General features: G+C 38.0%; 1 protein-coding gene across 1 annotated transcript; it reads right to left on the reverse strand.

The window, feature by feature from the left end:
• Window positions 1-2643: 2643 nt before the first annotated feature.
• LOC131053409 (uncharacterized) lies at window positions 2644-59478 on the reverse strand. The gene is made up of 5 exons (XM_057988019.2): window positions 59003-59478; window positions 8310-8476; window positions 7778-8077; window positions 3323-3586; window positions 2644-3201 (listed from the first exon to the last, which is right to left on the reverse strand). Exons 1-5 carry the CDS (start codon window positions 59385-59387, stop codon window positions 2848-2850), a joined length of 1470 nt encoding a protein of 489 aa, XP_057844002.2. The 5' UTR covers window positions 59388-59478; the 3' UTR covers window positions 2644-2847.
• Window positions 59479-72089: the final 12611 nt, after the last annotated feature.

The following is a 72089-nucleotide window of genomic DNA, read 5'->3' on the forward strand; positions in this document are numbered from 1 at the left end:
CATGCGCAATTTGAACTTTTTCCTATTCAACAATGACTAGTTGGAGGTCAAGGTTGTAATTGTAGTATTGATCTAGTAGATAAAATAATGGTCTAACATTGTGAGTGTTGTAAAACAAGAGGAAAAAGTGTGTGCGTGGAATGCACTTTTCATTTCTATATTTTCCCCCTACTTTGGTGAGGACACAAGTCCAAATGAAATGAAATACAAAAGTAAAAATAAAAATACAAACATGATTAGAAACAAAATAATTGAAGTAATAATCTAAATTCATCATATGCATTGTGCATTAACTAGGCATAATTAGTAATGATATATCCCTTGATTATGTGTGTTTTATAAAGAGTTTCACACAAATCAGAGAGAGTGTAGATAAAAATAAAGCACGATTTAACATGAAATTTGGTATGGAAACTGCTTAGAAGAGAAGAGACAAGGCAAACAAATAAACATGGACCCAAACATAATTGAAAGAACCTAATACATTGCTTCTCATGTACCTTCATTTTAGCAAATAAGAGGATGAACACCTAGACACCTATTCCACACTTGTATGTGGTTGTGCTCAAGATGAATGATGGACGACGTAAGTTATGTGGTTGCTCTCAAACCAACAACATAACCTTGGCATTCAATGGTTCTTCTTGAAAATGGCCTAAAAGGGTTTTGGATCAATGATTAAAATTTAATGTCAAGATCAATGGCTAGGATTCATTAGCATTCTTATGCAAGGAGAAACCTCCAAGAGGCATCATGATAGGTGCACTCGAAGTGAGGATAAGGATTGATGGGATTTAGAGGGCTAGAATTTTTTATTAAATGCCTAAGATTGAATCTCCTCGGACATGTACGAGAAGGAACATGGGAAAGAGTGTTTTGACAAGTATCCTATGACACATATGAGGATTACATAGGGAAGATGGATAATGGCGTGTTTCCTTTCACACGTGTAAGAGATCACGTGAGGAATGAATGGTGTAGACTTATAGGATAGAATAAAGGGTCGAGATTTTATAGGATGATTTTGAGTTGGCATGGAAATGATAGTTTTTTTAAATACGAACAAAATAGGGAGTTAAATAAATAGTTTTTTTTTTTTTTATATGATATGCATGGTGAATTTAAATAAATAAGATATATATTCATTTATTTAAGGTGAAATATTAGAAGATAAACTAATTAATTGAATAAAAGGTTCTAATTTATTTAATTAATATTAGAAAAATAATTAAAATCATTCAATTAATGGGTTGGGGGCTAGCTTGATCGGCGAGAGCTTCCAGTGGTAAAGCACAAGGTCACGAGATCTAGTCTCCCCCAGCCCACGTGGTCACTGGTCATGTTAAAAGTTTACACCCGATTCCTCCAGTCTAAAAAAATAAAAATCATTCAATTAATATCAGGTGAAGCTTTAAGTAGCTTAAAATAATCTATTTATAATGGCAATAATCGGTAGAATTGATCAATGTATAAGCTTAGATGTCTATATTTAGTAAATTTAGTATAATTATAATTTCTTATATGAAGTAATTTTATTATAGTTTAGATTTCTTATATCCATTCAAAGCTAGTCAATATTTCTAACGTGGGTCAAATAAATCTTGAACAGGACATTGCATATACAAATTAAATTATTGATATATTTCAAATAAATCACAATTGAAATAAGTGGTAGATCCCTCATAGAATGAGTTGAGTGATTATGGTGATTGAATATTAATTGTTGTAAATTTTTTCCTACAAACGAGGAGATAGGAAGGCGTGGGTGGAAAGAGGAAATGAGACTAAGTCAATCAATATACAAATTTTACCAGTTACAGAAACATTTAACGTGAATGTAGTCAATACTCTCACATATTGAATATATCGATTCTTTAGTAGTAAATTTAGCCCTCTAAAAAACCAGCATAACTCTAAGCCATTCAAATTTGATATTATAGTCACATCAACTGATTAACAACCCTCTTAACCAACAAAGTGGTGTATACCACAAGGTTATTTTGTGGTCATGTGGGAGGCCTTTACCGATTTTAAGATGAAACGGATGGTCAGACTTCCATTAATTACAGTATATTCATCATCTCCCACTCCCAGGCATTTACTGAACTGCCTCTCCCACAGTTCTGCCCACCCAAGACTGACCTATCACCAAATACACCCATATCCTGTCACAAACGTTTCTCAGCGAGGGCATTCATATAGACAAGAGGAGATATGTTTCTAGCAAGCCTGACAAAGGTCATCACTACTCATGAATGAGAATTGTTCTACATTTTAATAGAAAGATTAATACCTGTGCTATAGATATCGAATAACAATAATTGACAAAATTCTAGAAGTTGATATGCAATCTTGATTGATGATTCCAGATCTTTGTACGGAAGAGTTAATTGCCAAAATTCTACAAGTTGACATTCTTGATTAATGATTCCAGATCTATGTACAAAAGAGTAAATTGGGTTGAAACACAAATGCAGGAAATTTCTCCAAAAAGATCTGGTATTCACTAATGGCAGGTGCTTAATAACTTTGGTATATTTTATCATCAACAATAGTAAACATTATTAAAAGGTAAATTGAGAGGATTAACAGAGTCAATAAATGTCAGACCACAAACCTTCATATCATAAATTTGGAAGAAAGTAACATAATAGGGCATTCTGACAATAAGTAAAAGATTTCAATATCTATCAGCTAATCACAAATTGTATCAGCATGCTTTCTTTAATAAAAAAGTGTGTTCGTTTGATTAAAAAAATGTGACCTCAATATTAGATAAAACAAAGATATGCATCTTTGGCGCACAAATACTGCCCGATCAATTCATCTATGCATAGTGTTTTCTCTTCATCTTAAACTCTTCACTTTTTGAGTCAAAGTCTTCATGACTTTGATAAGCAATTCTTTCTTACTTAAACGAAATGCAATTGCCAATTTCAGAGCTTCAGAATTCCCTTCTTTCCTTAAAATCGTCTCATCTTCCAATATTTGGGTTGGGAAATGTCCCAGAGCAATGACACATAATGCAACAATGGTGCGTAGAACATTACTCTCATTGGGCACACCCAGAGGAGCTTCAACAGTCAACGATTGAAGAGTATTCAGACCATGCTTCTTAATAGACTCAGAATCTTCCGCAAACAATATTCTAAGAGCGGCTACCAACCGACCATCAACCATCTCCGGACCTCCCAAGATTACCTATCAAATATTATCAAACATTAGTTTGAACATTCACATACATTCTCTTACCATATAAATTATGGCAGACCAATAAATTTAAGCAGCTTATGCTAACAAAACATAGAGATGAAAAACAAACCCTGGAATTGCTGTTATCGCCATGAAAGTTTAATTGAGAAAGAAATTCCTGCTGCCATGGAGCAGGAGATGCAAAAGCAGTACACTGGACACCAGCAGTGATAGCAGCAGCATCCAAAAGAAGTTCATCGTATTTTAGCTCTACATAATCATGTTGATTTTCAGGGACTATAAATCCATAATCTAACAAAAGTAGGTCATTGGTCAATGAACCGTAGTTTAATAATATTGATTCGCCTTCTTCAATTTTCTCTTCTGCAACAACCTGCACGGCAAAAAACGCCTATATTGTAAAATTCTACATGCCAACCACAAAACTTCATAAACAAACCTAGCCATAAAAATTCAAAAAAATAGTTCACCTCATCATAATGATAACACCTTACAATGCATGCATTAAAAATTCATTTGTAATTTGAAGTAGATGAATCTTAGCTATCAATTGTCAGAATGTATCTTATTATTATAGCTTCCAATGTCCTTGGATGAAGATACTTTTTATAAATTTATAAATTTTAAATAATTAAATTGGTATCAAAACACATACCGAATTTGTCCGAGGAAATTTGCAACATTGTTTTGAAACGGGAAAGTAATAACGAAATATAGATGAGGATACAATTAGGTTGGCAGGCATTATATTCCTTTGAATGACGAGGCAAAACTACTTAGCTCTATGACCAAAGAATGCACACAGTCTGATGTAACTCTGAATCTGATATGCTTCACAATCTGAAACAAGGTATTTATGTCTTTGTTCTACCTCAGAATCAGAATAGTCAGTTTTCACTGGGCATGATCGAGTCTGAGGATCAAGATTAATTCAAATCACAGAAATGTCCTTCACCCCTGGGGACTCGATCTAGCAGACACTACAATTATTTTCTTTACTTCACCTGATTCACATCTTCTTCTTCTTCCTTTACTGGTATCTTAGGGCTGACAATATTTAGAAATACCTTGGTAAGGCTGCCATTATGTCACAAGCAGACATGTTCTAGGTCAACCCAAAGGAATGTGTATGAACTATGAACTATGAACAATCAAAGATAACATTCTTGAAACATGAATATGCTCCTAGGAATGCTTGAGCAGATCTAGATTCCTTTTATTGCACCAATTGTAGTGTGAAATGTGGACGATAAGTGAATATAGCTCTCAAAGTCATGGATGTATAAAACGAATAAATCAGATGCATTTAAATACAAGGGCATCACAATAAATTTTGTAAATGAGTTTAGACAGCCGTTGGAGGGAAATTATTGGCGAGAGTTCCCTGAAATTTGAATTTTGAATTTTGAATTTTATAGGGTCAAATCCAAGGGTCTAGGGTTGACCCCACAGCTGTAAACTTGACCTGGAACCAAGAAAACAGTGAGTCAAGGTGGATAATGTGCACCTAGGAATGTGTGTATGTATAAGAATAATAAAGTCTGTATAAGGTGAATAAGTGAATTTATTGGGTTGTATGATCATATGGATGAGATTGGGGGGCTAAGTGTATAGGAATGTGTAATGAATAGGCAGATGACATAGTTAAAGGGGCCCAACTTCGCAGAAAATTATGCCTCTTGTCAATATGTCAGTGCATCAAAGTACTCTCCTCAAAAGGCACAAAACTATATGGGAACTGGCATGGGTATGCAAATTTCACCATTACAAAAATATCAAAATAGATGTCAACGAAAGAAAATATTAATTATATTGCTATTTAATAATCACCATCATGTCATCCAAACAGAAAAACACAATCACCTAGAGATGGCACACAGAGACAGTAAGGAGATACCATTATCACTAAGATGACTATATTTTAAATCGATTGATAAAACTCAATGCATGTACACATCCTAAGTAATATTATTGTTTCTATCAATACTATTGCCTCCGTTTCATATCTTCAGCCATCCAAAAATCTTTGGCTCTACTCTTGCCATTTGTTGTTTGATGTTGCAATTTATCTGATTCTATATGACCTTGAAGTTCTTGCTACTCCAAATTGTTAACGAGTCAATCATACACAAACATGATCTGAATCTTGGTGGTGATGTTGGAAACCCCAATGCCAAAAAAAAACATTATTGAACAATTATATTTTATTTATCCTCTATGAAATCTCCTGAAATTATTAATTTGATCTGCTACCGTATCAATAACCAATACACAAAGACCAAAAGACACATTTTGCAGGTGTCCACATATAGCAAACATAATTACAATACACATAGTATAGCCTGATTTATTAGAATTTATATTGTGGCATGAGTTGTGTTTCTATCTTGGAATTTCATACATCTGGTTTGCTTGGCCTGATACATGTTCAAAGCCGTTCAAGGAATTGATTATGCCAGCTATGGTAACTCCAATTTCACTAGCTTGTTAATATTTGAATGGCATAAATAATCCGTCAAACTTTTATAAACAAAACAATAAAGGAGCCAACATATATTCAAATCAAAGAAATAATTCTCAATTTGAAAATATTAGTCAGATCTGTTTCTTGTGGTGGACTTGACATGAGAATTATTTTGGACTCCATTGCAACTACAATGCCATACCAGCTGGTATTTTAAGAAAATCCAATTACCATTGTTCAATGGTTTATGTTTCATTTGAAGCCAGTCAGTGTTAATGTTGTAGCTAGGTCGGATCCCTTCTAGAGCTGACCTAGCACGTTTGGATGACTAATGGGCCCTTGGCCTCAATGCAATAATCATATCTTGTTTGAAAAGTGTGGGGCCATTTCAGTTTTGGTGCCAATCTTATGCATCGAACTGTAATTAAATATATATTCTCCTTGCAAGCCAACTTTGGGAAAATTAAAGAGCTAAGTCACCTATAAGTACAAAGCTTCAATCATTGTTCAATCACACCATACACTCAACGAACATCTTCTACATTCGGCATTCATCAGCAAACTACTTCTGTGATCAGCAAAGCATAATACAAGGACAGCGAACAACAATTGAGGGCAGCGAACTTCACCCTATGTGCAGCGAACTGTTCTTACTGACAGCGAACATCATCCTAAGGCAGCAATTCATCATAGAAGGCTGAGCAAACTTCATTTCAGTGTCTGCAACCCTTCCTTGTGACAGCAAATATCATGTGTTGCAGATAAGTTCATATTTGAACATTCACCCTATTTTGAAGATATATATATACTGTTCTTAGCTTGCTGATTGCTTCAAGTGTTGAAGCATGTTGTAATTACCTCTGATTATTGCATAATAGAGATCTGAGATTAGTTGCTGGGTTTTCCACCTCCAAGAGGGAGGTTTTCCCAGGGTATATTGGTGTTCTTTGTGTGCTTAATTTGGTTATCTGTTACTATTATCTAATTTGCTGCAATCTGATCTAAAATTAACAGTCAGAACAATTGAATGTAATCTACAGGAAATTGTATCCAAATTTTTATCTATAAACAGCACTATTTAGTGGCAACCTCAAATATCATTTTGCAATAGAACACATATAGGAGGATGAAAGACCCTCAACAAACAGTGATACTATTGAGCTTGAAGAGCATAACTCGATTTTCACATAACATTGTTAACAATCCTATGAGTTCTAGTTTCAAAGGAAAGCAGTATTTCAGTTTTATTCATTTGGAAGGTAAATTTTATAGTCATCTGACACCAAAAGATTAGTTGCTATCAATGTCAGTGTTTTACACAAAAATAAATTCAATAAATGCTACAAATGCATTCTTTTGTTCTATTTTTGTTCATATATAGTATATGGTAAGTTTGGATTTAAATTACTTGCAAAAACATCATTAAGGATGTTACAATGTCAAGTTGGGAACTTATGCAGCCAGCATGTTAAGGCTGTTTAGGCAGGGAGAGAGACCCACTAGAAGAACAACATGCTATCTGTTTACTTTCAGTCTTCAGCTTGTGGCTTAACAAAATATTGTTGATATCCCTCGTCACCAAGGTGCACTTAGATCATGCAAGTGCAACTCCTACCATAAAACAATAAAAGTTTAGAGGGAAAAATAATAATATTTCAAACATTTTATTCTGTTTCCCGTAAGCAAATGTCCTTGAATGTATATTTCGTGCTTACCCAAATCCAATTCAACTACAATGAAAAATGCTGTGTGGAAATATTTTGTTAAGGCCCAAGGGTAATCATCATTTTTCTGCCAGACAGACATGTTTAGAATTGCAAAAACGTATGTTTGAAAAAAACAATAATGATAATTGGTTAAATCATTAGGTTCTCATTGTGGAGGCCCACGTTCAAATACCCAAAGCAACATCTTATATGGGAATTTAAGGGGTGACTCGGACTTCCAAAGTCAGTATCTAGGGTTGATATATATAATGTTATCTAAAGTTATTGCTATATAGAAGCTAAATCTCCGTCTCATTGGTACCGAGATTCATAAATATCCATATATTTATGTTCTACAGAATAAATAAAAAGCTTTAAAATATAAGAAATGCACCTTAACTAGAGTCCTATCTGAGCCAGAATCAGCTTCCTGAACAATTCGAGCATTGGCATGAAAATCATGGTTGCACATATCTATAAGAGGTAAAAGCATTGGAGTGCTGCCACGTTTACCATCAGACATTACATGCCCATGCAAACGAAATGCCCTGGTAGAAACTGCTGACATGGCCCAACCTAAAGCAGCTGCATCAACATCTTGACCACCGAAAGGATGCTGCTCTGATACCAAATTTTCAATAACTGATTTTACAACTGCTTCAAAACCCAAAAGAAGCTTACATCTCTTATTTACCTGTACAAGCAAATTTGTTAAGAAAAGTCAAAAAAAGATGTAACTGAAAACAAGCCAAAATAGAATTTCCTTCCCCTCAAGATAATGCTAGTACTTCTGAACATCAAATTGATGATTCCAAGGCAAACTATCTACAAATCATGCATCCAATAAAAATTTCAGATTGGAAAATTCAAAGAGGAATTATGGATGGGACACATCTAAAACATTAAAATGAGCAATACAAGCATACCTGGTGAATCAATGGAATGTATTGCAAGTTTCCTATTTCCTCTCTAGAAAAGAAAATGGGCACATTAAAAGCTTGAGGTAAGTTACTGATGTATGGCCACCAGAAAGAACCCACTTTTGCTCGCTCTCCAAGAAGCTTCAGACCTAACCTCAACGTCCACAGCTCTTCTGCCACATGTTCTCCACCCCTCATCCATTTTACTCTATTTTGGCAAATTGCAGTTTAATCTAACTTGCAACATTCAAGGGAAAAAAATAAGCTCCCTATTCTACAATACAACCATTCAAAACAAAAACACAGAAACAAAAGACCAAACTGGCTTATTTACTAAATTCTTGAAACAAAATGTCAAAAACATCAAATGGATACAACCTAACAAAAACCACATTTTTCTCCCATGAAATTCTTCACAGCAAACAGGCTATCAAAATGAGGACCAAACCCTGAAGATCTTCTCAACCCAGATTAAAAGACCATAATTGAAAAGCATGGCAATAGAAGCTACAGTTCAACAAAATCCTTCCCCATCAAATAATTACTTAGATCTATATGTGTTTGTCTGGAACATAATATGTTTAATTTAATACAAGATTTCTCACTGAGAGCAATCTTCCTTGTACTTCACATTTGAAACAAACTGTTACTACTCATTTGTTTTAATATTTTCCACAAAATTTTCCTTTTGAGCTATGTTAGCAATCTCTTCTAAATTTAGGGCTTAGAATCAACTCCCTACATATATCCGAATGGGATACATCATGATAAATGTCAACGTGAACCTTCAGCTACTATTATGTGTAGCATTACCCAATTTTAACTCTCATTTGATTATTTTTCTCACTATTTCTGGGTGTCTATTTAGATATTAGAAACCTGCTTCTGTAGGCTAATAATCTTTAATTTGCATTTAATGTTTCAAGCTCTCTCTATATATCCTTTCCTGCTGTTTCAGATTTGCACCTACAATTGATTCATTTTTATCTACCCTTTATAACTGTTCCATCCACTTTATGATTTCAATTATCCACCTGCTTTCTGATTTATTTGTTTATTTCTACCCAATTACATGTGCATATGATATACGTCATTAGTTAAATTATTAACCATTATAAATGTCCTGATCGATTCTTCTTGCTTACATGAAATTGTCCCAAATTTCTACATGTGATTTGTGAACTTGGGAAAATCTGACACTTAAAACCATTGTAGGGTCCTGTTGACGTGTTTTTTAGGCACATGCAAACACAGAATAAAATACCTAAGTATCTTATCCTCTCTTGAATAAAATCTCTCGGATGCTGAAGATTAGCTTAAGGATCATGTGAGAAAACTCCAAGGTTCATGAATGTAGGGTCACTACATGTGGATAAGCATAGTTGGTCGTTGTGATTGCTGTTTCATCAAGGGGCATTTACGGTTCGAAAGGATTTTCATGAAGTGATTGGCAGATGGTATGTAATGGGATTCCTTCCTAAGACTACTAAACGATTATCAAAAAATGGCAAAAGATAGGAGTTTAGAGAAGTTCTAAGCTATCCTAAAATGAATGAATGAAGAAATGACACAAGTGAAACTCAACCAGTTATAGCATCGCCATACGTGAACAACTCCACTAGAACTAGTGCAATCTTCTAAGGATGTTTGAATATTTTCAAATCACTACTAATCATAGACACCATTAGTTGAATGCATATAAATGATTGAGCAATAATTGAAATTAAACAATTTCAAGAGTTCCAGTTGACCACACAAGGCTCGCTTACAATCAGCAAGAAAGCTAGTGGTATGGATACTGAGTTTCACAATAGATCAAGTGCAACATTCCATCATTTGATCTAAACACTAAAACTAACATAAAAGATTGACTTGAGATGACAAAAGAACCAGGCAATAAGCTTCAAGGATTGAGCAAAAACACCATAACTTCAATGTTTCATTGATCCAATAACCAAACAACAACAATTCCTCAAGTCTTTCTCTTGCCAATATTCTAACACTATTGCTCTCTCTTTTACTCTATTGCTATTACTAACATCATTAACATTGCTATTAACCATTACAAATGATGAGTGGAGCTTATATAAGACTCCCAAATACAATGAAGGGCCAAGATCGAATGAAGATCAAGGGCCAAGATCTTGCCACCTAAACCCTAATTAGGGTTCAATACAAATGAAAACCCTATCAAGATAATCATCATCATGAATCAACCAATAAGGAGACAACATGTGCCGACACGAAAATTGAGGAAGCATCCTCCAATAGGGAAATGAAATGCCAAGTGGAATCATAACAAACTTTCTTCTAGAATTTTGTTTCCTTTCTCCTTCTCCTTTCTGGCATATTCAATGAATCTGGACGTCATACTTTCAACTTTAGAAATTGGAATCTCAGGTAGATTCTTCATACGTTCTTCTAGGTGGATTACTTCATCAAAGGCTGCAAGAAGTGTTATCTCTCATCCATGCTCAAGTTCTTTTGTCTTATCAATAAGGAACATAGTGGCATGCATAAGATCTAACTGTTTTTATGTGATCGATCCACCTTCTCCCTGAAAGATAACGTTTATCCTATCCTCCAATTCTTGAATGTCCACATCTGTTTCAATTTCTTCACTTTTGTCAAGAATGATGCACATCACCTCAATTATCTTGTCATGGATAGGATGGACGGTATCTTCAACTTGACTACATCTGTTACTAATGTCTTCAAAAAGGAGTTTCTTCATTTGAAGCAAGATCGACCACTATAACAGATTAGGAGTTGATTATTTTCTAATTACCCCTTCTTGTGCCAGTATCTGTCTAGGTGCTTTCCTTATTGCTTGTAATACTGGAATGGTGACGTCCTTAGTATGAGCGAAGGCATCAACTATCACCATGAGGTTATGAACTATCTCAAGAACTCGAATGGCTCTACCAAGTATTTTCATCATATTTCTTACAAACTCATTGGCCATCGTGAAGGATTTGCTGATCCATGCCTCTAGAAGTTGTGCTGGGTTTCTCATTTTCTCAATATGATCAACTGACTCTATGGGAAGCAAAGGAGGTGGTGTGGCTGTCGGACTTTGATGTGTCAATGGTTGCTGAAATTGTTGAACATAGTTCCTCCATGCATTCACCTCCTTTTCTAACCTTTTGTTCTTCTCTATTTCAGCCTTTAGCTTCTCATTGACCGCCTTCACTGAGTCGATTGCTTCCTCCATGGCTTGCTCAGAAGTGAGTGGACCTAAGTCAAATGTCTCCAAATCATATTCCTCTACCATAATCTCATCCTCATATTTATCTATCGCTGGAGTGGCAATCTGTATGTTTCTAGAGCCTGCACCATCTCTTATTATTTTAGACATCTTTGGAGCTTTCTTTCTCTCAATGACTTCTTGAGGTCCATTTAGAAGACTTTCTAAATCAAATGCTTGTTCTTCTTCTTCCTCTATTACCTCTTTGGTAAGCCTCTCTTTGAGCCATTCGAGGATGGAAGATCTTCCTTCTTTTACTTGCACTTCTTCGGGCAATAGTTCATTCCTAGGAGGGGAAGTTACTTCATTATCGTCTCCATGTTCTTCATCATCACAAATTTGGATATGAAGGGCTGGATTTGAGGATTCTTGAGGCATTTTTCCTTTATCTTGCCTATCATTCTTGTCATTTTGTATTGTAGACTCTATTGATTCATCTACTTCATGGATCATGCCTTCATCTATTCTTTGATCTTTGCCTTGATTTTCTTTCTCATGTCTAGAAGAAGCGCTAGGAGGCTGATCGGAATTTGTCTTTTGCTTCTTCTTGGATGCTTCTTTCTTTCCTTGTTCATTCTTCCTTTTTGATCCTTTGGAATGAGAGGTGTTTTCACTGACACTTGCCCTTTCTTCTTCTTTTGTCCTTGTCTCCAAATTGAATGTCATTGTCACATCTTGATCCTTCAATTTCTAATATTGAATATCTACCCATCTTCGCGTGCAAGTTAAAACTTGATTCATTAATTCCCTCATATCTATGACTTCCTTTTCATCCCAATCAATCTTTATTTCTTTATCCTCCATCTCATAGGTAGATTGGATATATCTACCACTATCTTGTGCTTGATCGGCCACTCTATAGATTTTGCATTTCCTAATGAGATCAAGAGGCAGCCAGAAGTGCATCTTCTTCTTTATCTCTAAGTCATCTTGTGCGTTCATCCAAAAATCTTCTACTTGAAACACATGCTTATGCTTTTTTCCAGCCATTTCTTTTACATTACCATAGGGATCAAAATTATCTCTCGCAGCAAATGGTGTAAACAAATAGAGAGATAATTATGGCTCGACATATTCAGCTACTTGGAGGGAAGGACAAACTTCTATTGAATTCCCAAGTGAAATAGAATTAGTGATGACAGCTCCATGTTTGTACCTCAATGACTTGGTACATGCTAACAATTGTCTTGCCACCTCGAGAAGTACTATCCTGTCTATGGGATAACGTGGCAACATATAAGGAGGAGAAGGACATCGTTGGACCCTTATATATGTGAATTTTGGAAAGTGAATGAACCACGCACCATATTGTTTGACAAGTGCTTGTGCCTCCGGAGACAATCTTTGATGGATCCCACCTTATAGAGTCCTGGTGATGTGCATTGTGAAAGTATTATTGATTGTTCTATAGTGTTGTTTAGGTGGGTGATGCAATATTTGATAAGAATCGCAAACCCTTATCTCTTCGGGCCCTCTTCCAACTCTACCTCTGTGTGGTAGCCCCACATATTCATAACTCCTTGCTAGGGAATATATGACATATGAGCTCATGTGGAATGACTTGGTAGGAATTAACCTTCTCAATTGTACATCTAGGCAATTACTAATGATTCTTGCCCAATTAATCATTCCTTTCCCTTGAATACTTATTTGAATGAAAAAGAACATCCACTTATCAAAACAAAAAGCTTGAGGAGCACCTATAACTCGACCAAGCAAGGTGATCGAATCCCTGAATTCCTCTTGGAAGTCAATTCAGTGTGGCCCATTAGGTATCTTGTTTAGGCGAGGTCTACTCTTTTGCAACCAATCCCTATTGACGATTGATAGGCATGCATCAGGATCATCTTCATAAATCGATTTGGCTCCTTCTAAGCTTCTATAAATCATGTCCCTCTGTTCTAGTAGGTGGAAGGCTTCACTTGTGGCCTTTTCTAATAGGTAGGCAAGAATGGTTCCATCCTTGGCCACAATTGTCCTTGAGTGTGAATCATACTGCTTGGCACATTCAATCATTAGTTCATGACATCTAACTGCAGGAGGGAAGTCGGCTGCTTTGATGAGGTCGCTCTCTATTATCCTCTTGGCTATAGGTGATGGTTTGCCAATGTATGGTGCCTCACGAAACTTCTTCACATTGAAGTTCCCAAGATTTGTATCTCCAATGTTGCTCCACCGGGACGTAATCTTGGTCTCCAAGTCATCACTCTTCCGGTCCTCTTTGATGAGAGCCTGTCGGGAGGTAGATCCACTTGCCTTGGGCCCTGCCATCATTCACCTATGAGAGATGCTCAAGCTAGGGTCTTGGTGAATTATGAATGCATTAAAACCTATCTACTTGAGTATGAACTGAATCTTGCATCTAAATATGAAATCAATTACTATATGCATTAAGAGGGTCTAATTGGTTTTAACAAAATCATTACCAATCCTAGATCAGACCTGCTCCTGACCTTATATCAGTCTAAATGATGCACTTACTTCTGATTTCAGAACTTAAACCTCAAAATCCGATTAATGATGTGACTGCTAACGCTCAAGGATTCGCTGTCTCCTTAATCTTTTGCTGCTCAAATGATGAATTTTGCCTTCCAATCTGTTAGAATTCGCCCTTGTGAGAATGATGTTGCTGCTTCTTTGGGTAAATTCGCCTTGCTAATGATTGAATTCTCCTTCCTTAATGTACTTCGCTGTCTTAAATTTGAAATTTGCTGATTGCTGATGACTAAATTCGCTGCTCTGCTTTTAATCTTACTAACCAGAGAGACGTTTTGATTTGAGATGATGTTGAAATGATGATTTCGAACTTACCTTTATAGGCGCCTAAGGTGAATGGGTGTGTCTGTCTACCCTAAAGACATTTGTTTTGACGCAACAAAAATAGCAAATTATTTTCCTTAAGGCTAGCCGACTTGACACATTATAGTTCTCCTTTTACCAATTCGAATTTTGAATAAGTTTAGGAGCCAAAAATGCTTGTCTTGATGAATTTTGCTTTAGGTCCTTTGCAAGATACACACATAATTCGCTCTATGTCCTTTGCAAGGACAGAGTCAAGGTCATCAGTTCGCTCTATGTCCTTTGCAAGGCCAGGACCTATATCAAATTTCGCTTCATGACCTTTGGAAGGTACGCCATCTTCAAGTCAGTTCACTCTAGGTCCTTTGGAAGGACAAGGTCAAGGTAGATAATTTGCTCTGTCTTCAGCAAGGACAAGACCTAAATCAAAATTTCGCTCTCTATCCTTAGGAAGGACAAGGTCAAGTTGAAAGTTCGCTTCATGTCCTTTGGAAGGACAAGACTCTTAAAAAAAAAATTCGCTCTACATCCTTAGCAAGGACGGGACCTAAATCAAAAGTTCACTTTGTGCTCTTTCCAAGGACAAGACCTATATGAAGTTCGCTCTCTATCCTTGGGAAGGACAGGACCTATAATGCCATTCACTCCAAGACCTTTCTAAGGTAAGCTTGAAATGATGAAGTTCGCTCTTGTACCTTGGCAAGGTACACTCATGATTCTAGACAAAGTTCGCTTTAAGACTTCTCCAAGATACACATATTCAAGTTCACTCTGGACCCTTAGCAAGGACAAGGTATGAAGTTCGCTCTAGGACCCTTGGAAGGACAAGGAATAAGGCATGAAATTCGCTCCACGTCCTTTGGAAGGATAGGACCTATAATGAGATTTGTGCTCCAAGACCTTGGCAAGGACAAGACCTATATGAAGTTCGCTCTTTGTCCTTCGGAGGGACAAGGTCTTGATAAAAATTCCGCTCTATGTCCTCTCCAAGGACATCAATTCAACATTCGCCTTAGGACCTGAGCAAGGTACGGGGTCAAGGCATTTAAGCAAATTTTGCTCCAATGACGATTTTTGATGAAAATTTTGCTCTCAAATTGGGGGAAGGTAGGCGACCTTATGGATGATTCTTCTTTATCTCTTTCGCCTAACTTTGCTTAGCTTATTGAATCTTGAGTCCTTCATCTACTAATCAATTCTTTGCAACACTTAATGATCTATTCCACTCCACTCACTAGGAGAGAGCAAAGAGAGACTAAACCTAGAGAGGCAAAACCTAAAAAAAGGGGGGGTCCCCATCTTGATGGGGCAATGTGTGACGTGGTCACAACAAGTCCCTTTATGGCCAACAGTGTATAGCAATTGCCCAAGTGATGGGAGTTAGTCCAAACATCGAGCAAAGTATCTTCTGCTACTGGTTCTTAATATTTGAGAATGGTAGCATTCAGATTACCGATAGAAACCCAACTCCAAATAAGATGGCTCATACAACTTGAACTTTGCTCACATTGACGACATCATGTATGCCAAGCTGAGCTTGAAATCAAAGTCAAAAGACATTAGGTGTGATTGCTTGGAGAACAAAGTAAGATCCATATGCAATCAGCTTCAACTTGTGATAAACTCAATATCAAAAAATGAAGTGCCCTTGAATTTGGCATTGAGTCTGCTGAAGAATGTCTTGACTTCATAAGTGAAATCCAATCAAATGTTGCACAATAGTAGAAGCATTCTCTTGGTCATTCTGCTGCCGGCACATCTGTAGCTCGAGGAGCAATCTCATAAGGTCCCAAAGGTTGACAGCCATAATGGACTTCAACAGGAGGATGTCCTTTAAAAGCATGAGTAGCTTGGTTGTAGCTATGATGAATGAGATGAAAATAAGTATTCCATTGCATATTCTTTTGATAAAAAATCTAAGAGCATGGACTAAAGTGTAATTAACAATTTTGATATGACTACCAATCTGTGGATGAAAAGAAATTGAGATGTGCAACTGACAGCAAAGAAGCTTTCACAATGATCACCAAATGTGACTCAAGAAGTGTTGGTCATGATCTCAGATAAAAACTAGCCACAGCCAGAAAGTGTTAAAGATTTGCTTGATGACCAAGTCTACAACTTGCGGAGCATCAGTGATCTCAGAGCACAGCATAAAGATAGCCATTTTGGAAAACCCGGACAACCACAAAGATGCAATCAAGCAGGAAACATGTTGAGCATTCCATTAATAAGTCCATGGAAATGGATTCTCATGATTGAGAAGGTAGTGGTAAAGATTGATATAATTCATGCTTTCAATTGGAAAGATTCGACTGATTGCAGATAGAGCACCAACATATGTAATCTGCAACCTGCTTCTACATAGAATGTCAGTAAAAGTACCATCAAATCCCATTGATTAACTTATACAATCAACTGTTCTTCAGGCTACAAGCTATAAAGTTTCAGCAATCGGACCAAACTAAGCATCAGTGTAGTAGAAAGCTTTTAACCCAGCATAGGTAGCACACCAAGTATCCAAACTGCTAAATACCTGAAAAGAATGACGATTCAGAGAATCCCCCACTTTGTTGATGATGCCCCTCTTATACTTTTTCACCAAAGGAAATTGTTGACTGTAAGATGCTCACTTCATATGTAGATGTTCTTCAATCTTAGACTGAGAATTCAAGCATTGAAATGCTAGTGATCGTTATGCAAACTTACTTCCTTACAGAGAAAATAATAGCACCACTACTACATACTGTAAAATTACACCACTTAAACCAAACTAAGTATCAATGGAGTAGAGAAATTTTAACTCATTATGCGTAGCACACCGAGTAACCTGAAAAGGATGACAATTAAGAGGATCTACCATCTTGCTGGTGACAAGTCTCTTATACTTTCTCGCCAAATGAAATTGTTGAGCGTAAGATACCCGCTTTGAATGTCAATATTCTTCAATCTTATAACAGAAGTTCACTCACTTAAGTGGCTAGTGATCAATATCCAAAATTTCTTCCTCCCCTGCAACAACGATAATGGCATCATTGTTTGAGCACTTGGCATAGAGTGTACAATTCCTTGTCATAGGTGCAAATTCATAGAAGCGAATATTGATCTGAATTCCAGGTAGTCTAGGGCACTGTTGACGTGTATTTTGTACACAATCATACACAGAATAAAATACCCAAGGGTACCTTATCCTCTCTTGAATAAAGCCTCTGATTGCTGAAGATGTCGCAAAAAAGGATCAATCAGGGTGACTCCAATGTTCTTTTATGTAGGGTCTCTACGTGTGGATAAGCACCAGTGGTCGTTGTGAATGCTGTTTCATCAAGGGGCCTTACGTCATCCGAGCTGCAGGAACAAGATTTCTCTAAACTAACAAGTTTCTCAAAAAGATCAAAAGGTAGAGTTTGCAAGGGATAAATTCTAATCTAATTCTAAGAATGACCCAATGTAGGCTAGACTTGGCAAGATTCTACCAATTTCAATATTGCCATGAAATAACAACCCAACTGAAATTGATGCGATCTTCTAAGGTAACAAATGATTTTTCAATTCATCAAGGATCATAGACACTACCACAAAGGCACATATCCAAAGCTCAATGACGATTGAAGGTTTAAGTAATTCAAATCTCTCCAGTTGACCACACAAGGCGTTCCTACAATCAGCAAGAAGCTAGTGGTTTGGAACGTGAATCTCACCAAAATCAAGCCCAACACTTAGTCCTTCAAACTTAAACACTACTTCGATTGAGAATGATTCAAGAAAACAAACAACCATGAAGATAGCCACAAGAATTGCAATAAAACACCATAACTTCAATATTTTATTGATCTCAAAGCCAAAATAGACAACAATTGCTTGAAATTCTTTCTTCAAAACTCAATCTTGCTACAAAACAACTTTCTTCTCTCCAAAAGCTCTAAACTTCTAACTATTTCTTATTGCTCTCTATTTTCTAATTACAAAATGAAAATGAATGAGGGTATATATAGCATCCTCAATTACAATGAACGGCCCAGATCAAAAGAAGATCAACGGCTGAGATTCTGACACCTAAACCCTAATTAGGGTTTTATTACAAAAGTTCTCTTTTTATTGAACAATATTAAATGCATAGCCAAATATTTAATTCAGCACAAAAATCTAGGAAACATAGACCAATGATAATTAAGGTGCCATGTCATCTATAACAACCTCTCTTCTAGAACCTTATTCCCTTTCCAATGGTCCTTTTTAGCATATGCAATGAATCTAGACACGATTCCTTCAATCTCAGCCATAGGAATCTCAGGAAGATTCCTCATTCGTTCCTCCAAGTGAATAATCTGATCAAAGGCCTTGAGAAGAGCTGCGTCCCATTCAGGTTCGAGTTCCTTGATTTTCTCAATCAGGAGCATAGTGGCAAACATTTGATCTCTTTGCTCATCTGTAATAACATTCTCATTCTTGCAAAAGATGACCTTGACCCTTTCTTCCAACTCTTGAAGATCCACATCTGTCTCAACTTCGATTCTTCTGCCAAGAATAGTACATAAAACCCCAAACACCTTGTCCTGGATTGGATGGATGACCTCCTCCACTTGATTGCATTTGGCGCTGGTGTCTTCGAAAAGAACTTCCTTCATATGGAGTAAAGTAGACCACTGGAGTAAATTATGAGCTCCTCCATCCATTATTTTTTCTTGTGCTAAGGTCTTCCTTGGTGTTTGCCTGATTACTTGAAGAACAAGAATGATAACATCTTTAGTATGAGCAAAAGCGGTTACTGTTATCATTAGGTTGTGGATGATCTCAAGGACCTGGATAGCCCAATGAATGGTTTGCATCATTCTTGTTGCAAACTCAACGGCAACTGTATGGGATTTGTCAATCCAAGAGCTCATAAGCTGGACCAAGCTCTTAACTCTCTCTGCCTCACCAACTGATTCAAGGGGAAGTGCTTGCACAGGAGATACTACTAGATCTTGACGTCCCAAAGGCTGACTGAGATGGCTAAAGTAGCCTCTCCAAGCACCGACCTCTCTCTCAAGTTTTCTACTCTTTTCCATTTCTTCCTTAAGTTTATCTTTAAGTGCCTCAAATGAATCAGTTGCCTCATCCATTGCCTGCTCAGTGGTGAGTGGACCAAGTTCAACGGTTTCTACATCATATTCTTCTGCAAGGATTTCACCTTCGTACTTGTCCACTGCCGGTGTAGCTATCTGCAACTTCCTGGACCCTGTCTCATCTCTGATCATCTTGGACATTTTGGTAGCCTTCCTCCTTTCTGTTACTCCCTGAGGATTTCCGACAAGGCTATCTAAATCAATCACATTATCTTCGTCTTCGATCACAATCACCCTTGTTAGTCTCTCCTTCAACCAATCTGGAATGGCGGACCTTGTCTATCTAACTTGTATTTCTTTAGGTAATGGCTCTTCTTGCCGGAGAGGAGATGTCGCTTCATCATCATTCTTGTCTTCATGTAGCTCATTGACCTGGGGAGATTGACTTGATGAATGCTGAGATGCCTGTCCTTCTTCATGTTTATCATTCTGGACCATTGATTCCATAGATTCCTCCACTTCAAGTGTCCTCTTCTCTTGTCGAGAAGATGTGCCGAATGAGCGATCTCGATTGGCCTCTTGCTTCTTCTTGGAAGGTTCTCTTTTCTCAGGTCTTTCCTTCCTCTTCACACCTCTAGGATGAGGATTGCCTTCACTTACGCTTCTGGGGTGAGGATTGCCTTCGCTTGTGCTTCTAGGATGAGGATGGCCTTCACTTGCGCTTGCTCCTCCTTCTGTCGATCTTTCCTCCAAAGTAAAAGTCATAGATATATTTTGCTCTCTCAACTTTTGATGTTGCACATCAACCCATCTGCGAGTACAGGACAAAATTGGAGCCATTAAAACTTTTAAGTCCACAACCTCAGGTTCATTCCAATCTATCTTTACTACCTTGTCCTCTCTATCATAGGATGACTGGAGGTGCCTGCCACTGTCCTGAGCTTGATCGGCCACTCTGTAAACTTTGCGTTTCCTGATGAAATCCAAAGGCAATCTGGAATGCATCTTTCTTTTCACTTCTAAATCATCTAAGAGATTCATCCAAAAGTCCTCTACCTGACATTCATGCTTGTACTTTCTACCAACTGTCTCCTCTATATACCCATAAGGATCAAAATTCTCCCTTAATGAAAAGAATGAAAATGAATATAAGGCCAACTCTCTTTCTGCATCATCCAAAGCTGGAGCATTAGGACATACCTCAACTGAATTTCCTAGTATGATAGGTACAGGAATTCCATTTCCATGCCTGTGTCTGAATGCCTTCGCATAAGCTGCCAACTGCCTAGTTACCTCAAGTAATACTATCCTGTCTGTCGGATATCTTGGCAACATATATGGAGGTGAAGGACACCCATGAACTCTAATATATGTAAACTTATGGAATTGGATAAACCACGCACCATACCTCTTTACAAGCTCTTGTGCCTCCTGAGATATCCGATTGTGAATCCCGCCTTGCAGTGTCCTGGTGATGTTCATCGTGAAGGTATCATTGACTAACTTGTAATTACTTCCTGGTGGATGATGCAAATGAACATAAGAATCACAAACTCTGACCTCTCCAGGTCCTCTTCCAATCACTCCTCTGTGAGGTAGTCCTGCATATTCAAAACTCCTGATCAAGGCATACATGATGTACGAGCTCATGTGGAAGGATTTAGTAGCCTTCAGTCTTCTCAACTACACGTCCAAGCAATGGCTAATAATTCTAGCCCAATGAATTGTTCCTTTTCCTTGAACTATCACTTGGATGAAGAAGAACATCCATTTCTCAAAATAGAAAGCTTGAGGAGCCCCTGTAACTCGATTGAGTAAGGTTATCAAATCTTTGTACTCCTCCTGGAAGTCGATCCTATGTGGTGTGTTGGGAATCTTGCTCAGGCGAGGACGACTTTTGAGTAACCAATTATTGTTGATGATGCTCAAGCAAGTGTCTGGATCATCTTCGTACATGGATCTAGCTCCTTCCAAGCTTTTGTAAATCATATCTTTATGTTCTGGTAGGTGAAGAGCTTCACTTATAGCCTCCTCTGAAAGATAAGCTAAAGTGTTTCCTTCCTTGGACACGATCGATCTTGACTGTGGGTCGTAATGGCGCGCACACTCGATCATCAGCTCATGGCACTGGATTGCTGGAGGGAAGCCGGCTGCCTTGATAATGCCACTTTCAATTATTCTCCTTGCAACAGATGATGGCTTTCCAATATAAGGGACCTCTCGAAACTTCTTCACACTGAAGTTTCCCAAGTTGGTATCTCCAATGTTGCTCCACTTTGACACGATCTTGGTCTCCATTTCTTCATTCCTTTGATCTTCCTTCATAAGGGCCGGACGACTGGTGGATGCTCCTGCCTTTGGGGTCGCCATCTTGACACCTACATAACATTTCATAATGAGCAATATACCTTGGGACGTAGAAATATAGTCTGGATTGAAGTTTTGAAAATTTAGGAAACTTCATGATAAGTCTTTGAATTATCATTTCCTAAATATGACTATGCAATTGGAAATTCAAAATTTCAAAATTGAACGAGGGAGATCTTGCCATACCTCTCTTTGAGAACTAGCTCTAAAAAACGATGCAAAAATTAAGAAATTCGCTAGGCAAAATGAAGATCGAAGTCCTCTAGCAAATGCGCCTCCTTCATCAACTTCACCACCCTTTGGGTCTTCAACGCCTTGAGGAAAACTCGCTCCACCTCCAACAAAATTCGCACTCCTCCTTGGGTCAAAATTCGCACTTCTCCTTGGATGAGATTTCGCTCCTTCTATTGCTTCTCCAAATCGCATTTAAACAATGATGGAATGATGGATTAAAATGCTATAACATACCTCCCTTATATAGGCGCTCATGCATCGCAATTGCCATAGGCCGACTTGGAAAATAAGCCTAGAATAAATAAAAATTAAATAAAAGAGGAGGCTGACCTTTATAAAAATATTAAAATAAAACCCCAAGCGCACTCCCTTCATTTAATTTAATAATAATTAATTTAAATCCCTTTGCAATTAAAATTTCGATTTTTTTTTTTAAAAGGCTAAATTAATTATTAAATGCCTTATGCGAACTCATTAAATGCTAATTTAAATTAAAATATTTCAAAGTTTTATCGAATTTTGGCATTTAATGCAATTTAAAAAATATTGGCGCCTAAGCATGGGAGATATTTGGGACATCAATAATATTGCTCTGGTCCCTGGGTGAGGGACAGGAGCGCCTCATGCATTTTAGCCTTGTATTTTTCGCTTTTCACGTTCAAAGTCTTATCCTGGACGTCCAAAATGGCCTTTTCGCTTGGAATCTTGAGTTTGATTTATTCCATCTATGGAAGGAGTGCATCTTAAAACATTTTCGCCCTGGTCCCTTGGTGAGGGACAGGAGCGATCCACCTTTTGCCTTTGGTCCTTGTCTTTTCCAGTCACCAATTCACGTTGCAAGGCAATTAATGATTTTCTTCGTTTGTTCCATGCATGCCTAACTCGTTTCTCTAGTACCAAATGAGCTCTTCCAAGGACATTCGCCCTGGTCCTTCAATGAAGGACAGGAGCGATTTTTGCTTTTGGGCTTAAAATTGTCGACTCTTGAGGTTAATTCCTTGTTCATCGTTCTTTGAAGGACATTTTTGACTTTGCATAATCTCGCCTTGATGTGGTTTTGGAAAGGAATGATTGATTTTATAGAAATCGCCCTAGTCCTCCAGTGAAGGACAGGAGCGATCTTTAGTCCATGGCACAAATCCTTAATCATATCAATATCAAATTATCTTCAAGGCGTAAAACGTTGTTCCTTACTCCATCTTGAGTCTTGCAAACGAAAGTAGCACTCCAAAATGTTAGGCAATAAGGCAAATTTGAAGATTTCGCTCTGGTCCCTGGGAGAGGGACAGGAGCGCCTAAGCCAAATTCATCAAGTTTTCGTGGTCTTTGCAACTTCGTTCCTCTTTGAAGCATTCCAAATATTATCGCCATCATGTGCCTTGGCCTGGATTCGACCAAACTTGAAAGGGAGACTTGATAATACATTTTTCGCCCTGGTCCCTTGGTGAGGGACAAGAGCGCCTTGGCCATTATAGGGTCCACTTGTGTTTTGCAATCTTTCAAAATTATCTTCAATGGAGCGATTATGCCTTCCTTTACTCATCCCAAACGTAAAACTTGCTCTTCCTTTGCCAAAAACTTGTCCCTTGAGAAAATCGCTCTGGTCCCTGGGTGAGGGACAGGAGCGCTTTAGTTACTTAGGTTGATTTTCTTCATTATGGTCCATTCAAGTTATATTCAACGAGCAAAACATACTTTCCTTGTCTTCCTCAAATCGCGAAATCACTTAAATCTCGTGAGGACAATGCAATTTAGGCATTCAAGCTCCGGTCCTTCAGTGAGGGACAGGGGCGATTTTGCAAATCTAGGCTCATCCGTCCTTTGTTAGGCTTCCAAACTATCTTCAACGGGCTAAAATACCTTCTTTCATTCGTTTCAATCACAAAGCTTGCTTCGTCCTTGCAAAAAAATTGCACTTTTTTTAGAAAATCGCCTTGGACCTTCAGCAAGGGACAGGAGTGCCTTTTGTCATCTTGGGACATTTCTTTGCCTGTCGACTACTCAAATTATATTCAATGGACAAAACGTGCCCTTCTTGATCTCTTCCAATCATAAAATTGTCTTGGTCTTGCAAGGACAGTGCAAATTTGAAAATCAAGCTCCGGTCCTTCAGTGAGGGACAGGAGCGATCTTTGTCTTAAAGGTCAAATCTTTACAATTTTCTTCTCAAATCTCCTTTGTTGGGAAAGATATCATCGTTTTGCAAACTATGAACAAGAGCCCAAATCCAAAAAATGTCCAAGAAGGTGTGTTTGAAGAAAACCGCTCTAGTCCCTGGGTGAGGGACAGGAGCGATCTTGTCTTGCTAGGCCAAAAGTTCAATCTTTTATTGCCAACGACCAAGTCTGGATACTCCTTTATGCTCGTTTCATCCTTCATTGCGTCCTTATTCTGTCTGTTCGATCAAATGAGGCCCAAAATGATCTAGATGAGCCATTTCGCCCTGGTCCTTCAGTGAAGGACAAGAGCGATTTGGCTTTAAACTTCAAAACTTGTCATTTTTGAGTCTTCAAAATCTTCAAAACCTTCAATTCACGCTCGATTGTATCTCCTGGCGACCCTGCAAAAGCAAATAAAACAAGTCAATAACCAAGATGCACAAAATATCATTTTCGCCCTGGTCCTTGGGAGAGGGACAGGAGCGATTTTGCCCTTTTGGAGTTAAAATATCAAAACCTAGGTCTTCAGATCACTTCATCATGCAGGGCTAGGTCGTCTCCAAGGCCAGGAATCGGTTACCTTACTTCCAAAATTTGGTCAAAATTCACCCAGACAAAATGCATAATCTAATCATTAAAATGCTATCACTTAGACCTATCTTGAATTTGCCCTCAAAATCTTGACTGGACTCATCCTGAGACATACTTGACTTCCTGGCAAGCTCATCCTATTTCAAAATTGCAATCTACGCGGATGCTTAATAATCTTTCAAAATTTGACTGGACTTCGGCTTGAAAATATCAAAAGGAAACCCTAAGGCTTTAACCCTAGTCCAGACGACTCACACACTTACTCAAAACCCTAAAAGCAGAGAGAAGAACAGGCAAAACAAAAGCAAAAAAGAGGGGGTCCCCATTTTAATGGGGCGATGTGTGAAATGGTCACAACAGGCACAAACTCAATCTTAGTGAAAAATGGGTTAATAAATTATGAACAAAAGAACAAAGACATAATGGTCCAATACACATTGATAGATGAAGTCTTTAGGCAAATATGTGCTACTTCTATTCAGACAAAAATGAATAGGGTGTGATGGATGTTATAGATGGCAAGGCAAGGAACAAGAATCCCTTTGGCTAGGAATGATATCCCCTATGACTAAACATTGGAATCTTTATGTCCAAAGAGGAGTAAACACATCAAACTGATTTGTCTTCAATAATTCATTATCTGACTTTCCCTCCATAAGATTGAATGCATACATATTAAATATGTTTAAAAAACAGGCCCAAAAGATTAAACAGTTCAAGTCCGAAACTACTTGACCCTCACTACTTGGCAGTTGAACTTACCTGATGGTTGGCATTCCATTTTGGCGACTGAAGAATAAATCCTATTAAAAATCCCATGTGTGAAGGACTATTGATTGTGGAATGTTCACCGCAAGTTGCACAAACATCTATTGAGACATGCATGGCAGCACACAACAACATTGTGACTTGCACAATGACACACAATGATGTGGTAGCTTATGCATAGGGCACCCATGCTTCTAAAGCTTGTGTACTAGAGCTGAGTACAATTATGTCAATTGTCATGTGCAATATTATATAGGGCTGTAAAGGCACACACAGGGTTCCCTAAGCTTGTGTGGCTACAAACTGATTATTAACCATTTCTTAAGAAGCAATGGCCCTTATGTCTTTGTCTAAGTTACTGGGTTCGCCTGTTTTGGTCCATGTACTCAAACCGAGTTCACCCGAGTTCAGGTTTGTGTGGGGTTCACCCTGGGTTTGCCTTGGGTACGTATCCAAGCGTTTGGGTTCACCACATACTAACCGAGGTACGAACCTGGGTGTATCCAAAGGTGTTGAGTGCCAAAACATAACAAAAACACATTTTTGACCTTCTTTTGCAATTAAATACCCTAAAAGCACCCCTTCTATCATTGTGTTTTCGTCACACATTGATCAATGATGAAGGAGCATACTATTAAATGTATTTAGTTTTATAATTCTGAATATTTCTTTAAAGTTTTATACATAATATGTATATATATACATACACTACATGCATGTATACATACATACAGATATATATATGTATGTATGTATGTATGTATGTATGTAAATATATATATATATATATATATATATATATATATGTATGTATATATATGTATATGTATATGTATATATATGTATATATGTAAATATATGTGTATGTATATATATATACATACGTATGTATCTATGTATATATGTATACATATATACATGTATAAATAGATGTATACATGTATGCATACATACATGTGTATACATGTATATATATATATATATATATATATATTGGTTTTTAATTAGGGTGAAGGGCGGATTCCAATTGCCTAAGGCAACATTGGAATCCACCCTTTAGGGCTGGGCCCTTTTCCTCACACGCCACTCTCTAGGGCTTGGCCCTTTCCCACACACCATCCTCCAATGGGGCTGGGCCCCTTCTCACACGCCACTCTCAAATAGGGCCAGCCTCTTAAAAGGACACGCTACACTAATATTCTTGGCGCCAAAATATCACATTCAAAAGCCGACCTAATTACGGATAAGATGGATATAAATAAAGATGCAAAGTGAAACATTATGCACTTGCAACACATACATCAATTGTGAAATTCGGTCTGCAATCAGCTAATGCAAAATACATCAGAAAGGTGCGAATTCATTTCCAGTCAAGTGCAAACTTTGTAGCTCCTCCTTCATTGTCATCTCTGCTGTTGAAAGTGCGATCTCCATTCAAGTAGAGGTGTTGGCCCTGCATATAATCTCAGAACTTTAGCAGACCTATTAATGTTGAAAGAACAGATCTGATTGTTGATTCACCCACTAAGGAGAAGTGCAGACCTGAACAACAGACTACAGACCTATTGGAGACAACCTAAGAAGCAGCTTGTGTGCTGACCTATTTGCTGAGTGAACTCCTTCATCAAAGCCCTAAGAGGTAAGTTGTAATCAGAACATTATGCCTAATACATAATCAGATCCAAAAATCTTTCTTGCTGGGTTTTTCCTCCTAGGAGGTTTCGTTGTGAGTTCATTTTGTTCATTTCTCTACTTATGCTTAATTCTGGAAAATCCTAACACTAACAGCATTCAACATTAATCTGGAAATTTAGATAGATTTCTATTTTCTGAGCATTGTATTAATCTGAAAGTCTAAAAATTAACAATATATACGGAAGAGCCCAACCCACGAACTGAGTTCGCGTAGTCGAACACACTCCCGAACCTGAACCGGTAACTTAGGTCTTCATTGTTTGATGAGTTGATTAACCAAAACATAGAACTACTAAATATATATATAGCCCCAATTTAGCCACTCTATCTAGATCGTGTGAACATTGGCAGTTGTATAGTTTGGTTTGTCTATATCATAGATGAACTACTCGCCAAGTAGTTAAAACTCGCTAAGTAATTTCGCCTGTCGAGTAAATACAACTTTTACTTGCAGGCAAAACTTGCCAAGTTTTTAGCAAAAACTCAACAAGTCCATCAAAAAAACTCGGCAGCCTGTGTACATAAGCAGGAAACGGCCAAAATTGTTTTATTTCATCATTTTATGTTTGGTTTTCTACTGAGAAGGGGGAAAACACACTCCAACACACTTGCAAACTGATTTCCACCAATTCTTGCCCATTCCAAGCGGATTTCAAGCGGATTTGAGGTGGTTTTTGAAGAAAAATCAGATTCCCAAGTAGGTTTTCTGAATTTTTTTCTATGTTTTTTTAAAACATTTTATTTATTTTTTGTTGCATCTAGATGAATAGAAAATCATTCCTAAGTAGTCAAAAATGTTTTTGGGTCATTGGAACAAGATTTAACACTATTTTTGACAAGTTTTGTTGAATTTTTCACTATTTTTTTGAAAAATCTCTAGTTTTTCAAAAAAAAATCAAACCCTAATAGTTTTTGTTTTTTTTCAATTTTGAATGATGTCTAAAATTATTTAAACTAATTTAGATAGTTTGCTAAATTGTTAAATTAAAATATTAACTGTCTTTCACTTTGTATGTGTAGGTTAACAGTTAACCATTAATTGAGTATGGCAAATTCAGGGTATAATTGGCCACTAGAACCATGCCCATCTGGATATGTAGGCACCCATCCTAAAGGTGCTAGAGATAGGGCTGTTAATGTTAGAACCATAAAGGTATAAGACATAGAAATCTGAAACTTTGGAAAAATCTCACAAGAACAAGATACACAGAATTTTATCCTGGGAAAACCCTCCACCTGAGGGTGAAAAAACCAGCCACACCAAACAAATCATCCTTTATTAAAGGCACAGATCTGATACAAAGTTTCACAAGCTTAATCACTTGACAATTAATAGAATAAGTCGATAATGACTCAGATAGCTTGATAGTTGCTTCAATACGGCTTGAACATAGGCTTTTTATATATGTCAAATCACTTAAACTTCATGCCCCTCGACATATATATAGCACATGAACATGACCCGATATAACTCATGACGAAGGAAGACGGAAGGCCAAGCACCAAAAGAAGTTGACACTTACACAACCGACATACACAAAGAAATTTCAAGGGATGAAATCCATGAAGGAATAGACAGCTGCCAGCACATACACAGGTCGGAGACGGTAAAAGAGGAAGTTGTTATACTTCCAACTTATCGCCAAACAAGATAGCAAAATGATTTAACCAAACAATAAATAAAATCTCCCACAGAGTACGCAAACATTAACACTCCATCTTAGCAAAGGAGATATTATTTTCTGATTTTCAAGTCATGTAGTCTCTCAACATGACAAACACAATGGCTACACCCATATGTGTAAAAAGCAACATTTTATCACAGATTCTCTCAACGTGATAGCATCATGGATTCACTCAACATGATGTTCACCATGGCTACTCCCATGAGTGAAATAAACACAAGATCTCATCACGGACTCACTCAACGTGATGTTGGCATAGAGTCTCTCATAAGACTCCTCCAACACTGTTCTTTATATCAGGAATCTTTTGGTATGCATTAAGGTTTGCTCATATGCACCACAAACTAAGTGTTCTCTCCTTTGAACAAAACAGAGATTGCAAATTATAGCAATGACAACAATGTGATAAATGATCACAGCAAGTACAAGCTGATAGGATGTAGATGCCATATAAGAGCAACAACACAGAGAAGTCATGATCTTGTCCTTCCAAAACAATAAAGTGGACCTGTTGTGACCATTTCACGCATCGCCCCATTAAAATGGGGACCCCCTCTTTTGCTTTTGTTTTGCCTGTTCTTCTCTCTGCTTTTAGGGTTTTGAGTAAGTGGGTGAGTCGTCTGGACTAGGGTTAAGCCTTAGGGGTTTCTTTTTTGATATTTTCAAGCCGAAGTCCAGTCAAATTTTGTAAGATTATTAAGCATCCTCCCGAAGATTGCAATTTTGAAATAGGATGAGCCTGCCAGGAAGTCAAGAATGTCTCAGGATGGGTCCAGTCAGGATTTTGAGGGCAAATTCAAGTTAGGTCTAAGTGTTAGCATTTTAATGATTGAATTATACATTTTGTCTGGGCAAACTTTGACCAAATTTTGGAAGCAAGATAACTGGTTCCTGGACTTGAAGACGACCTAACCCTGCATGATGAAGTGATTTGAAGACCTAAATTTTGGATATTTTGGCTTATAAGGGCAAAATCGCTCCTGTCCCTCTCCAAGGGACCAGGGCGAAAATGTTAGTTAATGCATATTGATTGCTGACTTGTTTAAATTGTTTTGTGCAGGGTCGCTAGGGGATATAATTGGACGTAAATTGAAGATTTTGAAGATTTTGAAGACTCGAAAATGATAAATTTTGAGGGATTAAGACCAAATCGCTCCTGTCCCTCACTGAAGGACCAAGGCGAAATGGCTTACTTAGATCATTTTTGGCCTTGGTTGATCGAACTGAAGCATCAAAGACGCAATGAAGGATGAAACGAGCATAATGGAGTATCCAGACTTAGTCGTTAGCGATGAAAGGTTGAACTTTTGGCCTAGAAGGATAAAAGGCGCTCCTATCCCTCACTGAAGGACCGGAGCTTGAATTCCAAATTTACATTGTCCTCACAAGATTTAAATGATTTCGCGATTTGAGGAGGTCAGGAGAAGTATGTTTTATTCGTTGAATATAACTTGAGTGGCCTACAAAGGAGAAAATCGACCCAAGTTGCAATAGGCGCTCCTGTCCCTCTCCAAGGGACCAAAACGATTTTATCAAGAGACAAATTCTTGGCAAAGGTAAAGCGAATTTCAAGTTTGAGATGAAGGAAGGAAGGTGTAATCACTCCATTGAAGATCATTTTGAAAGTTGGCAAAACATAAGTGAACTCATAATGGCCAAGGCGCTCCTGTCCCTCACCAAGGGACCAGGGCGAAATCTACATTATCATGTATTCCTTCCCAAATTGGGATGAATCCAAGTCAAGGCACAAGATGGCGATGATATTTAAAGTACTACAAGGAAGGACGAAGTCGCAAAGACCACAAGACTTGATGAAAATTGGCTAGGGCGCTCCTGTCCCTCACCAAGGGACCAAAGCGAAATCTTCAAACTTGCCTAATAGCCTAACATTTTGGAATGCTACTTTCGTTTCCAAGGAATAAGGAATGATGTTTTATGCCTTGAAGGTCATTGGAAGTTGATGCAATCATGAATATGTGCAATAAGCTAAAGAGCGCTCCTGTCCTTCACTGGAGGACCAAGGCGTTTTTTCCTAAAATCAATCATTTCCTTCCAAGACCACGCCAAGGCAAGGTTGTGCAAAGTCAAAATGTCTTTAAGAGGACGATGAACAAGGAATCAACCCCAAAAATGAAGTCCTAGGCTCAAAAACAAAAATCGCTCCTGTCCTTCACTGGAGGACCAGGGCGAAAATCTTAAGAGGGTCAATTTTACCTTGAGAAAGCGAGTGAAACATGCATTGAAAGGACGAATGAAGATTATTTGTTTACCCCCCAACATGAATTGGCAATTTGGAAAATGAAGTCCAAGGACAAAAGGTAAGATCGCTCCTATCCCTCACCAAGGGACCAGGGCGAAAATGTTTTAAAGCAAGCTCCTTCCAAAGGTCGCACGAATTAAACTCAAGGTTCCCAATAATGCTATTTTGGACGTCCAAGATAAGACTTTGAACGTGAAAAGCAAGAAATACAAGGCCAAAAACGCATGGGCGCTCCTGTCCCTCTCCAAGGGACCAGAGTGATGTTGTTGATATCCCTTATTCTTCCCATACTTAGGCGCCAATATCCTTCAAATTGCATTAAATGCCAAATTCGCTAAAACCTTGAAATATTTTAATTAAATTGGCATTTAATAAGACCGCATGGGCATTTAATAATTAATTTAAGCCTTTAAAAAATCGAAATTTTAATTATAAAGGCATTTAAAATTAATTATTATTAAATTAAATTCAAAAGTAGAGCGCTTAAGGTATTTTTTTAATGTTTTTTGCAAAGTCAGCCTCTTCTTTTATTTAATTTTTATTTATTTTTGGCCTATTTTCCAAGTCGGCCTATTGGAAGTTGCAATGGTGAGCGCCTCTATAAGAGAGGTATTTTGAGTGATGTTAATCCATCATTCAATCATTTGTTCAAATGCGATTTAGAGAACCAAGGAGGAGTGCGAAATCTGGTCTAAGAGGGAGTGCGAACTTTGTTGGAGGCTAGAAGTGGAGCGGATTTTCCTCAAGGCGTTGAAGGCTAGAGGTGGTAAAGTTAATGCTTGCGAAGTCTAGAAGAAGACCATTTTGTTGAAGGGAGAGCCTTGATCCACATTTTGCCTAACGAACTTGCCTAATTTTGCATTATTTCTTAGAATTAGTTCTCAAGTGGAGGTATGGCGAGATCTTCCTAGTTTAATGTTCAAGTATTGAAATTTTGAATTCCAAATTGCGTAGTTATATTTAGGAAATGATAATTCAAAGATTTATCATGAAGTTTCCTAAATATTTAAATTGCAAAATATATTACTCATTATGAAATGTTGTGTAGGTATCAAGATGGCGACCCCAAAGGCGGGAGCATCCACCAGTCGTCCAGCCCTCATGAAGGAAGATCAAAGGAATGAAGAAATGGAGACCAAGATCGTGTCAAAGTGGAGCAACATTGGAGATACCAACTTGGGAAACTTCAGTGTGAAGAAGTTTCGAGAGGTCCCTTATATTGGAAAGCCATCACCTGTCGCAAGGAGAATAATTGAAAGTGGCATTATAAAAGCGGTCGGCTTCCCTCCAGAAATCCAATGCCATGAGCTGATGATCGAGTGTGCCCGCCATTATGACCCACAGTCAAGATCGATCGTGTCCCAGGAAGGAAACACTTTGGCTTACCTTTCGAAGGAGGCTATCAGTGAAGCTCTCCATCTACCAGAACATAAAGATATGATTTACAAAAGCTTGGAAGGAGCTAGATCCATGTACGAAGATGATCCAAACACTTGCTTGAGCATCATCAACAATAATTGGTTACTCAAAAGTGGTCCTCACCTGAGCAAGATTCCCAACACAACACATAGGATCGACTTCCAGGAGGAGTACAAAGATTTGATAACCTTACTCAATCGAGTTACAGGGGCTCCTCAAGCCTTCTATTTTGAGAAGTGGATGTTTTACTTCATCCAAGTGATAGTTCAAGGGAAAGGAACAATTCATTGGGCTAGAATTATTAGCCATTGCTTGGACGTGCAGTTGAGAAGACTGAAGGCTACTAAATCCTTCCACATGAGCTCGTACATCATGTATGCCTTGATCAGGAGTTTTGAATATGCAGGACTACCTCACAGAGGAGTGATTGGAAGAGGACCTGGAGAAGTCAGAGTTTGTGATTCTTATGTCCACTTGCATCATCCACCTGGAAGTAACTACAAGTTAGTCAATGATACCTTCACGATGAACATCACCAGGACACTGCAAGGCGGGATTCACAATCGGCTATCTCAAGAGGCACAAGAGCTTGTAAAGAGGTATGGTGCTTGGTTTATCCAATTCCAAAAGTTTACATATATTAGAGTTCATGGGTGTCCTTCACCTCCCTATATGTTGCTGAGATATCCGACAGACAGGATAGTACTACTTGAGGTGACTAGGCAGTTGGCAGCTTATGCGAAGGCATTCAGACACAGGCATGGAAATGGAATTCCTATACCTATCATACTAGGGAATTCAGTTGAGGTATGTCCTAATGCTCCAGCTTTAGACGATGCAGAAAGAGAGTTGGCCTTACATTCATTTTCATTCTTTTCCTTGAGGGAGAATTTCGATCCTTATGGGTATATAGAGGAGACAGTTGGTAGAAAATACAAGCATGAATGTCAGGTAGAGGACTTTTGGATGAATCTCTCAGATGATTTAGAAGTGAAAAGAAAGATGCATTCCAGATTGCCTTTGGATTTCATCAGGAAATGCAAAGTTTACAGAGTGGCCGATCAAGCTCAGGATAGTGGTAGGCACCTCCAGTCATCCTATGATAGAGAGGACAAGGCAGTGAAGATAGATTGGAACGAGCCTGAGGTTGTGGACTTAAAAACTTTGATGGCTCCAGTTTTGTCCTGTACTCGCAGATGGGTTGATGTGCAACATCAAAAGTTGAGAGAGCAGAATATACCAATGACTTTCACTTTGGAGGAAAGGTCGGCAGAAGGAGGAGCAAGCGCAAGTGAAGGTCATCCTCATCGTAGAAGCACAAGCGAGGGCAATCCACACCCCAGAAGCGTAAGTGAAGGCAATCCTCATCCTAGAGGTGCGAACAGGAAAGAAAGACCTGAGAAAAGGGAACCCTCCAAGAAGAAGCAAGAGGCCAATCGAGATCGCTCATCTGGTACATCTTCTCAACATGAAAAAAGGACAAGTCAAGGACAAGAAAAAAGGACACTTGAAGTGGAGGAATCTATGGAATCAATGGTTCAGAATGATAAACACGAAGAAGGACAGGCATCTCAACGTTCATCAAGTCAATCTCCCCAGGTCAATGAGCTACATGAAGACAAGAATGATGATGAAGTAACGTCTCCTCTCCGGAAAGAAGAGCCATTGCCTAAAGAGATCCAAGTTAGAGAGACAAGGTCCGCCATTCCAGATTGGTTGAAGGAGAGACTAACAAGGGTGATTGTGATCGAAGACGAAGATAATGTGATTGATTTAGAGAGCCTTGTAGGAAATTCTCAGGAAGTAACAGAAAAGAAGAAGGCCACCAAGATGTCCAAGATGATCAGGGATGAGGCAGGGTCCAGGAAGTTGCAGATAGCTACACCAGCAGTGGACAAGTACGAAGGTGAAATCCTTGCAGAAGAGTATGATGTAGAAACCTTTGAGCTTGGTCCACTCACCACCGAGCAAGCAATGGATGAGGCAACTGATTCGTTTGAGGCACTTAAAGATAAACTTAAGGAAGAAATGGAAAAGAATAGAAAACTTGAGAGAGAGAGAGGTGCTTGGAGAGGCTACTTTAGCCATCTCAGTCAGCCTTTGGGACGTCAGGATCCCGCAGTGTCTCCTATGCAAGCACTTCCCCTTGAATCAGTTGGTGAGGCAGAGAGAGTTAAGAGCTTGGTTCAGCTTATGAGCTCTTGGATTGACAAATCCCATACAGTTGTCGTTGGGTTTGCAACAAGAATGATGCAGACAATCCATCGAGCTATCCAGGTTCTTGAGATCATCCACAACCTAATGATAACAATAGCCGCCTTTGCTCATACTAAAGATGTTATCATTCCTGTTCTTCAAGTAATTAGGCAAACACCAAGGAAGATCTTAGCACAAGAAAAGATAATGGATGGAGGAGCTCATAGTTTACTCCAGTGGTCAACTTTACTCCAGATGAAGGAAGTTCTTTTTGAGGACACCAGCACCAAATGCAATCAAGTTGAGGAGGTCATCCATCCAATTCAGGATAAGGTGTTTGGGGTGTTATGTACTATTCTTGGCAGAAGGATCGAAGTTGAGACAGATGTGGATCTTCAAGAGTTGGAAGACAAGGTCAAGGTCATCTTTTGCAAAGATGAGAACGTTATCACAGATGAGCAAAGGGATCAAATGTTCACTACTATGCTTTTGATTGAGAAAACCAAAGAACTCGAACCTGAATGGGATGCAGCTCTTCTCAAGGCCTTTGATCAGGTTATCCACTTGGAGGAACGAATGAGGAATCTTCCCGAGATTCCTATTGCTGAGATTGAAGGAATCGTGTCCAGATTCATTGCATATGCTAAAAAGGAGCATTGGAAAGGGAATAAGGTTCTAGAAGAGAGGTTGTTATAGATGATGTGGCACCTTAATTATCATTGGTCTATGTTTCCTAGATTTTTGTGCCAAATTAAATATTTGGCTATGCATTTAATATTGTTCAATAAAAAGGAACTTTTGTAATAAAACCCTAATTAGGGTTTAGGTGTCAGAATCTCAGCCGTTGATCTTCTTTTGATCTGGGCCGTTCATTGTAATTGAGGATGCTATATATACCCTCACTCATTTTCATTTTGTAATAGTTAGCAATAAGAAATAATTAGAAGATTAGAGCTTTTAGAGAGAAGAAAGTTATTTTGTAGCAAGATTGAGTTTTGAAGAAAGAATTTCAAGCAATTGTTATCTATTTTGGCTTTGAGATCAATAAAATATTGAAGTTATGGTGTTTTATTGCAATTCTTGTGGCTATCTTCATGGTTGTTTGCTTTCTTGAATCATTCTCAGTCGAAGTAGTATTTAAGTTTGAAGGACTAAGTGTTGGGCTTGATCTTTGGTGAGGTTCACGTTCCAAACCACTAGCTTCTTACTGATTGTAGGAACGCCTTGTGTGGTCAACTGGAGAAACTTGAATTACCTAAACCTTCAGTCGTCATTGAGCTTTGGATATGTACCTTCATGGTAGTGTCTATGATCCTTGATGAATTGAAGAATCATTTATTACCTTAGAAGATCGCATCAATTTCAGTTGAGTTGTTATTTCTTGGCAATATTGAAATTGGTAGTATCTTGCCAAGTCTAGCCTACATTGGGTCATTCTTAGGATTAAATTGGAATTCATCCCTTGCAAACCCTACCTTTTGATTTTTTTGAGAACTTGTTAGTTTTAGGAAATCTTGTTCCTACAGCTCGGAAAACGTAAGGCCCCTTGATGAAACAGCATTCACAACGACCACTGGGGCTTATCCACACGTAGAGACCCTACATCAAAGAACATTGGAGTCACCCTGATTGATCCTTTTTTGCGACATCTTCAGCAATTAGAGGCTTTCTTCAAGAGAGGATAAGGTACCCTTGGGTATTTTATTCTGTGTATGATTGTGTACAAAATACACGTCAACAAGACCTCACACAATGTGATACCCAGATCAGTCGCATTGCAAAGATATCGTCGAGTTTTGCATGACTGCTCAAGAAACCCAAAATAGGAGGAAATGAAGTCGCAGCTTAGAGAAAGGTGTAGTCTTCAGAAAAAACATAGTTTGAATAACACCAAACAATAAACAAGCAACCCTCCCTTTATCCTGAGACCTCCTATGAGGGAGACGGCCTCAGACCTTGATCTGATACCATGTCAATGTTAGAACCATAAAGGTAAGACATAGAAATCTGAAACTTAGAAAAATCTCACAAGAACAAGATACACAGAATTTTATCCTAGGAAAACCCTCCACCTAAGGGTGAAAAACCCAGCCACACCAAACAAATCATCCTTTATTAAAGGCACAAATCTGATACAAAGCTTCACAAGCTTAATCACTTGACAATTAACAGAATAAGTCGATAATGACTCAGATAGTTGATAGCTGCTTCAATACGGCTTGAACATAGGCTTTTTATATATGTCAAATCACTTAAACTTCACGCCCCTCGGCATATATATAGCACATGAACATGACCCGATGTAACTCATGAAGGAAGATGTAAGGCCAAGCACCAAAAGAAATTGACAGTTACACAACCGACATACACAAAGAACTTTCAACAGATGAAATCCATGAAGGAATAAACGGTTGCCAGGACATACACAGGTCGGAGACGGTAAAAGAGGAAGTTGTTATACTTCCAGCTAATTGTCGAACAAGAAAGCAAAACGATTTAACAACCTGTTGTGACGTATTCACACATCGCCCCATTGCAAATGGGGACCCCTACTTTTTTGCTTTCTGGGGTTTGCTTTCTAGGTTTTTAGGGTTTGTCTGTTAGCCTTTGCATGCTGAGTGTTGCCAGAGGGATCACTAGGATGGCAGGCTCTGCTTGAGCCAGGGTGAGTCCACGGGGCCCCAGAATTAGGCTTTCTTTGAGAGTCTTCCTTAGGGCCTGGTTTTGCTCTTGTTGCTAATTGTGTCTTGCTTGGTGAGTGAGTATCATCCGTGAAGGTCTGGGCAAGGTCAAGTTGGTGAGTGATGAAGTCTGGAATGTCATCTTGATCTTCAAATGCCCTGAAATTTGGCTAAGTCTGGAATGTCTTCCTAATCCTAAAATTTGACTAAGCCTGGAAAACTAAAGAATCCTCCAAAAACTAGATTTTGCATTATCACTCCTGGAGGTCCGAAACCACTCTCAAACATCCTGACAGTATATATAGAATATAACTTAAAGTATAAGAATATCTTTCTTCTTTCTTATACTTAAATGTTATATTCCATACATGAATCCTGATGGAGAGACCAAAATGTCAAATTTTGCTCCTCACCCTTCCAAAGGTTCTAGAGCGAAATTCTCCATAAGACATTCTACATTGCCCAAAGTCATGAACTAGCTCATTCCCAGGCATTTGTGAAGGCAAAACACTTAATTGGAGTGAAGAAATGTGAAAATGAAGTCAGGATTTGAGCCCAAGGATGATTTTCGCTCCTGACCCTTCCAAAGGGTCCAAAGCGAAAATCCTTATAAACCTCATTTTCTCCCTTGTTTAGACCAACATTCTATTTTTGAAGTGATGGAATGTGAAAATGTGAAGGATTTTGGCCTAGAACATGATTTTCGCTCCTAACCCTTCCAAAGGGTCCAGAGCGAAAATCCTTGTAAACCTCATTTTCTTCCTTGGTTTGGTTAACTTTTGGTGTTCTTGCCTTGAAAGGTGGTTGGACGCATGAAAAAATGAAGATTTTTTGCCTAAAGGATGAATTTCGCTCCTGACCCTTCCAAAGGGTCCAGAGCGAAATCCTTAATTTGACCCTCTATTTTGCCTTTAGTACTAGAAGGACCTTGTTTTGAGCTTATTTGGTGGTGGATTGCCTTGATTATGGTGAAAGGAGGTTGGATAAATCAAGTTTGAAGGAGAATTGAGACAATGGAATGTGAAATCAACCTAAATTGGAAATTTCGCTCCTAACCCTTCCAAAGGGTCCAAAGCGAAATTCCTAGATGGCATCCATTTCTTCCTTGTTTAGACCAGGATCTTAGTTTCTAAGGCATATTGTGAAAGTTTGGACATGTTCTTGCCTAAGGAGGTGACTGAAAGCATTGAAATGTGAGGATTTTTGTCCAAGAATGAAATTTCACTCCTGACCCTTCCAAAGGGTCCAGAGCGAAATTTTTTATTAACCTTATTTTTTACCTTGTTTGGGCTTAAAACCTTGTTCCTTGGTCTTGGAGGTGAATTGGGGTTGAAAGAATGAAGGAATATGCTAAAAACAAGAATTTTGCTCCTGACCCTTCCAAAGGGTCCAGAGCGAAATTCCTAAAACCCACCTTTTCCTTTCATTTTGTGTCAAGCTAAGCATGGATAAAGATGAATAGAGCTTAGAAGGACCCCTAGATGCCTTGGAGTTGATTTTTTGCCATCAACAATGATGATTTTGAGCTAGGACATGGATTTCGCTCCTGACCCTTCCAAAGGGTCCAGAGCGAAATCCAAATGGGTCCTATCCTTGGCCATGATCTTGAGCGAATTTCTCCTTTCAGGCCTTCTTGGGGGTCAAACAAGTGTTGTCTTCATGAGGAAGGAGTCCAAAGGTGAGAATCATGGCATAGCAAGGGAAGAAGGAGATGAATTGTGTCCTAATCTTGAATTTCACTCCTGACCCTTCCAGAGGGTCCAGAGCGAAATTCCCCAAAACTACCCTTTTTTCTCAATTTTATGCTAAGTCAAGTGTGGGTCAGGATGGGGTAAGATTAGAGAAGTCCTTGACCAAAACTTTGAGTTGCTAGTGATCCGTGAACATGAAGGAATTGAGCTAAATCAAGAATTTCGCTCCTGACCCTTCCAAAGGGTCCAGAGCGAAATTCCTAGGATCACCTATTTTCCTTGCAAATCAAGTTAAGTTTTTGGTTTTTATGGCCTAGATAGGAGTGAGGCAATGTATCCTTGGTCTTGGAGGTGGATTGAAGTTGAGAGAATGAGAAAATAAGCTCAAAACATGAATTTCGCTCCTGAAAAGCGAAATTCCTAAAAACTACCTATTCCTTTCATATTTGTGCCAAGCCAAGCCTAGACCAAGGTGATAGAAGCCCTTGATATTGCCCTTGAATGGTTTGTTGCCTTCAAAAATGATGATTTTTGGCTAGAGGAAGAAATTCGCTCCTAACCCTTCCAGAGGGTCCAGGGCGAAATTCATTATAGGTCCTGTCCCTAACCATGATTTCTAGCGAAATTCTCTTTCTAGTCATTTTGAGGTCAAACAAAATGTTGCAAGCATGGGAGAAGGATCCAAGGATAAGATTCCAAGTATAGAAAGTGAAAAAGATGGACCTTGGTGAAGGAAAACAAGCAAATCATGAATTTCGCTCCTGACCCTTCCAAAGGGTCCAGGGCGAAATTCACAAAATCTCATTTTTCCTTCAAAATTGTGTTAGGTCAAATCATTGGTGCGGGTGACTAGGCTTAAAAGATTGCCTCAAGCATGCCTTAGAGGGGGTTGTGAGTGAAAGAAGTGAGTGTTTTGTCCAAGATCAAGAAATTTCGCTCCTGACCCTTCCAGAGGGTCTAGGGCGAAATCCTCAATTTCACTTGGCTTGCTCATGATAAAGGTCAAAGCATGGATCCCTAGGTTTTGGAGGAAGGAAAACTATCATATGTTTGCCTTGGGAAGAATTTTGGAGTAAACAAGTGATAGAATTATCCTGGAATGCAAAATTCGATCCTGACCCTTCCAAAGGGTCCAGGGCGAAATCTTTTGAAACTCCTATTTTTCACCTTGTTTGGGCCAGGCGAAGAGCTAGTTGTGAGATAATGTTGAAAAGAGGTCTAAATTGGGCAAAATAGCAAATTTCGTTCCTGACCCTTCCAAAGGGTCCAGGGCGAAATTCTTATAGGGCCTATCCCTGGGAAGGATTTTGAGCGAACTTTGTTTTAAAGTCTTCTTGTTGATGATTTAAGGTGAAAATGCTTTGTTGAAATGAACATGTCATATGTACTTAAATCACCTTTTGGTTTATTTTGCAGATGGAGAAAACCAGGCCAAGGCAAGGACGACCAATTCCAGTCCAGCATCATCAAGGACGACCACTTCCAGTCCAACATCATCAAGGACGTTCCACAGGCAAAAGGGAAGACTCAAGATGTTCAAGGAATCGCCAGCTATCTCTAGAACCTTCACTTTGCCACACTAAGGAACCACAAGATGACAATGAAAGGCGTTGCCAGCATTTCAAGGAAAAGTACACCACCCATCCATCACATCAAAGACAGAGGAGATTCAAATAAGGTCGGTACCAAGGTACGTTGAAGAAGCAGATAGTTTCAGAAGAGTTAATTAAAGTTAGCTTCTCAGCTTCATCAAATTGAACATCACCCAAGTTACAAGTGTCAAACAGGGTGGCATCTCAATCATCATTCCTCCAGTTGGATTGGTCCACCTCAACATGACCAGATTCAATGTACCTAATTTACCAGAGGCGGCACAAACTTCGATGTACCTACCCCTGCTTCTTATTGGTCCTCACTCCTGAAATGTAATTTTCTAATTGGCTAAGGAAATTTGTTGTAACAAACCCTAATTAGGGTTTCTATCTTGTAATCCTAGCCATTGGTTCTAACTCAATCAGAGCCGTTTGTTTGTAAAGGGTTTCTCTATATAAGCCCTGGCTCCTCATTTGTAAAAGGGAATAGCTAGCTAATAGTTGGTTAATAGTTGGTTGATAAAGAATAGATAATAGTGAATAGTCAGAGAATAGGAAATAGTTAGAGTAGAGTAGAAAGAGAAGGCAAAGATTGTTGCCAAGATGTTGTTGTAAAGGACTTGTAAACTTCATTGAAGAAATGGTGAATTCTATGGGTCGATTCAACAATTTGCATGGTCTCTATACTTCTCAAATTTGATTTCATGTTATTAGATGAGTGGAAGAAATGTGTATGATCAATGGTGAAATATGTATATCCATACTACTAGCAGTTTGTTGATTGCAGACTTGCCTTGTGTAGTCAACTGGAATCATTCAACTTAAGCTTAACTTCAATTGTCGCTTCTTCATTGATATGCATCAGCCTGATGGTGTCCATGCTTGTAGCGGTGATCTGAACATCATAAAGCTTTCCTCAGAAGATCGCACTAGCCTTGTGGAGATGGTCCTAGGATATCAAAGCAAGACTTAGTTAGAATTTCATCAAAGGTCATTCATTGCTCTTACATTCTTAGTATTAGAAATAGATCCCGTTTCAACCTTTCTCCTTTTCATTTTTTTTTCAAAATCAACGGCCAGTAAAATCTCACGTTCCAACAATATCCAAAGCAAATCAGACGTTCAAGCAGTCAAACGTAAGTCCCCTTGTGATTCCAGCAAAATCACATCGTACCGCAAAGAGCTTATCCACACGTAGAGAACCTACATACAAGAACCTTGGAGTTGCCTCGATTGATCCTTCGGCGAGATCTTCAACAGTCGGGAACTTTGTTCAAGAGAGGATAAGGTACCTTTAAGTATTTTATTCTGTGTTCGCATGTGTACAAAAAACACATCAACACAACCAAAGAATAAATAAAATCTCCTGCAGCGTACGCAAACATTAACAAGGGCTTGGAGGTATGCCTATGAAGGACCAGACCCTGGGACGATGATTTGCATTAAATGTGAAAAAATAATTCATGGAGGCATAAAACGCCTCAAATACCACCTTGTAGGCATCAAGAAGCATGATGCTAGAGTATGTCCTGGGGCCACTGAAAGAGAAATTAATGCCTTACTTTCAACTGAGGAAGAGAAGAAATTGCAAAGGGAGAGGGCAAAACTAGCCATGAGAGCAGCCATAGCTGAATCTCAAGGTGCTTCAGTTAACATTGAAGAAGAAGAAGAAGAAGAAGAAGAAGCACTTCAGGGCATAGTGGGCTCTCGTCGTGGCCCACGTATCCGCAAACCCAACACCACCTTGGCCACCACTTCTACTTCCTCTAATAGAGTACCTGGCACTGCTGCATTACCATCAGGGACACAATCTATAGGTAGTTATTTTGTGCCCAAGAACACACCTGGAGCACAACCATCATTAGAGGCCACTAGATGGAAAAGGGAGGTGTTGTGACCATTTCATACATCACCCCATTGCAAATGGGGACCCTCCCTTTTTCCTGCTTTCTAGGGTTTTTGTTAGAGCCTTGTGACCTTCCTGCATCAATATTGCCAAGTTTGTCAGTTTTGAACATTATGAGTCAGTGTGTGCAAACCATGGTTAGAACAGAGTCTAGACATTGTTATTGTGTCTAGGAAGCCCAAAGGACGAAGATCGCAATTGATTTGAGCTAATTTGGGCAACTTTCTATTTTTGGAAAGTTTTTCTTTTTGCTGTCCTATTTTTTAGGAAGTTTTGTTTTTGGGATTTTGAGCACGATCCCCAAAATGGCTATTTTTAAAAAGTTTTTCCTATTTTTTAGGAACCTTGCTTTTTCTATTTTTCAGAAAGTGGATCTAGGGTTTGCACTATTGACACTGAGAAGCGCTGAAATGATCAACAAATTCCTCCTAAAATCCAAGTTTTGACCCAGAAAGTTAATCTCCTAAATTTTAGGAATCCCGAGGAATTAAGTGAATGATTGAAGCACAGTTTTCAAATTTCAAGGCGATCCGGTAAAAATTGCACAAGTTATGGAGATTTCAAGTTTTGATCATGTGATTCCTAACAATCAAGAAAGTCCGCCCTTAGTCAAGGTTGTGATTCCTGAGATCCACCAGGTCTGCCTTGGTGTTGGTGCACAAAGTTGATAAAGTCCGCCTTGGGAAAGGTGAGGTAGGTCATGATATTGGAAAAGTCTGCCCTACCATGAGCTAGAAGTGCAAGCAAATGTTGAAGTCCGCCTTGCCTTGAATGAGTTGAACCCCGCCCATGAAGATGGTGCCTAGGGTTGATAAAGTCCGCCTTGAAGGAGATGGTAAGTGGTGCCCAAGATTGATGACGTCCACCCTTGCCATGGTGTCAAAAGTTAGTGAAATCCAGCCCGGTGACCTATATGATTTCAGCACTTGGTACTTTGCCTTGGTTACAAGGGTTGAATCTTTGAGAAAATCTGAGGCTAAGTGTTCAGAAATTGAAAAGACCATCAAAGATATTCAAGACAAGGTATTCTTTGTGGCAGCTAAGATATTGCAACAGGATGAGGTGCAAGAGAAGCATCTGCGTGCAGAGAATTTGAGGGCCAAAGTTCAAGGAAACTTCTTCAAAGTTTTAGGGCCAATTCTCAAGGAGGATCTCTCCAGAGTTTCGAGCTTCATACGCATAGATGAAAATTTCCTGACACGAGCAACTAGCTGGGAAGACACTCTCGCCACCTATACTGATGATGTGGATATGGTTGACTTCCAAATTAGCAACTTGCCAAGTGTCACCATAGAGGAGGTGCAACTTCTTGTGTCCAGGTACATCGAATCTACAAAAAAGGAAACTGGACACTCACCTCAATGAGAATAGTAGTTGCACCACTTGTCTCCTTGTTCATTTTAACTGTTAAGAGTTTGGGGAAACCCTAATTAGGGTTTTGAACTTTTAATCTGAGCCCTTGATCATTGTTCGATCTCGGTCGTTCATAATTTCTTCACTACTATATAAGGTTGCCTCCTCTCATTTAAAGAGTGTGAGGTTTTTGAAATATTGTTACATGAAGGTCATTTTTCAGATAATATATTACATGTGTGTTTTCTCTTAAGGCTTTGTAATCCCTATTGTTTGAGTGATTAAGCAAGGTTTTCAATTTCTTCAACACATTAGTTTAGAATTTATTTCATGTTGTTCGATTGAATGAAAGTTCTGATAAGTATTGGTTTATGGTGTATCTCTGCTCATACTTTTGGTGAATGGATGATTTTCATTCACTGTGCAAAGTTAGTCTGAGCTTTCTATTTTGTGCATGTTTAAACTTCCGATCATAAGCACATTCCTTGAAGATTGCATCCACTTTGTATAAGTTGTCTTAAGTGAGGCGGAACAAAGTGTGGTTTATTGAATTCACCGAATCAATACCATCTCTGGAATTCATAGGATTGGAGTAGAATTCTCAACCCTTATCCCTTTTGTCTTTTTGAAAGTCTTACACCCCGAAAATCCCAAAAAGAGAGAAAAAGAGAGAGCTTTAATTGATAAATTCATCTAAGTCCAAAAGTTGTTGACAACTCGTTCAAGCGTAAGTCCCTTTGTGTATTACCAGCAAATCACAACGCCCATTGAGCTTATCCACACGTCAAGACCTGACTAAAGAAACCTTGAAATCGCCATATGATCTTCTAGCAATCTTAGCATAAGCGGTGATTTTACAAGAGGGTAAATTATCTTGGGGTACTTTATTCTAATGTTGGGTAGATGATAAAACAGACACCAACAGGGGGCATATGAGAAAATTGACATTGCAGCTGTTGATTTTTGGTACTTCAACAACATCCCGTTCAATGTGGCAGTCAGTCCTTATTGGCTGAATTTGGTAACCGCAATGACAAATTCAGGAAAAGGGTACAAGGCCCTTCTTGCAAGGATTTAAGTGGGAGGTTAGTAAATAGTCCACTTGATTTCATTTTTAATTGTTTTTCTTGTTTATCAAATCAAAATTGGGTACTAAGACCTAATTTCACTTCGTTCTTGTAGGTTGCTCACAAATGCAGTTGATAGGGCAAAAGAAGTGGTGGAGGACCAAAGAAATGAATGGAGAAAATATGGCCGCACCATTCTTTCTGATGGGTGGACAGATGGCAAAAACCGCACATTATTAATTTTTTGGTTGCTTGTTGTTCTTGAAATCGGTTGATGCCTCCAATAAGGTGAAAAATGCAGAAAGATTGGCTGGAATGTTGGAGCACATTGTCATGGAGGTGGGAGTAGAGAATGTGGTGCAAATAATCACAGATAATGCAGCAGCATATGTGGCAGCAGGTAGAATACTTTTGAATTATCACCTTTAGCAATATTTTCATTTGTTGTGGCTTTGTTTTTCTTGGTTGTATCTTTCTTAAGAATAACAACTTCTTTTGCAGGTAGAATCCTCCAAGATAGGCACCCCACTCTTTTTTGGACACCTTGTGCAGCACATGTCCTTGACCTTCTTTTGGAGGACATAGGAAAACTTGATTGGGTGACTCCAGTTGTGAAAGATGCAAGGAGGATCACGAAATATATTTACAATCACCCTTGGGTTCTACATTTGATGAGAGAGCACACCCAAGGGAGAGATTTGGTGAGAGTCGGTGTCGCAAGGTTTGCAATGACTTTCTTGACGTTGCAAAGCATTCTTGCTGCATTGACTTCTTTGAAACAAATGTTTGTGAGTCAAGCATCGCTAGACTCACCTTATTCAAAGAAGGTTGAAGGAGAGGGTGTCGCATTCATAGTCTTCAACAACCATTTTGCACAAAAGGCTGCAAAGATTATGAAGGTAACTTCAAAACTTAAATTTTTAATTATTCTTGATTCAAGTCTTTCATTATTAATTTGTAACTTCATTAATTAATCTTTTTGTAATTTGTAGTTTTCAATTGTAGGTGTCAGAGCCCTTGGTTAGAGTTCTCCGCTTGGTAGATAGGGATAAAACCCTAATGGGGTATATTTATGAGGCCATGAATAGGGCCAAGGAGTCTATCAAAAATTACTACAAGGTGGATAGACTCAAATTTGATCCCATTTGGAAAATTATTGATAAGAGGTGGAACAATCAGCTCCACCAACCCATTCATGCATCAAGGTACTTCCTCAACCCTCGTTTTAAGTTCAAGGGTTCTTACTCAAATCCTAATGGAGAGGTCATGGAGGGCCTCACTACATGCATTCAGAGGATGATACCCGAGGTTGAGGTGAGAGACCTCGTTGTGGCCGAACTCCAAACTTATGAGGAAGCAAGGGGTAAGTTGTTCTCTTCAGAGCTGGCCAGGAGAGGAAGAACCACTCAAACCCCAAGTATAACATTTGCCATTTGGATTTTGGGGTCTAAAGTGATTGATAAATTGATAAATTATGTTTTCGCTTTTCTCTTTGCTTTCTAACTTTTCAATATTTTTTTATTTTGCAAATGCTTGGTGGCAAAGTTGCGGTGGAAATACCCCAAATCTCAACAAATCTCAAAAAAATTGCCTTTAGAATCTTATGTCAGCCTTGTAGTTCATCCAATTGTGAGCGCAATTGGACCTTGTTTGAAGCCATCCACACAAAGAAGAGGAGCAAGTTAGCGCAAAAACGTCTCAATGACCTTGTCTTTGTGCAATATAATCTTCGGTTGCGCATAAGGTAGAGGAAGCACCAGCCAATCCAATTGACTTGGATGATATAGATCCTTACAGTGATTGGACATCACAAGAGCAGCCTCCATTGTTTACAGAGGATGACATCACTGATTTGGAGAGGCAGGCTATGGAGGAGGAGGGGGATGGATTTGGTTTCACGTTGGATGACATTGAGGAGGATGAGGAGTCATTGCCAGTGCCAGGAGCAGGTAGAGACATAGCTTCATCTAGGATGGAGGACGAGCCACAGCCTAAGCCAGACATACAAAGCGAGGAGGCACAGTCACACTCACGCCCACAACAAACTTCTAGGACTAGACCCTCTAGTTTTACCTCTCCCCTAGTTTTTGCTAGAGCTGGGAAGAGGAAGATGTAATTGTAAATTTGTAATGATGTATTTACTTTTAGTTTTACAAAAACTATTTACTATTTTGCAACCAGCCATCAACATTCCTCATGAGAATGCAATTTTGTACCCACTTTGCATTTAAATATATTTAGACTCAGCTTGTTTCTTCTGTGTTCTCATTTATTGACTCATTGGATGCATCTTCTCATTGAATTTTGCAAAAAAATGCATTTCTACTTAAATTTAAGCAATTTTTTAAGTTGCCGAGTTTTTTGCCAAGTTTTTGCCGAGTATTGGCCGAGTTTTTTTTTCAGGCCTTGGCGAGTTTTTGCTAATGGCGAGTAGTTCAACTACGGTCTATATGATCACATCTCTTGTGACCATGCTTATGTGCTCAAGGTCCAAGTCTAAAAGACACTAAGTTGACACTAACTCAAGAAGACAAGTGTTGTGACATTTTCACACATCGCCCCATTGCAAATGGGGACCCCCCACTTTTTTCTTCTTTCTAGGATAGTTGTGGAATCTTTAGCTATTAGCCCTTCATTTGTAAGGGGTGTGGTATCTTAGGTGGCCTGAATAAAATCAATTCAAATCTCTTTCTTTGAGTTGGAGTGAGGTCAGTTAGTTTTCAAGGCTTAGGAAATCAACGATTCATGATGACCATTCCATTTGATCATCATTTACTTGCAAAATCAAAAACCATATGCTAAATTTAGCTAAGGCAAATTGTTTTCAACACTTGGAGAAAGATGGGTTGGAAGTCTGAATCATCATGAAAAGGGCTCAAGGAGAAATTTTGATCACTTCCTTTGACCCCCCAAATGTGCGACTTCAGCAATGACATTTCCTTTGATTGCCTAGATCAGTGACTTAAGGTATCGACAGCACTTCCTTTGTTCAACCAAGGATTTATTTCCTTTGACACTGGAAATGTGCGACCTAAGGCATAATCACTTCCAGTTCTCCCAGCACTGCGAGTGGGTGCTCAAGCCCGATCACTCCCATTTCCATCTCCCCCCATTTCCATTCCCTACCATTGCCATCTCTCTTTCACCCTTCCATCTTCTCTTCCTTCCCTTCGCCACCTTCCACCCCCCTATGCCTTCGCCACTTTCTTCACCTCTCCATCTCCCTTTCCATTTCCATTCTTTCATCTACTACCCTTCCTTCCATCACCCCCACTTCCTACCTTTCTTCCACCTCTTATACTTTCATAACTTCCCCATTCTCTAACCCACATCTCACATCCTTTACCCTTACTCCCCTTAGCCTACCCATCCACTACCCACACTCCTTTACCACCCTTCATAACTCCGATCCTATCCTAGCCTACACCCCTTAATTCCTTCCTTTGCCACAGCATCCCCTTTATCCCTTATGCCTTCCCATTCCCCAACACCTTCTTCATCACCTTCCCTTAGCACTTCCCTTTACTAACCCCTACCTACCACGTCACTCATCCTACCCCACGATATCTCCCAAATACCTTACCCCTACGACTTCTCCTTACCACTCCCTCTTCTTCACCGCACCCCCTCATCCCTTCTTTCTATGGCACCCTTCCACCTCACTAACTTCAACTCCCTTCACTACCATGCCACACCATTGCTTGGACCCCACAAACTCTAAGGAAGAGAGCGAAAGTTTTTAAAGGCATTCACAATGCCACTGTAGAGGCCGGATCACGACATCAACACTTCCTTTGGTCACAAATAAAGCCAATTAAGCCTTGCGATTTCCTTTGACCATTCAAAAGAGACAAACTAAGGGTCATTTCCTTTGATTCTAAGTTGCCGGTTTGGGTTCGGGTTCGAACCAGTTCACCGGTACGGCAAAATTTTGAAATGGGGTTTGGGTTCATTAGTACAAAAACATGTAATATATATATGCAGCCTATAAGCATGAATCAAGATTAGAATGCAACAATAATATCATTTAACAACAAAAACACCATAAACTTGTAATAATAGCATCATGATCATAGTCCATACCATCATAGCATCATATACTTCAAGCTCAACATCAAAATATTAAAATGAAAATATCAAGTTCAAGTATCATTGTTTCAATATTCAACTTGCAACAATTGGAACTTTATACTAAGTTTAAATCATCTAATGGATTCTTCTTCTTCTTGCAATAGCAGTCAAGAGTAACAGCAAAAGTCTTTCACAAAAACGACTAATGCCATTGAAGATGATGATGAAGAAGAAAAATGAGCAGTCAAGAAAGTGAGCTCAAGAAACTGAATATTTTTGTTGCTTTTCATAAGCCAAGGATTGTAAATCAGAATGAGCTAATGCATAGGTATTTTGCTGTTGTGATTGAGCAGTGCTCTAGTACATTGCATAAGGTTAACAAGTAAGGGGTCGGAACACAATTGTTTGCTGCTTTGTTTTATCTTGCTTCAAACATAAAAAACTTGAATAAATCTATCGATTGTCTGTTATTGTTCTTAATAATTTTAAGTCTTAAACCAGCATAATAACTTGCAAAACAATCACACAAATCTGCAAGTCTGAACTCATTGCTATAAATTTTATAAAATTTTGCAAAAAAAATGTAAATTTGGGCACCCAGGTGTCCAGGTTTGCCCAGGGTTTGCCCTGGACAAACCAGCTTGTCCAAGTACGAACCCTAGCCAACCCAAAGGCAAATCGGACCAGGACCTGAACCAAAAACGAACCAGACCAGTAGCAGGCCCTAAACCCAGTGAACCCTGCAACTTAGCCTTTGATGCCTCTAATGCACGACCTAAGCCTTGTCGTTTCCTTTGCCTAGCCAAATCAGCGAATTAAGCTCTTCCTTTGACCATTCAAAAGGGCGACTCAAGCATTTTGAATTATTTCCTTTGCCTAGCTAAAAGAGCAACATAAGCATTTTGAGTTACTTTCTTTGCCAATGGAAAAGAGCGAATTAAGAGATGAACGATTTCCTTTGCCCCTTGAAAAGTGCGACATAAGGTTTCAGCAATTGCTATTTACCCCTTGAAAGTGCGACTTAAGGCTTTAGTGATTTCCTTTGCTATGCTAAATGTGTGACTTAAGGAATTTTATTTCCTTTGACATCCCAGATCAGCAACTTAAGGAAATACGATTGTGCAAAAGGGTAACATTTGATATGTGAGCCACCAAGGATAGGGAAGGCCAACTCATAGGAGGCGGCATTTCATTTAAAAGACATGACCATTGGCATATAAATCATTGAATGGAAATGATCAAGTCGGAAGAGGGGCAATTCATGGCATATATAAGAGAGGTCCTAAGTAGCATTCCAATATTATTCAAATTTGTTTCAAAGCAATTTAAGGTGCGGATTGGAGAGTGAATTGAAGGAGCAAACATAAAAATCAGAGCAGACCTGAAGGAGCAGATCCAATTCAGTAGATTCATCAGCTTTATTTCCAGCAAATAGATCATTCATGACTTGGAAATGCAATAATCTGTCCACTATACACGATCAGGACCTCATGATGTGAAATCTCAGACTTAAAATCCCAAATCAGGTCTTAAGCAATGGAAAATCAGACATGAAGTGATAAAACTCAGACATAAGAACAATGATTAGAACATCATTTCACACCGTTTTAGCATATATATCAGATTAGAAAGTCAAAAATGGGTGAAATCGGTATATCTAGTATGTTTGATTGTATCACTGTTTGTGTTGCAGGTGGCTGATAAAGAGAGTGAAGTGGCAGGCTGCGAGCTACATCAAGGCAAAGAGTAGCAATCAACATCAAAGCACTCAAGGAAGAAATCATTTTTACAATCTTAAATTTCCTCCAGAAATCCAAGAATCATTGCCAGTTTAGCTAGATGAAAGCTCCAGGACGGAAGTGATTAAGATAGGAGATAGTTTCAGAAGAGTTAATCTGAGTTAGAAGATAATGCAATTTGGGAATATCTCCTACCTACATCTCCTTCATTGATCTCCTTCATTGATGAAGCTTGGAAAAGTTGAGTATCAAGAGATATGCCTCATTCATTTACAACTTGTGATGAGTTACAAAGATCAAGCTAGCTAAGGTGGCATCCAGTCATCACTTATCCAATCACATCATTCTAAGCTAAGGCGTCCAGATTCAATGTACTGTTGACGTGTATTTTGTACACTATCAAACACAGAATAAAATACCCAAGGGTACCTTATCCTCTCTTGAATAAAGCCTCTGATTGCTGAAGATATCGCGAAAAAGGATCAATCAGGATGACTCCAACGTTCTTGTATGTAGGATCTCTACGTGTGGATAAGCTCTCTGTGGTATGATGTGATTTGCTGGAATCACAAGGGGACTTACACTTGATGACTGAACTTCTGATTTGCTTTGAATATTGCTGGAACATAGGATTTTCACTAGCTTAGATTTGAAAAAAGGAAAAAAGACGAGGGCGAGGAAAGGATCTAATCCTAACACTAAGAATGTAAGAGCAATGAATGATCTTTGATGGAATTCTAACTAAGTCTTGTTTTGACATCACAGGAACATCTCCACAAGGTTAGTGTGATCTTCGAAGGAAAGCTTTATGATGTTCAAATCATCACTACAGGCATAGACACCATCAGGTTGATGCATATCAATGAAGACGCGACAATTGAAGTTAAGCTTAAGCTGAATGATTCCAGTTGACTACACAAGGCAAGTTTGCAATCAACAAACTGCTAGTAGTATGGATATACGAATTCCACCATCAATCAAGCACATTTCTTCCACTCATCTAATAACATGAAATCAAATATGAGAAGTATAAAGACCATGCAAATTGTCGAATTGACCCATAAATTTCACCATTTCTTCAATGAAGTTACAAGTCTTTTACAACATCATCTTGGCAACAATCTTTGCCTTCTCTCTCTACTCTACTTTAATTGCTATTCTATCAACTAGCTAATCACCTTCTAACTACTCTCTATCTATCTTCTAACTGCTTCCAACTGTATCTCTTATCTATCTAATGCCTTTACAAATGAAATGCCAGAGCTTATATAGTGCCCACAATACAATTCGATGGCTAAGATCAATTTGAGATCAATGGCCAAGATTCAATACTGAAAACCCTAATTAGGGTTTGTTACAACCATTACATAACATTTAATGCTCGACCAATGAAATAATTGTATTGCTTGGACACATGTCCTCTCTAGAAAAATCGACCAATGGATAGCCGAGGTAGGTACATCGGAGTTTGTGCCACCTTCTATGAGTTAGGTACATTGAATCTAGACATGCTGAGGTGGACCACACTGACTGGAGAAGTGATGACTAGGATGCCACCTCGTCTGACACTTGTAACTTGGTAGATATTCAACTTGATGTTTGTTGAGAAGCTAGCTTTAATTAATTCATTTGGAACTATCTGCTTCTTCAACGAACCCTTGTTCTAACTTCTTGTGTCCTTGATGTGCAGGATGATTGATGTACCTCGCCTTGGAATACTGGATTGGAGAAGTCGCCCTTGATGACGTTAGTCCAAAGAAGGCCGTCCTTGTCGATGCTAGGCAGGAGGAGGTCGCCCTTGTCCTTGCTTGATCGTCCTTGATCTGGCTTGATTTTCCTTGAGGAGAGTCTTCCGACTTGTAGATCTTTCGAGCTTGGGAGTCGCCATCTTGACACCTACACAACATTTCACAATTAATAATATATCTTGAAGTGTAGAAAGGAAGATTCAAGATTCTAATTTAGGAAACTTCATGATAAATCTTGAGTTATCATTTCCTAATTTAGGATTTTCAAAGCAAAATTTAAATCTTCAAAAATGGTGTCAAGGTGATTACGCCATACCTCCACTTGGGAATTAATTCTAAAAAAAGATGCAAAAATAAGGGAATTTGCTAGGCGAAAGATATATCGAAGTCCTCCCTTTAGCAAAATGTACTTCCTCTAGTCCTCACGAGCATCAACTCCACCACCTTTAGTCTTCAATACTTGAGGAAAATTCGCTCCACCTAAACCAGATTTCGCACTTCTTCCTTGCTCTTCCAAATCGCACTTGAAATGATGAGTGAATGATGGATTAAAATCGCTCAACACACCCCCATTATATAGGCGCTCACCACTTCATTTCCCCATAGGCCGACTTGGTGAAATAGGCCAAAAATAAACAAAATTTAAAAAAGAAAGAGGCCGACTTAGCAAAAATATTAAATATGATACCTTAAGCGCTCTTCTTTTAAATTTTAATTTAATAATAATTAATTTCGAATGCCTCAATTAATAATAAAAAAAAAGATTTTCCAAGGTTTAAAATTAATTATTAAATGCCAATATATCTTTATTAAATGCCAATTTAATTAAAATATTTCAAGGTTTTAGTGAATTTGGCATTTAATACGATTTGCTTGAAGTAAGCGCTCAAGCCTGGGGAAAATAATGGATATCAATATCATTGCTCTGGTCCCTGGGAGAGGGACAGGAGCGCCCATGCATCCTAGACCTTGCATTTCTTATTTTTACTTTCAAAACCTCACCTTTGGCGTTCAAAATGGCATTTTTATTGGGAACTTTGAGATTAATTCATTTGTTCTTCAGAAGGAGCGTACCTTAAGACCCTTTTCGTCCTGGTCCCTTGGTGAGGGACAGGAGCGATCTCATCCTTTGTCCTTGGTCTTTGTCTTTCAAATCGCCAATTCAAGTTTGGAGGTAGACAATGATCTTCGTTCGTCCCTTCAGCGCATGTTCAACTCGTTTTTTTGCAAGGCAAAATTGACCTTCTTAAGATTTTCGCCCTGGTCCTCCAGTGAAGGACAAGAGCGATTTTTACATTTGAGCCTAAGATTGTCGATTCTTGGGGGCAATTCCTTGTTCATCATCTTTCGAAAGATATTTCTCACTTTGCACAACCTTGTCTTGGCGTGATTCTGGAGGGGATTTGTTGATTTTATGAAAATCGCCTTGGTCCTTCAGTGAAGGACAGGAGCGCCTTTTAGTTTATTGTACAAATTCTCGACCACATCAACCTCCAACTACCTTCAAGGCACAAAACATGATTCTCCACTCTATCTTGAGTCCTGGAAACAAGAAATAGTATTTCAAACGTTAAGTGTTTAGGCATACTTGAAAATTTCGCTCTGGTCCCTTGGTGAGGGACAGGAGCGCCCTAGCCCATTTTCATCGAATTTTGTGGTCCTTGCAACTCCATTCTTCCTTGAAGCATTTTTAAATATCACTCCAATCTTATGCCTTGACCTGGATTCATCCCAACTTGGGGAGGAAGGCTTGTTAATGTGTTTTTCACCCTGGTCCCTTGGAGAGGGACAGGAGCGATTTTGCAAATCCAAGCTTATCCGTCCTTTGTTAGCCTTCCAAATTATATTCAATGGATAAATCATGTTTTCCTTGGTCTCTTCAAATCATAAAATTGTCTTGATCCTGCAAGAACAGTGCAAATTTGAAATTCAAGCTCTGGTCCTTCAGTGAGGGACAGGGGCGAATTTTGTCTTCTAGGCCAAAATGCTTCACTTTTCGCCATGAAATGTCTTGGCTAAGGAAGATATCATCTTGTTACACACCATGAATAAGAGTTCAAGTCTAAGAAAGGTCTAAAAATGTGTACATAAAGAAAATCGCTCTGGTCCCTTGGTGAGGGACAGGAGCGCTTTTACCTTTGTAGACAAAATCTCCATCATTTCATTGTCTTTGATCAAGTTTGGATGCTCTATCATGCTCATTTCGTCCTTCACCATGCTTTTGATGTCTCAATTTAACCAAACAAGGCCAGGAATGGCTCAAATAAGTATTTTCGCCTTGGTCCCTTGGTGAGGGATAGGAGCACTTTGCCTTGGTCCCTTGGAGAGGGATAGGAGCGAAATTCGGTCTGGATCCTCAATGAAGGACAGGAGCGAAATTTGACTTTTTGAACTCTCTATCAGTATAATTTTTGAACTCTCTATCTTTCTTCTTTCTTATACTTTAAGTTATATTCCATATATACTTTCAGGATGTTTGAGAGTGGTTTCAGACCTCCAGGAGTTATATTGCAAAATCTAGTTTTTTGAGGTTTTTCAGTTTCCAGACTTAGTCAAATTTCAGGATCAGGACATTCCAGACTTAGCCAAATTTCAGGATCAGGGCTTTCCTCCAGCAGGACCTGCTATCCTATTGATCTCCCCAACAACACTCAAAATGCAAAGGCTAACTAACAAAACCCTAAAAGACCAAAAAAACAAACCCTAAAAAGCAAAAAAGCAAGGGTCCCCATTTGCAATGGGGCGTGTGTGAAAACGTCACAACATGTACCTAGCTCATCCATCATAGAGGATAACTACCACATGTGGCACAAAGTTTGATACACCTACCATCGTCATCTAATGGTCAATTATTCAAAGAACATGTGTCCCATTTATTATATTTTTATCATTGGTCAAGCATTAAATGCTTTGTAATGGCTGTAACAAACCCTAATTAGGGTTTCTATCTTTTGATCTTGGTCATTGATTGTGAATCAATCTGAGCCACTCAATTGTAATGAGAGCACTATATAAGGCTCCACTCTTTCATTTGTAAAAATTAATAGTAAGTGAGTAGATAGATAGCAGATAGCTAAAATAGAGTAGGAAGAGAGGGCAAAGGTTGTTGCCAAGACTTCGTTGTAAGAAGCATGTAAACTTCATTGAAGATATGGTGAAATTCATATGTTGATTCAACAATTTGCATGGTCTCTACTTCTCATTTGATTTTCATGTTGTTTAAGTGAATGGAAGAACTTTGCGTATGATCAATGGTAAAATTTGTACATCCGTACTACTAGCACCTTGCTAATTGTAAAGTTTCTTGCATAGTCAACTAGATCCACCTTAGCCAAGCTTAACTTCAATTATCGCTCTTTCATTGATATGCTTCACCTTGAAGGTATCTATGCTTGTAGTGGTGATTTGAAAATCATAAAGCTATCCCTAGAAGATCGCACTAGCCTTGTGGAGATTTCCGTTGCATGTCAAAGAAAAGATTAGTTGAGTTTCACCAAAAATTGTCCATCGCTCTTGCATACCTAGGAGTAGAGTAGCTTTCTCAACCCTCGTCCTTTTTCCCTTTTTTTCAATCAAGTGAAATCCCACATTCCACCATCATTTCAAGCATTCAAAATTAAACGTAAGTCCCCCTTGTGATTCTAGCAATATCACATCACACAACTGAGTCTATCCAAGAGCACGTCAAGACCTGACATCGAGAACCTTGGATTCATCCCACTCGATCACGCGGGAGTCTTTGTTCAAGAGAGGATAGAATACTTAGTATTATTTTGTGTTGCATAGTGTGTTAAAACACCATCAACAAGAAGGAAAGCATGGCTTAAGAGTTCCGCATTGAATACTAGATGTAAACATAAGTATAGCAACAAATCGAGAACATGAGTATATTTAGCCACTCTATCTAGATCATGTGAACCTTGGCAGTTGTAGAGTTTGGTTTGTCTATATGATCACATCTCTTGTGAGCAGGCTTATGTGCTCAAGGTCCAAGTCTAAAAGACATTGAGTTGACACTAACTCAAGAACAGAAGGAAAGCATGGCTTAAGAGTTCCACATTGAATACTAGATGTAAACACGAGTATAGCAACAAATCGAGAACATGAGCATTCTCACCAACTGTGCAAAATGGTGTATGGGCTATAGCATAAAGGCTTCATCTTTTGTTGTGGATGCTTTAAACATTCCCTTTTAAAATGCAACTAGACTTTGTCGCCAATATTGAATGAGTGAGGTGTGGTGTGTGTCATGGCACTCTTTGTATTGTATTGTGGGTGCAAGAAGAACTATTGTACTTGTTGGGGAACACTCTAAATTTGCTGCAAAACTTTTGCCCTTTTTAATCTCCTTACAATACTATGTGCAACTTCAACATGAGGTAATGTGTGATAAGAGATGCCCAACCTAGAAGCCAAGACATGTCTAGAATGGACTATGCTTCGTAAAACTATGTAGAGCTCTATTTTAGGCATGTTCTATTAAAGCATGTTTTCATCCCCAAGTGCACAAGTGTACACAATTGTAGTGCACAAGATGCAACAATGTGCAGTTGACCAACTCCATATAATCATTTGTCTATAGATGAAAGCCTATGGACCGAACCGATTGTGTATCCAATCTCTCTCACAAGGATTTCCAAAATGCAGTGACATACCTTGGGTCATGATCAAACACAATGGATGTAGGCAGCATAAAATGCACCCACGCATGGTTGGCAAAAAAGGCCCAAATTCTTGCACTCTAATATTTTTACAACCAACCATGAAGGGTATTTTTTAAAATCTATCCACCACAACGAACACAATCACTCTAATGCTTTTCATAGGGAGTCTACTCATGATATCCATGTTGATAGATTCCTAGGGCCTTTGTGATACTATTCAAGGGCTTCAAGTTTGTGGGCTTGGCAATGCAACAAGGTATGAAAGACTCAATATGGCATTCGATGTTATGCAAATAGAAGTGTTGCTAGAACACTACCAAAGTTTTATTAATGTTGTCCAACTCTCTTCGTGTAGTGCTCATCCTAAATGAATCTTTGGTGAGGCATGCCTTTCGAAATATATAGATATCCAAGCTTGAAAAGAAATCACACTCATCAACCTATTTATCTTGCAAAAGAATGGTGTAAGTCTGTACAAAGTCCAAATCTATTAACTAGAGGTTCTCTTGGTCATGGAAGATGTCACTACATGAGACCAATGCCATGATGAGCATGTGAACTGCCAATTGGCCATGGCCATCTATTGCAGTATTGTCTTTCCTCTTCTTATGCTTTATCAACAAATGGAACTATTGCAAGTATACCATCCACTTCAAGTGGGCACATTCTCCAACTTGCTTTGTGTGTGCAAAAACTAATATAGCTTATGATCAAAATGAATGTTTGTTTCCTTACCCAAATGTTTAGTACTACTACTTAATAGCTTGAACAATGGCATAAAGTTCTTCTTCATAGAATATTAATGAATGATAAGAGATCAAATGCCCATGTTGAGTGGATACTACACCAAGTGCATAATCAAATGCATCAATTGAAATCTCGAAGAATTGTGGCCTTGGTGCACATTATTTGATTGAGCAGCCAAACAATATGGGAGAATTTGAGAACAAATCTATGGTAGACGTAGGAAAGTTCGAGAAAGCTAGTCAATTAGGTGATGTTGTGCAACGTCAGCTAGTCACAAATCACATTGATTTTCTCTAAACCTACATGGATGCCTACACAAATTGGCTAGGGTTATTTCAGTTTATTGATGATATTACACCGTTATTAGCAATGATGTCTCTGGTATGTATCATGAGTTAGTTCCAATTCGAAGGCTATCCCCATCACAAACATATCAACAATTATGCCTTTTAAAAAAACAACTTTAAAGTGGGTTTTTTTTTCAAACTGCCACATTCATGAAAAGATCACGAAGCTGAAGCGTGTCGTCCAGATAAACACGAAAACAACCAAAGAATTGTGTTTTTTTCCAAAAACAGATATATAAATAAACAAGACAATAGACCGCACAGATGATAAAATCATTAATTTTTCCCACCACAAATATGTAGAATAATGATATTTTCACTACAGAGCATCATATGATATTTGCAGTCTGCAAATTTTCCGACATATGGCAACATTTTCATTACAGGGCATCATAAACATTACGTTACTCTGCTGATCAATATTTAGGTTTGCTACATAGTATCGTTGGTTTATTTTAACTATATTGCATCTGTGATTTAAATATTTAAATTATATCTCCGTGAGGCGTGAAAACCCTAACGGGACGAACCCAAGCAATAACAGCTCTGATATTTTCAAACCTTAAAAATTTCCAACGTAAAGACTTTAATCTTAGATGAATGAAAAAAAAAAATAGTTCGTACTAACCGGGCAAACGGCGAGCAAGATCGATGAGAAGGGCGTCGGGATGATCTGGCCCTGAGTCGAGAGGCGGTAGAGCCAAAGGAATGTGGCGCGGCAGAGAAATAATCTCCGTACCTTTTGCTATAACTCTGGAAGACAGCAAGCCCAGGCCTGAGGAGCCTTCATTATCCAGTCTTAAACCCTGATGAACGAAACCTCCCTCGTCTCGTATCCACTTAATCAAATCTGGTGCATTGGGGCTCAGTCTTGTGGAATATGATGCTCCGAAAAGCCGAGAATGCTGAACAACACGGCAACATTGACGTGTAAATGGCCTGCGGATGGTTTCTGAGGAAAACAGAAAGAGAGTGTCGATAGACATTCCTGCCCTTAAGCCTCTGCTCGCCATATCCGTGCGGATAATATTTGGTTATGGTGTGAGAAGAAAAGATACTAGGTACCAGCGAGAGCGCATCTCAAATGCATTGCCCGAAATTTACACACAACACAGAATTATTGTCTTAAGTTATTGCTTCTCTGATGATTAATTGATGATTAATTAAGTATGTTATAGAAAAGAATCCAAATTAAGGGTGTTCATCTAGGTACCATAGACTATTGAGTGTGGTGGACATCAAAATCTTTTATTCATTCATTCTGATCTGAAAAGATAAAAAGAAAGTTGCTAAGAAATTAGGATTAGATTTAGAATAGGTGGAAGGATATTTTTGTAAGAAGCATAAATTTTTCTAGCCTTCACTAATTTTTCTTTATTGAACATTTTTCATTAATTCTTCTATATTAATTTATATAGAATAGGTGGAAAGATATTTTTGTAAGAAGCACAAATTTTTCTAGCCTTCACTAATTCTTCTTTATTGGACATCTTTCATTAATTCTTCTTCTTTATTCGACGTGATTCTCACGAATTAAATGTTTCTTACTTAAATCAATAAGACTTCATTGATATGAAGCTAAGCCAAAACTCTAAAATGACAAGTGGAGGTGTTGGGAAAGAAACAATATACTATTTCTTTGTGATTATGAGCAAAGCATTCCTTAAAGGTCAACTTGAAAATTTTCTTAAAGGTCAACTAGAGTATAACCATTATCTTCTAATTTCTAATCCTTGTAATATCTTCATCCAACAATTAGTGGCTAAAACCAAAAATTTACTCTAGAAGCTAGTTGTTTATAAAGAAAAAGGAGTCTAAGTTGGTGCTCGCCTCCAAGGGATCAAGGATGGGAGTAGAGATTCTAAATTTTTCTTTCAATTTCTACAACATAAACATAAAAAAAGAGAAAATCTCTAGCATGAAATCTACTGATGGTTCCTTGCAAACCAATCAATCTACCATTTTACAAACTTTTTTAAGAGCATTTTGAAAAACAAATTATTGTTTAATTATTGAAGAATGTGTTGCAAATTGTATCGCTTGTAAAATAATCCCTGACATAGTATTAATTAACCTTGGCCACCTTTCCATGGAAGAGATTGATGAGGTTCCTTTGAAAAATTGATTGTGCCAACATGTTCAATCAAGTTAGTAAATTCTAGGGAAGGCGTTTGTTTGTTCCCAAGACACCAAATCATTTTGGGCTACACTATATTGATGTAATCTCTTAAGATCATTTTAAGTGTAAAACATTGCCAAACTATGATGTATTATTTCTTATGATTTGAGGCACCCACAAATGTTCTATCTAAACCTACAAATTCATGTAAGGTCCATCCATAATCTCTCTCATATTTTAAATCTCTAGTCCATTTGATTGTGGTGATAGTTTTTCGAAAGTTGCAAAAAGTATCATTTGTGTTCAATGAAAAGTTGCAGGTGTTGGAACCCTTGCAATATTTTAGTCTCTTTGGTGTGTCAAAGCCCTAGAAAAAAATTGACTAAGTGTGAAAGCATCGGTCCCAACATCATTCCCTAATGCCCTAAATCCTTTGTTATATTTTCACGTTAACTTGCTATATACAGTCACCAATCTTGAAGTCGCAACCTTGAGTGTTAAGAGCCATGTTTACCAACCCCCTCTACCTAGTAACTGGTTTGGCCGAGTCCACTTTAAAATTTTAACAATTCTTTGTGCTTATATATTAAGGAGAAAAATCAATGACTAGCATGTGTTTATAGGCTCTAGAGATTCATACTTTATCAAAGTCATGATATTGTCATGTGTCTAGTGAATAATGTATTCTCTCAGGGTGACATAAGCATTGTATCTTACTCAACATCATCATATTGGTTGCATGCCCCTATAATATCAAAACTATCAGAATCTACTTGGTTGTGTGATGTTGCGGGATTGTACCACATGGAAGTGGGCCCTTGCAATCTATCAAACAAAGGAAAGGCTTAGCATAATGCCATGATGTTAGAATGGTGGGTCCTAATTTCAAGTGAGAGTGCATAATCATGACACATGGCATTGATTGTTGGATACAATGGAAAGTACAGTCTCACATGGCATGTTCTAATTGGTCCAAGTGCCTTCCATGCATAAAATGGTTTTTCAAATATGCTCAAGTCAATCTTGAATGTATATCTTGCCGCAATTTGATCTTATCAATGAACCACGTTCAAAAAAGAGAATGGCTAGTTTTAGGCTCCATGTTTGAGCACATAAGTAGTAATGCAAAAATGATTGGTTTTGGTTGAATAATATAAATGATATCAAAGCTCTGGATTGTCACTAATTTTTAGTAGATGGTGACTTTGTGAAGACCCAAGTTTGAAGGATGTTGTAATGAGGCTCAAAAGAGATGAATATTAAAGAAGGGTTGTTGAGGAAAGAATTTAAATTGATCCTTCTTAGTGGGAGGAGATGGCAAAGCAAATATTGCCACAAATTGACTTTAGAGATACGGTATCACTCTTGAGCAAGGAAGGAGGAAGGTGCGAGAAAGTGGATTGTTGTTAATTCCCAATTGGGATATAACTACTGCATTGGCCTTTGATACTATTAGGAAGCAAAATAAAGATGTATATAGTACTAAGGAGCAAGCTGAGTAAGTCTTCTTGGGATGAAGGTTTAGCCCTAGTTTTGAAACATTCGTATTTTGGGCTTTGGCCTCAAATATTGACAAACCAAATGGTGTTGGTAGTGTTGAGGAGCTAAGAGGAGATGTAGTAATAAAGAGGGTGGCATGTATTCCTGCTCCACAAGCTACATAATTGGTGGTGAACATTGCTCTATTCAATGGGGCCACAATAAAGAAATTGCAGGAAAAACATGATGAATTATTGAAAAAGTGTATACAGGTGATGATTTAAAATAAGATCAATTGAAGTCTAAGGAATTGGCATCAACAAGTGCAACCATGCCAATCATCTCAAGCACTTCAAGCTCAATGGAAGCATTCCCATCTGATAAAGAATCATTGTTCTCTAAAATAAAAGGATTTCAAGGAGCATGTTGGTTCTAAGATCAACAAATTGGAAAATTCTATGAGTACGCCTTACTTAATGCTCAAATCCTCCAATTGATCTAGCCAACTAATAAAGTGAACCTTTGAAGGTTGCTAACTGCCTCACTTCAAGCTCTGCAGAACCTAAGTGGGTGTACCTACTCACCAACCAGTTTCTCCAAATTGGTGCTTTTTATAGCATATTGCACACTATATCTTCTACTCCTAATGTTTACCTCAAAGTGGCATATATCTTTGGGATGAACTGTCTTACTAATTTCAATTGTCTGATTTCCCTTACTCTCTTAATTATTTTTTTCAACTAATTTCTTCTATCTAATTCCTATTTTACTTCTTATCTGATCCTCCAACTATTCTTACTCCTAAATTCTACTTATATCTCCTACTGTAACTTGAAATAAAATGAGATTGATTGTTTATTTTTTAATTAATGTTTTAGATGAGTGGTGCCTTATTTCTTTTGGGCAATAAAGTAATTCACTTGCAAACCCTACTTATAACTTCGAAAGACAATTTTTAAACCCTCCCTTGGATGGATCTGTCAACTACCCAACTTCCAAGGCTATATAATTGTATGATATTCTTCATAGTTAGTCTAACTGAATTTAACTCACCTCGTGAAAGACCAATTAGACAAGACACAATAAGCAAAATGATTCTCAGATGTATCTTGATGCTCCAACTATGTAATGGTACACAATTTCTTCACATGGTGACTTAGAGTAGTAATTATCAACCATGGATAATTATAACAGAGAACTGATTTGGAAATGAAAGAATCATTGGTATTTTGGATATGTTGTCATTGATGTCAGCACCTGTCATCACTTGTCAACACTTATCAGCACTTGGATATCTTTGGTTATGTTCACCGGCAAGTCAGAGACTTATGCACAGTCATCGATATTTGGTTCACCGACAGATTATATTGTTCATCGACACTTGGAATGACTTGGAGACTACTTGGTTATGTTGAAGACATTATTTGATCACTTGGTTTTGGCGATTTGGTTATTTGTTTATTAGGGTTTGCATATTTGTTGTTACCAACAAATAGGTCCAGGTTATGCACCGGCACGCATATCTATTCCAGATCAGCACGACACATTGTGGAGATGATTTATTATTATTGTAAATGCATTGAGCCGACATCATGCATCGGATATTGATTTATTTGTAATTGATTTTATTGTAATATCTTTTAGTGAGCTGACCTATTCGATTGGTCTTAGGTTATGGTATAAATGTAAGATCTCATTTGCGAGATTGATATGTGATTAGAAAAAAGAATTGTAATAGGGTATATACGAAAATAAGTAGATCTATACACGCAAACATCATTTGAAGGTTGAAGGAAGGTTTTTGTGAAGGCAATTAGAACCAAACCAGTATTGAATCCAACATATGAAGATGCTATTTTATGCAATACATTATCATTGGATTTAACCATCCAATTGTAGTTAGTGTGACTCTCATTTTGTGATTGAGTAGTGAGCTCTAGGTAGCTAGCATTTATGCATGTGCAAAATCCATATTGTACACACATACTATCTACAGTAGTATAATTTGATTGTGGGTAAGGCTTCCCACCGTGGTTTTTCCCCTTACAGGGTTTCCATGTACAAATATTTGTGTTATGTGTTGTGGATGTTGTTGTCTTTCTGTTTCATGAATTAATTTTTACCATTACTACAATTAACTGATAAAACTATCTACCAGCATAAAGTTTGGTTTACCGGTCTTAAGCATTGAGTTTTGGTTAAGTTAATTTTGGTTGAATTTATTGGAAAACTTATTCACCCTCCCCCCCCCTCTCAGTTGTCTCTGGGACCTAACAATTGGTATCAGAGCCTGGTCCTCTTTTTTTAGAAGTTTAACAGCTTGAGGAGATCCAATGTCTTCTAACTATTTCAGGAAGGACAGTCTGAAACTTGATGGAACTAACTATGGCATATGGAAGATTAGGATGGAGACACATTTGAATTGCATTGTAAAGGACATATGGGATGTTACAAAGAATGGCTATACTGCTCCCACTCAAGGTCAACCTAATCCACCTAACTTGGCTAAAGATGAGGAAAATGATTGCAAAGTAAGAGAAGCACTTTTGAGCGCATTATCAGATCAGCAAGTCATGGGATTGTCAGACAGATCTACTGCTAAAGCTATTTGGGACAAACTAGAAACATTGAATGAAGGAGGTTCCACAATCAAAATTGCAAAACTTGAATGCTTCCGGGTCAGGTATGAAAGTCTGAAAATGGAAAAAGATGAAAGAATTTCTACTTTTATGGAAAGAGTAAATGAAATTATTTTGGGTACACAATGGCTTGGTGTAACCTTAAGTGAAGATGAGATTGTTTCTAAAGTTTTAAGAGCTTTGCCACCGACATATAAAATGAAAGTTACTGCTATAAATGAATTGAGAACAATGCCTAATGCATCAGTATCTAGAGACACCTTAGTTGGAAAACTTTCAACTTTTGAACTTGAGGAATTTGGTCCTGTTACTACTATTAAAACAGATCTAGCTTTCAAGGCATCATCATCAACTACAACATCATCATCGTCATCTGATAAATCTGATTGGAAAGCCTTCTATGCAAGAGAACTTGAAGAAAGCATGAGAGAAAATGAAGAACTTGAAGCACTATTTGCAAGGAAAATGCCTAAAGGTCCAATTGGAAGTAAGTATGAAGGTAAAGCACCCTTCAAATGTTTTAACTATAATAAGATTGGTCATATGGCTTCTACATGTCCTGATAGACATGCAAGATTAAGAGAAGAAGCTAAAAGAACATATAAGCCTAACCCTGGTTATCAGAAATACAAGTTTAAGAAGAATAGAGACAAATCTTGTTATTATGTTGATGAAGGAGTTACCGATGATTCTAATGAGGATCCAGTACACAATGGATGGGCTTTTGTTTCTATAATAGAAGATCAACCGGCACCTACTGTTCAACCGATAGAGCAGGCCCTGGCAGCTAAAGTTGAAGATAAGAATGAATGGATTATTGATTCAGGATGTTCACATCAGATGACTGGTGATAAGAGTAAATTTTTAACCTTTCGGGAATACAATGGAGGTCTAGTAAGATTTGGAGATGATAAAGCTTGTTTGATCAAAGGAAAAGGCACTATATCTTTTGATGGTAAGCACAATACTGATAATGTTTACTATGTTGGAGGTTTGAAGCATAATCTTTTGAGTGTTGGTCAATTAGTTGAAAAAAGATTTCAGTTACAATTCAAGAATGGTAAATGCAAAATCTTAAATAGAACTGGTTTGGAAATTGCAACTGGTAATCAAACTAGAGGTAATATCTTTCATTTGAACAACAATGAGAAAGCATGTTTGATTGCACATATTGATGAAATTTGGTTATGGCATAAGAGAAGAGACTTTGTCATGTAAATTTTGATTGCATTGTGAAAATCAGTACAACTAAGGTAGTAAGAGATTTACCTAAGATTGTTAAACCTCACAATCCGATATGTAAGGAATGTCAATTTGGAAAGCAAGTTAGAGAAACTTTCAAAAGTATTCCAGAGAAGTCTAACAATGTTCTTGATTTAATTCATGCTGATTTATGTGGTCCAGCAAGAACTAGAAATATACAAGGAGATATGTATTTTATGTTAATCATTGATGATTATTCTAGAATGTGTTGGGTTACTTTTCTCAAGGAAAAATCTGAAGCATTTGGGAAATTCAAACTATTCAAGGTGATGGTAGAAAATGAAATCGGCAAGAAAATCAAATATTTGAGATCAGATCAAGGAGGCGAATTCACCTCTAAGGAATTTAATACATTTTGTGAAGTGAATGGGATCAGAAGACAATTATCAGCACCCCGAACACCCCAGCAGAATGGAGTTGTGGAAAGGAAAAACAAAACTATCTTGGATGCAGCCAGAAGTATGATATCATAAGCAAATCTACCTCATATATACTGAAGAGAATCAGTCAATACAATATTTTATACATTCAACAGAGTTCACATCAGAGGTGAAACCGGTAAGACCCTTCATGAACTATGGTTTGGTAATACTCCTACTTCTAAATATTTCAGAATATTTGGAAGTAAATGCTATATTAGGAGATATGAGTATATTGGCAAATTTGATCCTAGAAGTGATGAGGGAATATTTCCTGGTTATTCATCTAAGAGAAAGGCATATAGATGTTTTAACGAGAGATTGCAAAAAATTGTTGAGAGTGCAAATGTAAAGATTGATGAACAGTTTAGAGGAAATTCAAGGTACACAGACTCTGAACTGGCAATAGAGATAATCACAAATGAACCTACTATGAATACACTAGTATAGAATGGTGATCCAGTTACATTGGCATCATCTGAGGATTCAACGGTCACTAAAGAACAACAACAAGTAAAAACACCTCGGTATGTAAGATTGAATCATTCTGAAGATCAGATAATTGGAAACAAATTTCAAGGAGTTATGACTAGAGGAAGATTGGAAAATGAAGAGGTATGTCTTATTTCTCAAGTTGAACCTACATCAATTAATGAGGCATGTGAAGATAAATATTGGATTAGAGCTATGGAAGATGAATTGGAACAAATTGAAAGGATTAACACTTGGTCATTAGTTCCCCGGCCAAAAGACAAAAATGTAATTGGAACTAAATGGGTTTCAGAAATAAGTTTAATGGTAAGGTAATCAGAAACAAAGCAAGATTAGTGTGTAAGGGATATTCACAGAAAGAAAGAATTGACTACAATGAAACCTTTGCACCGATAGCTAGAATTGAGGCAGTCAGACTTTAATTGGCTTTTGCAACACACAAGAACTATAAAGTATATCAAATGGATGTTAAATGTGTATTTCTAAATGGAGATCTCAAAGAAGAAGTTTATATTGAACAACCTGATGGATTTTCTTTGACAGATAACAAAGACATGGTTTGCAGGTTAAGGAAATCTTTATATGGTCTAAAACAAGCTCCTAGAGCTTGGTATGCTAGATTGGACAAATATCTTTTGAAGCTTGGATACACTAAAGGTAATGCTGACAACAATCTATACTACAAAGTGACTAATGATGACATCTTGGTTATTGAAGTTTTTGTTGATGATATAATCTTTGGAGGAGAAGATGGATTGTGTAAAGACTTTTCTAACAAAATACAACAAGAATTTGAAATGTCTATGATTGGAAAGATAAAATTCTTTTTAGGATTGCAGATTTCACAAACGGATAAAGGTATATTCCTATGTCAATCTAAGTACTTGAAGGAATTACTAAAGAAATTTGGCATGGAAAACTGTAAACCGGTAAGCACACCTATGACTACAACTGATAAATTATTTTTGAAGGATGAATCGACACCTGTTAATCTGACTAGATACAAGTCTATGATAGGAGGTTTATTGTATTTGACACAAACAAGACCTGATATTATGAATGTAGTATGTATTGTTTCAAGATTTCAGAGTGGTCCTAAAGAAAATCATGAATCGACAATGAAAAGGATTTTTCGGTACCTACAGGGTACTACAAATCTTGGTTTATGGTATCCTAGAGATGAAAATTTTGACTTATGTGCATACACAAATGCTTATTGGGTGGGAGATGTGGATGATAGAAAAAGCACTACCAGCGGAGCATTTTTTCTTGGTAGTAGACTAATTTCATGGTTGAGCAAGAAACAGAGTTGTACAAGTCTATCAACAACAAAATCAGAATATGTTGTAGCATCAACTAATTGTACACATGTAATCAAATGTTGAAGGACATAAAGGTAAATGCAAGGAACCTATAAATATTTACTGTGATAATATGACAACAATTGATACGTCAAAGAACCGAGTATTTCACTCTAAGACTAAACATGTTTCTATCAAATTCAATTTTCTAAAAGAGAATGTTGAAGCAAAAGAAGTGAAATTGGTTTATGTGAATAATAAAGAGCAGATTGCAAATATTTTTACAAAGCCTTTGCCTAAGGAGACCTTTGAATATCTCAGAGAGCAACTTGGAGTCCTACCTCCACTGGTAGAAACTTAGACAGTTGATGTTTGTCATCAACCAGCAGAATTAATAGAGAAATCTTTTATTTCGGCTTTGATGAGGAGAGCTACTTCTCAAGGGGAGTAGTTGGTATATTGAATGAGTTGGTATTTTGTATTTAAACTGGTTTTTGTAATGCTTTGGCATTTGATGTCAAAGGGGGAGAGATTGATATGGAAAAATACATTATTCCTTAAGGGAGAGATTGTTGGAGAGATTGATTACTCTTTGTATCTGTATTTTCATTTCTGGTTAACGATCTCTTTGGGAGATTTTTGGTTTTTGGTTTTTGACATTTCTATTTTAGCACTTTGATGGTTTTTCCATCTTGTGTTGTCATCAATGCCAAAGGGGGAGATTGTTGGTATTTTGGATATGTTGATATGGTTTTGTCATTGATGTCAACACCTGTCATCACTTGTCAACACTTATTAGCACTTGGAGATCTTTGGTTATGTTCACCGGCAAGTCAGAGACTTATGCACAGTCATCGATATTTGGTTCACCGGCAGATTATATTATTCATCGGCACTTGGAATGACTTGGAGAATACTTGGTTATGTCAAAGACATTATTTGATCACTTAGTTTTGGTGATTTGGTTATTTGTTTATTCGGGTTTTCATATTTGCTATTACTGGCAAATAGGTCTAGGTTATGCATCAACGGGCATATCTATTCCAGATCAGCACAACACGTTATGGAGATGATTTGTTATTATTGTAAATGCATTGAGCCAACATCATGCATCGGATATTGATTTATTTGTAATTGATTTTGTTTTGATATCTTTTAGTGAGCCGACCTATTCAATTGGTCTTAGGTTATGGTATAAATGTAAGATCTCATTTGCGAGATTGATATATGATTGGAAAAAAGAATTGTAATAAGGTGTATGCAAAAATAAGTAGAGCTATACACACAGACATCATTTGAAGGTTGAAGGAAGGTTTTTGTGAAGGCAATCAAAACCAAACCGGTACTGAATCCAACATATGAAGATGTTATTTTATGCAGTACATTATCATTGGATTTAACCATCTAATTGTAGTCAGTGTGACTCTCATTTTGTGATTGAGCAGTGAGCTCTAGGCAGCTGGCCTTTTTGCATGTACAGAATCCATATTGTACACACATACTATCTGCAGTAGTATCATTTGATTGTGGGTAAGGCTTTCCACCATGGTTTTTCCCCTTACAAGGTTTCCACGTACAAATATTTGTGTTATGTGTTGTGGATGTTGTTGTCTTTCTGTTTCATGCATTAATCTTTACCGGTACTACAATTAACTGATAAAACTGTCTACCAGCATAAAGTTTGGTTTGCCGGTCTTAAGCATTAAGTTTTGGTTGAATTTATTGGACAACTGATTCACACCCCCCCCCCCCCTCTCAGTTGTCTCTGGGACCTAACAAGAATACACAACACAATTTGCAAATAAGAGAACTGGACAAGAATACACAACACAATTTGCAAATAAGAGAACTGGTTTCAATATTGCTTTTAAAATAAGTCCTTTACAACTGCTTGAAAATAAAAAACCATTGATCATCCCCTTTTCAAATGATTACATCAAATATTTATAACATAGCATAGGTTCATGCCCTTTTAAAAAGTCTTTTGGAAATTAACTAAAGATTAACTTAAAATGGAACTAACTATCAACTAATCAAGCAATGTTCATGCTTTTGTCATGTGCTCTAGGTACTCCTCATTGAAGTGAGTGTCATAATCATGCACTTTATCCCTCACTTTGACCTCCATCAACACCATGTCCTCTACGCAATCCACCACTGTGTCAGTATTTCCAGCCTTTGTCGCTTTCATAACATCTTTGAATACCAATTGACACTCTCGAATCCAATCTAACTTTTCCTTTTGATCTTTGTCCTCATTGAGTAGGGGTGGGATACCATTTGCTCCATCACCTATGAAGTCAACACTTTCAGACTCTAGCATTTTCAAATACTCCTCATGGGCTTTGATCAGCTCTGTTGGCATTTTTGATGATTATGTTGTGATTGTCATTGATGGACACACACTTGCATTGAGATCATTCTTATATGTATGAGTTAAAGCTCAACCGGAATTTGTTCCAACCAGTATGATATATTATATTCTTTAGATTATCAATGTTTTGCAGAATGTGTTTACCGGTCTGAAGCAGTATGTTGACCCCAAGCGGTTCGTGGATCTCAAGCGGTACGAGGGATCAAAGCGACAAAACACATATTTCCCAGTCTTCATTTTTATCAAATCGACAACTGGTATTTTGTATCAACTGGTAATACTTTGTGATGATTTACCAACCGACATTTTGTGATGAGTTACCATCCACCGATTGTTTGACGATGCCGACACTCTGGCGGTGCTTTTTGTGTCATGTTACCAAGTTTGTCTAGATTCATTGAACCTAGGAAATTGGATTGTAAACCTATTGGACCGACATGAAATCAGATTCCTTTATAAGGACATCATGTCTAGGGTTTTAGATAGCAGCAAGGGTTTAAGGTGGTTGATGAGTTTTTGTAAGTACGATCTTAACTGAGAAGATCAAGTTTTTGTGAGCTGTAACTAAGTGTGTGTTACTGAAGACTGAAATAATGTTGAAATGCATTAGCTATGAGCCATAGTGGATCTAACCAAGCAATCTGTGCTATTTGCTAGATCAATCACTTGTTGATTACTCGCATCTTTGACAAGTCTGAAGCCCTTAACCGGGTAGGCCCATAAAGCCTTTTGTAAATCCTCTAACAAGGTGGTTCACATCTGTGGATCTAAAATCCTCTAGCAAGGTAGTCTTTGATCGGACTTATTTCCTAACAGAGATTGAGATTCCTAACAAGATCTGTTATGGTGAAGGACATTGTATGACCTTAACCGGTCTGGTTTCTATTCTGCAGATAGTTACTTGTGAGTTTCATCTCACCGTGGTTTTTCCCATTTGGGTTTCCAAGTTAAATATCTTGTGTTATGGTGTCATTGCTCATGTGGGTGAATGTCTTATTTGCATTTTGGTTTGCATGTGTGTTAACCAGTTTGTCTGTTAAACTATTCTATTGGGTTATCACTAGACTGTTTAAGTATTTAAATATAGTGTTTTTCGGTATACTAATTCACCCCCCCTCTTAGTATTCATCAATTGGTAACAGAGCCAATCTTTCTATAAGTCTAACCACTTGGAAAGAGATATGGGGGAATACATTGCGAGGGAACTTACTCATCGACTCACTCAGTCTAAGCAAGCCTATGATGAACTCATGGTAAAATATAAGGCCTCTCAGGCAAAAAGGAAAAAAACTAATGGAGCTATCTGAAAATAGTTCTTCTGATGAAGTGGATATGGAAGCCCTAATTCAAGAAGTAGAAAATCTGAATGAATCCAATTCCAACCTGAGAAAAGAGTTGGAAGGACTGACTATTCGAATGTGTCAAGAACTTGAGAACCGGAGGAAAGCTGAAGATCTGGTGAAGGAGAAAGATCATGAGATATCCAAGTTAAAGCAAGAGATCAGTGCACTTACTGCTCACCTTCATGAGAGCAGAATGGAAAAAGAAGAAGTACAAGGTGAACTGAACATAGCTATCTCTAAGAATGCAAACCTGATAGAGACAAATGTTGCTATTTCCAAAGAACTC

This window comes from Cryptomeria japonica, chromosome 10 (genome assembly GCF_030272615.1).
Source record: "Cryptomeria japonica chromosome 10, Sugi_1.0, whole genome shotgun sequence".
In the NCBI taxonomy this organism is placed as follows: Eukaryota; Viridiplantae; Streptophyta; class Pinopsida; order Cupressales; family Cupressaceae; genus Cryptomeria; species Cryptomeria japonica.

Coding starts and splice junctions, on each gene's coding strand:
- LOC131053409 (XM_057988019.2), bottom strand. CDS start 59,387: ATGGCGAGCAGAGGCTTAAGGGCAGGAATGTCTATCGACACTCTCTTT. Junction 8,078..8,309: donor ACATTCCATTGATTCACCAG/GTATGCTTGTAT, acceptor TTGCTTGTACAG/GTAAATAAGAGATGTAAGCT. Junction 3,202..3,322: donor GCGATAACAGCAATTCCAGG/GTTTGTTTTTCA, acceptor AATATTTGATAG/GTAATCTTGGGAGGTCCGGA.